The sequence below is a fragment of the Durio zibethinus genome, chromosome 15 (genome assembly GCF_047325235.1).
Source record: "Durio zibethinus cultivar Kanyao isolate XHJ-2024 chromosome 15, ASM4732523v1, whole genome shotgun sequence".
NCBI lineage: Eukaryota > Viridiplantae > Streptophyta > Magnoliopsida > Malvales > Malvaceae > Durio > Durio zibethinus.
The window spans coordinates 2716217-2788305 of record NC_143176.1 but is presented as its reverse complement, the minus strand read 5'-3'; the positions used below and the strand labels follow the sequence as shown (position 1 = coordinate 2788305).

The 72089-nt window shown below is 40.8% G+C and overlaps 1 non-coding gene and 4 pseudogenes across 1 annotated transcript; all 5 read right to left on the bottom strand.

The window, feature by feature from the left end:
• Window positions 1-6790: 6790 nt before the first annotated feature.
• LOC149514520 (5.8S ribosomal RNA) lies at window positions 6791-6946 on the bottom strand (annotated as a pseudogene).
• A 669-nt stretch (window positions 6947-7615) lies between these two features.
• On the bottom strand, window positions 7616-9389 carry LOC149514519 (18S ribosomal RNA; annotated as a pseudogene).
• Window positions 9390-41407: 32018 nt separating this feature from the next.
• Window positions 41408-44580, bottom strand: LOC149514518 (25S ribosomal RNA; annotated as a pseudogene).
• Window positions 44581-44801: 221 nt separating this feature from the next.
• Window positions 44802-44957, bottom strand: LOC149514517 (5.8S ribosomal RNA). The gene has a single exon (XR_016328435.1). It is a non-coding gene; the product is annotated as a 5.8S ribosomal RNA (ribosomal RNA).
• A 273-nt stretch (window positions 44958-45230) lies between these two features.
• LOC149514516 (18S ribosomal RNA) lies at window positions 45231-47032 on the bottom strand (annotated as a pseudogene).
• Between the last annotated feature and the right edge of the window lie 25057 nt (window positions 47033-72089).

Sequence of the window (72089 nt, the reverse complement as noted above, 5' to 3'; positions counted from 1 at the left end):
ATCATTGAATCCAACATGAACTTTTCTCATTGAATCTCAATCCAATTTTCAGCCAGATAAATAAAAAAAAAATAAAAGAAAAAATCAAACGAAAATAAATCAGATAAATAAAAAAAATTAACAGATAAATTAAAATTAAATAACAGATAATTACATAAATATTAACAGGAAAAAAAAAGAAGAAAAAAAATAATAAAGATATATACATATTAATAAATACATAAATCTAAGATAAAAATAATAATAATAATAAAAGAAAAGAAAAAAAATATATACATATATAAAATAATAATAAAAATAAAAATAAAATAAAAATGTAAAATACGAAAATAAAAATAAAAATAAATTAAAAAAATAAAAATAAAATGAAGAGAAAAAAAATACAGACTTACCCATTTGGATTAGGCCCAATTGATCCGGGCCTGGACCAAATTGGGTGTCTACAATTATTTTAATAATCTTAACTATTTGATTTGGTTTAACAACCAGGTTTATTTTTAAATCTCTTACTTATTAATTTTTGGAGTATTATTAAATTAGTATTATTTTAATTTGAATAAACTTGTATGAAAAAAAATTGTTTTATGATAAAAAAGATCATAACTATTTGAGATAGATAATTATTTAAATAGTCATAACTATTTGAATTGGTTTGGTAAACAAATTTAATTTTTAAACCTCTTATTAATTTTCAAAATTTTAATAAATTAATATTATTTTATTCTGAATAGTTTTGTATGAACAAAAAAATTGATTTCCGACAAAACAAAGGTCATAATAATTTGAAATAAATAATTGTTCAAATAGTCATGCTCGATAAATAGATTTATTTTTTTTTAATTTTTTACTTATTAATTTTTAAAATATTATTAAATTAGTATTATTTTATTTAAAATAAGTTTGTATGAACAAAAGCAATTGATTTATCACAAAACTAAAGGTCATAGTTATTTGAAATAATCAATTGTTCAAATAGTCATGACTATTTGAATGTGTTCAAAAAATAAATTTATTTCTTAATTTTTACTTAAGAATTTTTGGACTATTAATAAATTTATATTAGTTTATTCAGAATAAGCTTGTATGAACATAAATAATTATTTTATGATAAAACAAAAGGTTATAATAATTTAAATAGATAATTATTTAGATAATCATAATTATGTGAACTTATTAAGTAAACAGGTTCATTTTTTAAATATTTTACTCATTAATTTTTGAAATATTAATAAATTAGGTTTATTTTATTTCAAATAAGCCTATATGAACCGATACAATTGTTTTATGAAGAAACAAAAGGTATTAACGATTTGAAATTGATAATTAGTCAAATAGTTAAGACTATTTGTACTTATTTGGTAAACATATTTATTTTTTAAAATCTTTTACTTATGAATTATCGAAATATTAATAAATTAATATTTTTTAATCTAACAAAGTTTGTATGAACAAATACAGCTATTTTATGATAAAACAAAAAGTCATAACGATTTGAAATAAATAATTGTTCAAATAATTATAACTATTTGAATTTATTTCGTACACAAATTTATTTTTTAAAATTTTTTTACTTATTAATTATCTAAATATCAATTAATTTTTTTTATTTGGAATAAGCTTGTATGAATTGAAAAAATTATTTTACGACAAACAAAAGATTATAGCTATTTGAAATAAATAATAATTCAAAAAGTAAAAACTATTTGAACTTGTTCGGTAAACAGATTCTTTTTTTAAATCTCTTACTTACTAATTTTTGGAATATTAATAAATTAGAATTATGTTATTTCAAATAAGCTTGTATAAATAGAAATAGTTATTTTGTGACAAAACAAATGTGTCATAATGATTTGAAATAGATAATTATTTAAACAGTCATAACTATTTGCACTGATCAAGTTAATCAATTCATTTTTTTAAATCTGTTACTTATTAATTTTCAGTAATTTTCATAATATTAATAAATTAACATTACTTTTTTTAAATTAGACTGTATGAATAGAAACAATTATTTTATGACAAAACAAATGGTCATAATGATTTAAAATAAATACTTGTTTAAATAGTTATGACTTATTAAATTGGTTTGGTAAACAAATTTATTTTTTAAATATCTTAATTATTAATTTTTTAAATATTAATAAATTAAAATTATTTTATTTCAAACAAAATTATATAAACAAAAACATTTATTTTATGACAAAACAAAATGTCATAACGATTTGAAATAAATAATTGTTCAAATAGTCATAATTATTTGAACTGATTAGTAAATAGAATTATTTTTTTAAAAATCTTTTACTTATTAATTTTTTGACATATTAATAAATTTGTTTTATTTTATTTTGAATAAGTTAGTAAGAATTGGAAAATTTGTTTTAAGACAAAACAAACGGTTATAACGATTTAAAATAGATAATTGTTTATATAGCCTTAACTATTTGAACTAGTTTGACAAACAAATTTATTTTTTAAATATTAATTATTAATTTTTTAAATATTATTAGATTAGTATTATTTTATTCGAAATAAGCTTGTATGAATAGAAATAATTATTTTATGACAAAGGAAAAGTTGTAACAATTTGAAATATATAATTATTCAAATAGTCATAACTATTTGAACTGGTTCACTAAATAGATTTATTTTTTAAATCTCTTACTCATTAATATTTGAAATATTAATAAATTAGTATTATTGTATTCTGAATAAGCTTGTTCTATCATAAAACAAAATATAATAATGGTTTGAAATAGATAATTGTTTGAATGGCCATAATTGTTTGAACTAATTAGGTAAACAGATTCAAATTTCAAATCTCTTACTTATCAATTTTTGAAATACTAATAAATTAGTATTATTGTATTTTGGATAAGCTTGTATAAATTGAAACAATTATTTTATGACAAAATAAAATGTCATAACAATTTTATGTGGACAATTATTCAAATAGCTGTAATTATTTGAATTTGTTCAGTAAACAGATTTTTTTAATCATTTTCTTATTAATTTTTTGAATGTTAATAAATTAGTATTATTATATTTCGACTAAGTATGTATGAATTAAAACAATTGTTTTACAGCTAAATAAAAGGTCAGAATAATTTGAAATAGATAATTATTCTAATAATCTTAAATATTTGAACTAGTTTGGTAAACAAATTTATATTTTAAATCTCTTATTATTTTTGAAATATTATTAAATTAGTATTATTTTAATCCAAATAAGCTTGTATGAATAGAAATAATTGTTTTATGACAAAATAAAAGGTCATAACAATTTTAAATGGATAATCATTCATAAAGTCTTAACTATTTAAACTAGTTTAGCAAATAAAATTATTTTTTAATTCTCTTAGTTATTAAGTTTTGAAATATTATTAAATTAATATTATTTTATTACGAATAAGTTTGTATGAATAGGAATAATTATTTTATGACAAAACAAAATGTTATACTGATTTGAAATAAATAATTATTCAAATAGTTAAAACTATTTGATTTGGTTTAGTAAACAACTTTACTTGATAAATCTCTTATTTATTAATTTTTAACATATAATAATTTACTATTATTTTATTTCAAAAAACTTATATGAACAAAAATAATTGTTTTATAACAAAACAAAAAGTAAGAACAATTTGAAATAAATAATTTTTCAAATAGTTATAATTATTTGAACTAGTTTAGTTAAAAAATTATTTTATAAATATTTTATTTATAATTTTTGAAATATTAGTAAGGTAGTTTTATTTTATTCCGAATAATCTTGTATGAACTAAAACAATTATTTTTTGACAAAGTAAAATGTCATAATGATTTGAAATAGATAATTGTTTATATAGTCTTAACTATTTAAATTACTTGGCAAGTAGATTTATCTTTTAAATCTTAGATATTAATTTTCAAAATATTATTAACTTGGTATAATTTTATTCCGAATAAACTTGTATGTGTCATAACGTATAGATCCATGGACATATCACTAGACATGGGTTAAAGAAGTTGCCACTAATATTTTTTGTTTAGGTGTGTTTGATCACCTGACAGAATTTATCTCATTTAAAGAGGAGTTGTAAGATTGATTTAGGTATATTTAAATAGTAGATTGTAGTCTATGAAATTATATTCTAAGTTTGAGAGTACGGTTACACGTGTGAAAGATTACAGCACCCTTACAATGCTCATCCAAAAGATAGTACTAATTTGATTTCAAATTATCAAAGCCATAAAGTCTTTTTGTAAGTTACCAAATAATTTAATTATTGAAAATTAATCTTAAAATTACTCCAATAGTTTGGTAGTAATTTAAGATAATTTTCTCATCTCAGAAGTATTCATAGAGACTAGTGTCCCATTCTGAAAAGGCTCCATCATCGGATTCATTAATGTATTTTTATTTAAGAAAATAATTAGTAAATCTTTCAATAGTTTGGTAAGATTTACTTTGGTGTAGATTTTTTTAAAAAATTGGTGAGATTTTCCTTGTAAATTTATTTTTAAAAAAATGTATTAAATCTTCTAATAGTTTGGTAAGATTTAATTTAAGATACAAATCCTCCAATAGTTTGGTAGCATCAAAAAAATATTTTATTAGTAAATATTTTTGATAAAATTTGATTTATAATATTCTCTAATGGTTTGGTAGAATTCATAAAAAATTAAATTCGAGAAAAATCCTCCAATACTTTAGGAGGATTCATAAAAATTAAATTCATGAAAAATCTTCCAATAGTTTGGTAAGATTCATTAATTTATTTTAAAAACATTTTTTTGTTATTATTTTTTGAAATAAAATGAAATTCATATAGGTATTTTAAGAAAATAAATAAAGTAAAACAATAACAAGAACAACAACAACAATAATAATAATTAAAGAAAAATCTAAAAAATAAAATAAATGAAAATGTAAACAGAAAATAAAAATAAAAAAGAAAAAAAGAAAATCTACGAAATAGGTTAGACCTGGAAGTGGGTCATGCACAAATCCTCATGAGTTGAACACGGGTTAAAACTTTTGAAAATGGCATCATTTGGATGGGTATAAAAGTTCAAGTTCTAAACTTTCATCCAATTTACCTTAGACCCCTTCTCTCTTTAGCTTTTCTTTCTCTCACTTCTTTATAAAAATCCCCAGATTACATTATTGAAAAATGGATTTGATCGTCAATTTTTGGAAAACTTATCAAAACTTGACCGAAAACTACAAATCTTACAAAAACATTCAATAAAAAAATTCCTATGTTCATTAAAAACCCAAAATTTTCTAGATTTTCCTAGAAATTCACCTTTTTTTTTAGATTTTTTTTCAAAAGATTCTAAATAGTTTCACTTCTCATTAAACCTAGAAACTTCTAAAGATGAACTAATCCTACCTAAAAACAAAAAAAAAAAAAAGATTTCGTCCAAATAGCAGGAAAACCAAAATCCCCCCTCTTTGGTTTTTCTATATGATTTAGCATCTAATTTATAGCTTGTTTTAGTGGTGATTTAAGGTTTAAGTAGAATTAATCTAGGCTTGAATCTTGAGATTTTCTCTACTTGATTGTGGTTCATTATTACGTGATTTCAGTCTCCCATTTATACACCAAATCTTTTAGAAAAGTTTTTGCTTGATTCTCGTTGAAAATTTCAAAACAAAATAGTCAATTTACTATATGTTTTCCTTTTTTAGTTTTCTTGTAAAAAACAACACAAAAATTAAAGGTAAAATAAAAATAAAATTAGAGAATAAAATAAAAAATGAATAAACCATAATGATAATAATAAAATAAAAATAAATTAAATTAAATTAAAAAATCATTGGGCCTAAAGCCCTTATTCCATTAACAGTTACTAGGCGAAAAGCCTAAACACGAACATTTCAAGGCTCAACCATCCCGGTGAAATTACTAATTGAGAAATTGATTGTATGCCCTAAACAAAAGCAAGTGTCTACAGTTGCACTTTTTTGCTCATTCCTATGTAATAGGAATGATACAAAGACATAGATAGCCATTATGTCTGGGTTTAAAAAAATGAAGTCAAATTAGATTAGGAAAGTGACTAAATCGAGTCAAAGTCAAAAGTAATTGAAGTATTCTAAAGTGCGACAATGAAGATGATCGAAATCGAGCTACAAGTTAAAAAATTAAAATGATCTGGACCGAGCCAAAATCAAAAATATTTGATCGGGAATGAACCACGAGTCAAAAAAATAAAATATCTAGATCAAACCAAGATAAAAAATGAGTGATCGAGATCAAACTGTGACTTAGAAAAATAACATAATCTAGACCGAGTCGAGATAAAAAATGAGTGATCGAGATCGAATGACAAGTCAAAAAATCAAAATGATCTGGACTGAGCCAAGATAAAAAATTTGTATGTAATAAGTGATACAAATGCATATCCTATCTAAGATGCAAATGCATAAAATTTTGATTATGGTACTAAAGTTGTCAAGATCTTTTTTTTTTTTTTTTGCATTCCAAACTCTGTATACCTTTTCACAAGGAGTCTTCTTATTGATATGCTTAAACTCAGTGGGTGATCCCGTTTGACCTGGGGTCACGATGTGAGCATCGATCAAGCGATGCGGGGGGTCCGATGGGGTTCAGGGGGACAACGAGCGTATGTCACCGGAGACGAGGCATGTCGGGAGCTTTACCATCGATGGTCACGACACTGTTGTTGCCGGAGACTCACTTTTGAGCCAACCGTGATAGATTGAATTATGGGAGGCCATCTTGCCACCCTACCTTTCCCCGAGCTCAATAGGCGAAGGGGTCAAAGGGGGGGCGACGATGTATGACACCTAGGCAAGCATTCCTTCGGCCTAGTGGCTTAAGGCACAACTTGCGTTCAAAGACTCGATGGTTTATAGGATTCTGTAATTCAAACCAAGTATCACATTTTGGTACATTCTTTATCGATGCGAGAGTCGAGATATCTGTTGTCGAGAGTCATTTTTGTTTTTCATGATAAAAGAAGCTGCGGTGCTGCCCGTGCACGCACTGCGAACGGATTGGTGATGGTACTCCATTTTCATTTTCGGTTCCTTGCTGTGATTCGTGCCAGGGGTTCATTATTCGACTGCGGTTGAGACAATGTCGATCATTTTGCCCACTCGGGTAGGGTTGGCATCAAGTCGGGTTCGGGGCGGGTTTTGCTCACCTCGAACCTGACCTGACTTTATGCATTAATAAACCCGAACCCGACCCTACCCAAAATTTTTTTTTAATTTTTTCGGACCCAAACTCGACCCGACCCGAAAATAATAAAATATTATTTTTTTAAATATAAATATTTTAAAATATTATTATATAAATATATATAAATAAAAAATTAAAAAATTAATTAAAAAATAATTTTTTAAATATTATCGGGTCGGGTATGCCTAAAACCTGACCCCGATTGTTTCCTAACCTTACTCGACCCGACCCGACCTGAAACCCAAAATTAAAAAAAAAAACCCGACCTCATAGGGTTGGGTCAGGTTGAATTCCCATCCCTACACCCGGGGGGCTGGACAAAGAAACCATGGTGCCCGTCGGGGGCTAAAAAGGTGGGGGTACCCTTGCCCCCTTGGTGTTTCATTAACGCATTCGAAAGTCATCCATCAAGTGGGTTTCGACAATGATCCTTCTGTAGGTTCACCTATGAAAACCTTTTTATGACTTCTCCTCCTCTAAATGATAAGGTTCAGTGGACTTCTCGTGTTGTCGTGGGTGGTGAACCATCCACGTCACCACAATCCAAACACTTCATCAAACCATTCAATCAGTATGAGTGACGGGCGGTGTGTACAAAGGGTAGGGATGTAGTCAACGTGAGCTAATGACTCGTGCTTACTAGGAATTCCTTGTTGGAGATCAACAATTGCAATGATCTATCCCCATCATAATAAAATTTCAAAGATTACCCGAGCCTATCGGCCAAGGCTATAGACTCGTTGAATACATTAGTGTAGCGTGCGTGTGGCCTAGAACATCTAAGGGCATCACTAACTTTTTATTACCTCAAACTACCTTTGCCTAAGTGCCACAGTCCCTCTAAGAAGCTAGCCATGAAGGATCACCTCTGCGTAGCTAGTTAGCAGGCTAAGGTCTCATTTGTTAATGGAATCAACCAAATAAATCGTTCCACCAACTAAGAATGGCCATGCACCACTACCTATAGAATAAAAAAAGAGCTTTCAATCTGTCAATCTTTACTATATCTTGACTTGGTAAGTTTCCTCGTGTTGAGTCAAATTAAGCCATAGGCTCTACTCCTGGTGGTGCCCTTCTGTCAATTCTTTTAAGTTTCAGCCTTGTGACCATACTCCTTATAGAACCCAAAGACTTTGATTTCTCATTAGATGCTCATCATCATTTATGGTTGAGACTAGAACGGTATCTGATCATCTTCGAGCCTTCAATTTTCATTATTGATTAGCGAAAACATCCTTGACAAATGCTTTTACAGTTGTTCATCTTTCATAAATCCAAGAATTTCACCTCTGACTATGAAATATGAATGCCTTCGACTATCCTTGTTAATCATTACTTCGATCTTGAAGGCCAACACAATAGTATTGAAATCTTATGATGTTATCTCATACTAATGTATACAAGTGTAAGCCTATTTTGAGCATTCTAATTTTTTCAAAGTAACATTATCAGAGGAATGACCCTACTAATTAAGGCCTGTAGTCATCGTCGATAGTAAGGATGAGTAGATTAGTGCTCATTGTGAGACGAACCAGACAACTTAACCCTAGTTCCAACTATGAGCTTTTTAACTGTAACAACTTAAATATACGTTATTGGAGCTAGAATTATCATGGTTGCTGGCACTAGACTTGCCCTCCAATGGATCATTGTTAAGCGATTTAGATTGTACTTATTCTAATTACTAGCCTTATAGAGCTCAATATTGTTATTTATTGTCACTACCTTTCTTGTCAAGATTGGGTAATTTATGTACCTGCTACCTTCTTTGGATATGGTAGCCATTTCTCAAGCTTTTTCTCTGGAATCGAACCCTAATTCTTCATCACTTATCACCCGTCACCACCATAGTAGGCCCTTATCCTACCATCAAAAATTGATAGGGCAAAAATTTGAATGATGCATCGCTGTGACAAAGGTCGTGCGATCCGTCGAGTTATCATAAATCATCAGAGCAATTGGCATAGCCCACATTGACCTTTTATCTAATAAATGCATCCCTTCCAGAAGTCAGGATTTGTTGCACGTATTAGCTCTAGAATTACTATGGTTATCTGAGTAGTAGATACCATCAAACAAACTATAACTGATTTAATGAGCCATTCACAGTTTGATAGTCTGAATTAGTTCATACTTATACATCTATGGCTTAATCTTTGAAACAAGTATATGACTACTATTAGGATCAACCGGGTAGCATTCTTTTGAGACGTTAGCACCGTATGGGCCTTGACGTGCTGACTGAGCGATAAAGAGAGCCAATATGAAGCACAAGCATCGTACGTGTTGAGCATGTAAAATACATAGCATGAATGAACGAGGGCCAATAGCCCCTACCTGCAGAACATTCTGCATCCGAGACACGATTGAACATCGATGCAACAATACGGCCATGAAGGTTTGGGTGGTATGCTTGGGACATGAGGCATGATTGAGGTTCGACTCGTAGCCCTTGAGGACACGAGATGGATGAGAGATGGCACGACATCTAATTTCCATCAATTTAGGTATATAGCACAGGATCCCGATTACGCTTTTAGGGTACAATGGTGCATAAGGGGAGGTTAAAAAGAATGACGGATTGATAGTTTAATGCATCGAGCACGAAGCCTATCGACATGCACAACTATAGCACCACTTATATGCCCATTGCATACAAGTGGCAGTGTCCACACGTGCCGATCCATAACCCACCCGATCAACTACTCGACGAACAAGCGACAAAAATGAGGTATGCAGCTACGCCATATCCAGTTGGCATGGGAAAAATACAAGCAAGGGCCACGAGACTGCCCCTACCATCTGACAGGTAACAATGGTACGACACCACCAATGCTTGGTCTGGTCGAGACTGCACATGCAAGCTTTGCTATCACCACCCTAGGGGGACGTTGCCCGATTCAGGGACTTGTTCTTGGGGTCTTGGGCAATATCAGCTGTGTGCACGATCAAGTTGAGGCCAAGGCATTTTTATGGTTGATGAGAAGGGACCGCGAGATCGTTAAATACCGAGAGACTTGGATGAGCCAAGCTCGTAACTACAGCTTCTGCTTGCACCACCCTAAAGAGCAATTGTTCGATTCAGGGACTTGGTCTGAGGTCTAGGGTAGCATTAGTTACAGGCATGGGCTCGAGCCCGACTTCTCTTTTTTATATGCACACCAATCGATTGAGGCCATGGACTTTTACGGGTCACTAGAGTGACCAATCATCGAACAAAATGGTTAGTAGGCATGCACGACTTATATTTTACTCTGGGGACATTGTCAGGGATGTACGTAATGATAGGCCCATCATGCACATCTACTCCTCCCATAGGAAGGGAGAGAGGGTGCCGAACTACCACCCCTAAAGAACATTAAAGATTTTACAGATATACTACCAGTAGATGTTAAAGTGTCTGAAATGGTAACACCTTTTTTAAACAAGCATATCCCACACTAAGACCCCGCATGTGTGTCAATGGTGTTCGAGGTAATTGCTCACCCTAAGGGCCATCTTCTACCAATGCTGATCGAGGCATGGCGCATGTTGATGGTAGTCAAGGCAAGTGCCCATGCTAAGGGTCAGTTTATACCGATGGTGGTTGAGGCATGTGCCCTTACCAATGGCCATCATGTACAGATGGTTTTTGAGGCATGTGCTCGTTCTAAGGGCCAGTAGATGCCAATAACAGTCAAGGCATGTGCCTGTACCAAAGGCCAGCATGTGTTGATGGTGCTCGAGCCAAATGCTCGTGCCAAGGGCCAGCTTGTGTCGATGGTGGTTGAGGCATGTGCCTGCACCAAGGGCCAGCACGTGCCGATGGTGGGTGCCTGCACCAAGGGCCTATATGTGCCGATGGTGGTCAAGGCAAGTGCCCTTGCCAAGGGTCGACTCATGCCGATGGTGATCGAGGCATGTGCCCGCACCAAGGTTTAGCATGAATCGATGGTGGTTGAGGCCAGTGCCAACACCAAGGGCCCGTATGTGTCAATAGTGGTCGAGACATGTGCCTATGTCACAGGTTCCGACCTTAGACTCAGAATTGTGTGGCCTTAGGCTTAGAATCACCTCTTTGTAGCCTAAGTCAGCCTAAAACACCAACGTGCGGGCATTAGAACAATGGGAAGGGCTGAATGTGCAAGTTTGAGAGAAATAGGAAAACAAGATAGGTTGCTGAAATATGCTTTGTATTCACTAAAACAAAAGTGTATGATGGTGTACAAATAAAGGTGGAGCAGCCCTCTATTTATAGTTGAGGCTTTCAATTACACTTATGGCTAAATCCCTAGAATCAGGGCTAAAATCAAAGAATTACAAAGATTACAATCAATCAAGATTCTATCTCCTGATTCTAAGGGTCAACCAGATATGCCAAAAAGCTTCTGCTGATCCTGTGATCTTTCAGAAGATCCCTTTACGTATCTCTCATCTTGCACCCTACTGGATGTGGTACGAGCATCATGTAGGCCAGATCTTAGCCTTACGGGTTGGCCTGTAGGCTGTGCGGGTGATCTAGCCTTTCCTCAAAGGCCTTGCATGCTAACTCCCGCCAGTGTGCCTAGTGTACCCACCTAGGGTGTGACATTCTCCCCCACCTGATTACACAATGTCCTCGTTGCATCTTTTGCATGGTACTACCTGATCTGGTCCCCAAACTGCCATAAGTCTTCTACTAGTTCCTAGTTCACCTCACTGTCTGAAAGTTCCTTCCAGTGCACTAAGTACTATTATCTTGGTTGGTAGTTTTTCTATCTCATCTCCCAATCAGCTATGATGCTGTGGACCTCATTTTCATATGAGGCCCTTGCTCTTATTGGCACACGCTTTGACTCTACCTATCCTGGATCTCCCTCATCCTCATGAAATGGCTTGAGCATGCTTACATGGAACACCAGGTGTACCCACAGCTTAGGTGGCATATCCAGCTTGTAGGCAACCTTGCCTACCCTCTTGACTACTCGAAAAGGTCCTTCATACCTCTGGAGTAGGCTTTTGTGCAGCCCTCTATGGTGCACAATGGGATGCAGCTTCACCAACACCAAGTCTCCAACCTAGAACTACACGTCCTGCCTATTTTGGTCTACCCACTTCTTTGACCTTTTTGTCGCCTTATGTAAACAGACTCTGGCCAAGTCAGTTTGCTCCTGTCAAGCCTTGGCAAACTTGTATGTTGTTGGATTCAACCCTGTATAACCTACAACAATTAAACTGGGTGTTAGTGGTTGTTGACCTGTCATAACCTCGAATGGGCTCTGGTTCGTTGCCTCACTCCTTTGCAAGTTGTAGAAAAATTGCACAATATCTAGTAGCTTTGGCCAATCCTTTTATGTGGCACTCATATAGGTAAACCTCCAATAGTCCATTCACATGCTCAGTCTGCCTATCGGTCTACGGATGCATGTCGATGGAAAAGTTCAAGTCTAACCCCAATAGCTTGAACAATTTAGTCTAGAACCTGCCCATGAAACGTTTGTCCCAATCATTAACAATGGTTCTCGATACTCTTCAATACTTAACCATGTTCTTTAGGAACAATTGAGCTGCCTCATCGGCTGGGCACTCCTTAGTTGCTGGAATGAAGACTTTATACTTGGAAAACCTATCCACCACACCATGATGCTTCCAAACCCCTCTACCTTGGGTAAACTGACTATAAAGTCCAAAAAAAACATTCTTACATGGTCGCTCTGGCACTAGCAATGGCTCCAAGAGACCACCTGGTTTTTTGAGCTCCACCTTGTCCTATTGGTACATAAGACAAGTCTTTACATAGGCCTCCATATCATCCCTCATGTGCGGCTAGTAGTACCAATCCTCTAGCAACACCAAGATGCAACTCACTCATGGGTGTCTAGCCCACCTTAAATCATGGCACTCTTACAAAACTTCCTTGTGGAGCTTTCCATGCTATGATACAAATAGTCTACTACCCCTTGTGTACAATAAACCATCCTGCACCCAAAATCGCCTAGTCTTACCTTGCTGGGCGTACTTCGTAAAAGCCTTGGTTGTAGGATCATGCGTAAGTCCTTCATTGATGCACGACACCAGTGACCCCTTTGGTTGGCTAATGGTAGCAAGGTTAGCCTTCCTGTTTAGGGCATCTGCCACTAGGTTCGTCTATCCTGGCTTGTACTCCTTCTATAAATCAAATTTCATAAAAAAATCTTACCATCTCACCTACTTAGGGGATAGCTTTTTCTGTATCTAAAAGTAGCTGGTTACCACATTGTCTATCCTAACCACAAACCTCGACCCCAACTAGTAATGGCGTCAAGTGTGCAAGCAGTGCACCACTACAATCATCTCCTTCTCTTGGACCGTGTACTTACGTTTAGTCTCGTTCAGCTTTTTACTTTTAAACGTGACTGAATGTCTTTCCTGCATCAACACACCCCTTATGGTAAAGTCTGATGCATCTGTATGCACCTCATACGGCTTGGCATGGTCTGGTAAGGCCAAGACTGGCTCTTCGATCATAGCTTGCTTCAACCGATCAAAGCTTCTTGGCACCATGTGTTTCATTCTTATGCTCTCCCTTTCTTAAGCAAGTCAGTCAATGGCATGGCTATTGCTGAGTGACCTTTGATGAAGTGCCTGTAGTAGTTGACCAGCCTAAGGAAAGACCTTAACTCAGTGACCTTGGCTGGTGGTTCCCACTTCAGGATGGCATGCACCTTGCCTTTATCCATGCATATCCTACCACCTCCTATTATATGGCCTAGGAATGGGATCTCTTACTGGGCAAACAAACACTTCTCCTTCTTGACAAATGGCTTATGCACCTACAACACCTCAAACACCTATCTTAAGTAGTCTACATACTCTCTCAAAGTCTGGCTGTAGATCACAATGTTGTCCAAATAAACTACAACAAGCCGATCAAGGAATGACTAAAGTACTTTGTTCATAAGGGTGCAGAATGTTGCTAGGGCATTCGTGAGTCTTAATGGCATAACCAGGAACTCATACGAACCATACCGAGTGACATATGCTGTCTTGGGCTCATCTTTCTCTGTAATCTTGACTTGTAGTAGCTCAGCTTAGTGAACCACCTTGCGCTCCCAAGTTGGTCAAACAAGTCTACATTGAGTGGGATAGGGTACTTGTTCTTGATGGTCAGCTTGTTCAAAGCCTGGTAGGCTATGCACAATTGCAACAACCCATCATGCTTACATTGGAATAGAACCGGTGCACCATATGGTGCTTTCGATGGCCTAATGAAGCTAGCATCAACTAACTCTTTGAGTTGCTTCCTCAACTCTTCCAACTTTAGTGGGGACATTCTATAATGGGCTCTAACTAGTGGCTTGGCCTCAGACACTAGCTCGATCTTATGGTCCACCTCCCTCTTAGGTGGTAATTGGCTAGGCAACTTTGTAGGCATCACATCACTAAAGGTCTCTAGCACCTTTAGCACTTCCAAGGGTGACTCGGTCTCCTTCTCCCCTGGCTTATCAAACTTTAAGGTTGCTAAGAAGGTGTCTTCTTCTTTGCTTACCACTTTGGCAAATTGGATGGCTGACACCACTCGCGACCCAACTCTGAACCCTCTCTTCAATGGTACTAAGGATTGGCACAGTGCATCTGAGATGCAAATGTAATTGGTAAAAGGCACAAGGAGGGCGTTAATTTGAACAAAGAAATCCAACCTAATCACAAACTCATAGTCATAAAAAGGTATTACCTCTATGGTCTCTTTCCCTTTCCAGTCTCCAAATTGTAACTCCACTCCTCGTGTTATTCTAATGGCTAGAACTTCTTTGAAGTTCACCGTTTAAATGGTACCAGTCCCTTTCTACACCTTTAGTCTGAGCTTTTGGGCTTCATCACCTGAAATAAAAAGATGTAGGGCACTTGTGTCCACCAGTACGCTCACCTTCTGACCCGCAGCCATTAGATCCATAAACATCAAGCCCTTTGACTTATAGCTCCCCTTATTTTGGATAGCATTGAGCACCAACGATCCAAGCTTTGCTGTCGTTATTTTTGGCCCCTTGTCAGACTTTTTATCTATAGGAACCAACTTGCCCTTCTGTGGGTAATTGTGCGTTATGTGGCTCCCTCTACATAGGTAGCATGCTAGTGGCTCTCAGTCCCCCTTTGCTTTCCATTTCCCTATCGGTGGCTTTCTCTCGCCATCCTTGGTTGAATGGTCTCGATCCTTTTTCTTGGACTCCTAGTCATGGTCTTTCCCTTTAGACTGCTTCTTTCAGTCCCTCTCATCCTTGCTCTTACCTTTGGGCTTGAAAGACTCAAACTTGTTCAGAGGCTTAAACTCTATCAAGGACTCAACAGTAGTCATGGCTTTAGCCAAGTCATGAACTCCCCTTCATTGTAGCTCATGCTTCACCCATGGTTTCAGCCCATCCATGAAAGCAAATAAGGCATCCTTCTTGCCTAGATCTAATATTTGTAGCATCAATTCAGAGAATCTCTGGACATACTCCCTTATGTCCTCTTGCTAGCTTAGCCTATACAACTTTACCTGTGCCTCATCATCGACATACTTTGGGTAAAATTATAAACTGAACACTTTTTAGAACTCTGCCCAGGTTCCAATCTTGGCGTTCCTATGCCTAACATCATCACACCTGCACCTCCACCATAATAAGGCTACATTAGTGAGATATATAGCAATGATGCTTATCTTTATTACCTCATCTTGCATGCCCATAGCCTGGAAATACTACTCCATACCCCATAGGTAGTTATCTACTTCTTTGGCGCCCTAGTCCCTTTGAACTCTTTAGGCTTGAGGACATCCATCCTAGACTTAGACACTCTAACAAACATGCCATTCCCAATGGCAGTCTTGCAAGCAATAAGCTCACTAGTGAGCTCTTTTATCCTCTTGCTTATGGCCTCTATGCCATCACGCATGGTCTCCACCACAGCCTCGAAGGTCTCATTCTTTTGGGTGATCACGTCCATGCCTTTATTGAGAGCAGCTTACAACTTGCTATTGAGCTCCTCTTTTATGGAGTCTAGCGCTTCAATGTGAGTCTCCACATCCTCAATCTTCTCTTGCATGTCGCCTATGCTCACCTCCACCTTGGTCAGCCTATCATCCATGGTAGACTAGATGTCTCTCGAGTTAGCCTTCTTACTTTTTCCATGCCCCTACTCTTGGGCCTCTGGTTGTTGGCTAGCAACATCATACTGGGATGCCATCTCCTCGATTATAATCTAACCTGAACAACATAAACACATAGAACTGAACTTGCTTTGATACCTACTATCATGGGCTCTGACCTTAGACTTAAAATCCATGCTGCCTTAGGCTTGGAATCACCTCATTGTAGCCTAAGTCAACCTAAAACACCAATGTGTGGGCACTGGAACAATGGGAAAGGCTAAATGTGCAAGTTTGAGAGAAACAAGAAAACAAGATACCTTGCTAGAATATGTTTTGTATTCACTGAAACAAAAGTGTATGATGGTGTAAAAATGAGGGTGGAGCAACCCTTTATTTATAGTTGAGGCTCCCAGCTACACTTATGGCTAAATCCCTAGAATCAAGGCTAAAACCAAGGAATTACAAAGATTACAATCAATCAAGATTCTATCTTTTGATTCTAAGGGTCAACCAGATCTGTCAGAAGGCTCTTACTAATCCTGTGATCTTCCAGAAGATCTCTTTGCGTATCTTCCATCTTGGGCCCTGTTGGATAGGTGTAGGCATCATATAGGCCAGACCTTGGCCTTACAGGCTAGCTTGTAGGCTGTGCGGGTGATCTGGCCTTGCCTCCAAGGCCTTGCCTGCTAACTCCAGGGTGTGACACCTACACCAAGGGCTAGCATGTGTTGATGGTGGTCAAGATATGTGCCCGCACTAGGGGCCGGCATGTGCCAATGTGCCGATGGTGTTTGAGGTAAGTGCCCATACCAGGGGCCAGCATGTGCCAATGGTGGTCGAGGCATGTGTTGCACCAAGGGCCAGCAAGTGCAGATGGTGTTTGAGGCAAGTGCTCTTGCCACAGGCCGACTTGTGTTTATGGTGGTTGAGGCATGTGCCCATATATATCGATGGTGGTCGAGGCTTGTCCCCGTACCAAGGGCTAGCATGTGTCGATGGTGGTCAAGGCAAGTCCTTGTGTCACACCCTAGGCGAGCGCTCCAGGCACATCAGGTGCACCAACACGTGAGCCTGAGGTTGAGGCTCTCACACCATGTGCGCTGGCGGGTATTTATGCATAAAGCCTAGGAGACAAGGCCAAAATGCCTGCACAGCTTATAGGCCAGCCCGTGAGGCCAAGGTCTGGCTTACAGGATGCCCACACCACATCCAGAGAAGCCCAAGATGAGAGATACGCAAGATCTTCTAGAAGCCTATAAGATCAGTAGAAGCCTCATGGTAGATTTGGTTGACCCTAGAATTCAGGAGTTAGAATCCTGATTGATTGTAATCTTTATAATACCTTGATTTTAGCCTTGATTCAAGGGATATTTCCATTAAGTGTAGCTGGAGCCTCAACTATAAATAGAGGGCTGCTCCACCCTCATTTGTACACCATCATACACTTTTGTTTTACTAAATACAAAACATATTCTAGCAAGCTATCTTGTTTTCCTGTTTCTCTCAAACTTGCACATTCAACCCTTCATATTATCCTAGTGCCCGTACCTAGTGTTTTAGGCTGACTTAGCTATAAAGAGGTGATTCCAAGCCTAAGGTTGTATGGATTTTGAGTCTAAGGTCAGAGCCTGTGATAGTAGGTATCAGAGCAAGTTCGGTTCTACGTGTTTATGTTGTTTAGATTCGATCACAGTTGAGGAGATGGCATCCCAGTGTGACGTTGCTAGCCAACAACCAGTGGCCCAATAGCAGAAGCATGGAAGAGGCAAGAAGGCTCACTCGAGAGACATCTGGTTTACCATAGATAATAGGCTGGCTAAGGTGGAGGGGAGCATGGGTGACATGCAAGAAAAACTTGAGGATGTGGAGACTCACATTGAAGCACTAGACTCCATGAAGGAGGAACTTAGTGGCGAATTGCAAGCTGCTCTCAATAAAGGCATGGACGTGATCACCCAAAAGATTGAGACCTTGAAGGTTGTGGTGGAGACCATGTGCGATGGCATGGAGACATGTGTCTGCACCAAGGGCTAGCATGTACCGATTGTGTTCGAGGCAAATGCCTGCACCAGGGGCCAACATGTGCCAATGGTGGTCACGGTATGTACCTGTACCAAGGGCTAGCATGTGTCGATGGTGTTCGAGGTAAGTGCTCACACCAAAGGCCAGTAGGTGTTGATGGTGGTCGAGGCATGTGCCCGTACTAGGGGCTTGCATGTGTCGATGGTGGTCGAGGCCTATGCCCACACCAAGGGCCAACACGTGCCGATGGTGGTCAAGACAAGTGCCCGTAACAAGGGCCAGCACATTCTGATGATGGTCTAGGGAAGTCCCCATGCCAAGGGCCAGCACATGCCAATGGTAGTCGAGGTATGTGCCCACTCCAAGGGTCAGCTCGTGTTGATGGTGTTCGAGGCAAGTACCCGCACAAGGGGCCAGCATGTGTCGATGGTGGTCAAGGCAAGTGTCTATGCCAAGGGCCAGTTTGTGCTGATGGTGGTCGAGGTATGTGCCCACACCAAGGGCCAACATGTGCCGATGGTGTTCGAGGCAAGTGCCCGTGTCACGGGCTCTAATCTTAGACTCAGAATTCATGCAGCCATAGGCTTGGAATCACCTCATTGTAGCCTAAGTCAGCCTAAAACACCAGCATGCGGGCACTAAAATAATGGTAAGGGCTGAATGCACAAGTTTGAGAGAAAACAGGAAAACAAGATAGCTTGTTAGAATATGCTTTATATTCACTGAAACAGAAGTGTATAATGGTGTACAAATGAGGGTGGAGTAGCCCTATATTTATAGTTGAGGCTTCAGCTACTGGCAATATCTCTAGAATCAAGGCTAAAATCAAGGAATTAGAAAGATTATAATCAATCAGAATTCTAACTCCTAAATTCTAGGGTCAACCAAATCTACCAAGAGGCTCTTGTTGATCTGCAGGCTTCTAGAAGATCTTATGTATCTCCCACCTTGGGCCCCTCTGGATATGGTACGGGCATTCTGTAGGCTAGGACTTGGCCTCACGAGCTGGCCTACAAGCTGTACGGGCATTTTGGCCTTGTTTCATAGGCCTTGCATGCAAATACCTACCAACGCGCTTGGTGTGTGGGCCTTAACCTTTGGCTCAAGTGCTGGTGCACCTGATGCACCTGGCGTGCCCACCTAGGACATGACATTTTCCCTCACTTAATTGTGTAATGTCCTCATTGCATCTTTTGCATGGTACTACCTGATCTGGTCCCTAAATTGTCATAAGTCCTCTGTTGGTTCCCAGTTCACCTCATTATCTGGAAGCCACTTCCAGCATACCAAGTACTCTTATCTTGGTTGGTAGTTTTTTTGTCTCACCTCTCGATCAGCTATGATGCTGTGGACTTCTTTCTCATATGAGGCCCTTGCTCCTAATGGTGCATATTTTGACTCTGCCTGTCCTGGATCTCTCTTGTCCTCATGGAATGGCTTGAGCATGCTTAGATGGAACCTTAGGTGTACCTTTGACTTGGGTGGCATATCCAGCTTGTAGGCAACCTTGCCTACCCTTTTGACTACTTGAAAAGGTCCCTCATACCTCTGGACTAGGCCTTTGTGCAACCCTCTATGGCGCACAATGAGATGCAACTTCACCAACACCAAGTCTCCAACCTAGAACTGCACGTCCCACCTATTCTGGTCTGCCCACTTTTTTGACCTCTTTGTCGCCTTATGTAGACAGACTCTGGCTAAGTCAGTTTGCTCTTACCAAGCCTTGGCAAACTTGTATGTTACTGGATTTGACCCTGTATAACTTGCAGCAATCGAACCGGGTGTTAGTGGTTGTTGACCTATCACAACCTTAAATGGGCTCTAGTTCTTTACCTCACTTTTTTGCAAGTTGTAGGAAAACTGTGCAACATCTAGCAGCTTTGGCCAGTCCCTTTGTGTGGCATTCACATAGGTAGACCTCCAATAGTCCATTCACATGCTCAGTCTGCCCATTGGTCTACAGATGCATGCTGGTGGAAAAGTTCAAGTCTGACCCCAATAGCTTGAACAACTCAGTCCAGAACCTGCCTGTGAAACATTTGTCCCAATCACTAACAATTATCTTCGGTACTCCCCAGTACTTAACCATGTTCTTCAAGAACAATCGAGCTACCTCCTCGGCTAGGCACTCCTTGGTTGCTGGAATGAAGATTCCATACTTGGAAAACCTGTCCACCACCACCATGATGCTTCCAAACCCCTCTGCCTTAGGTAGACCGACTATAAAGTCCAGATAAACACTCTCCCATGGTCACTTTGGCACTGCCAATGGGTCCAAAAGACCGCCTGGTTTCTTAAGCTCCACCTTATCCTATTGGCACACAAGACAAGTCTTCACATAGGCTTTCACATCATCCCTTATTTGTGGCCAGTAGTATCGGTCCTCTAGCAACGTCAAGGTGCAGTTCACTCCTGGGTGTCTAGCCTACCTTGAATCATAGCACTCTTGCAAAATTTCCTTACAGAGATTCCCATGTTGCAATACAAATAGCCTACTGCCATTGGTGTACAACAAACCATCTTGTACCAAAAACTGCCTAATCTTACCTTGTTGGGCATACTCCATAAGAGCCTTGGTTGTAGGATCATGCATAAGTCCTTTCTTGATGTGCGGCATTAGTGACCCCTTTGGTTGGCTAATGGTAGCAAGGTTAGCTTTCTTGCTCAGGGTGTCTGCCACCAAGTTTGCCCGCCCTAGCTTGTACTCCATCTAAAAATCAAGTTTCGTAAGAAAATCTTGCCATCTTGCCTGCTTAAGGGATAGTTTTTTTTACATCTGGAAGTAGCTGGTTACTATATTGTCTGTCTTAACCACGAACCTCGACCTCAATAGGTAATGGTGCCAAGTGCACAAGTAGTTAACCACTATTGTCATCTCTTTTTCTTAGACTGTGTACTTACGCTTAGTCTCGTTCAGTTTCCTATTCTTGAACGTGACTTGATGTCTTTCCTGCATCAACATGCCACCTATGGCAAAGTTTGATGCATCCGTATGCACCTCATACAGCTTGGCATGGTTTGGCAAGGCTAAGACTGGCTCTTCGGTCACAGCCTACTTCAACCTGTCAAAGGCTTCCTAGCACCATACGTTTCACTCCCATGCTCTCCTTTTCTTGAGCAAGTCAGTCAATGGCATGGCTATTGTTGAGTGACCTTTGATGGAGCACTTGTAGTAGTTAACTACCCCAAAGAATGACCTCAACTCAGTGACCTTGGTTGGTGGTTCCCACTCTAAGATGGCATGCACCTTACCTTCATTCATGCATATCCCGCCACCTCCCACTATGTGGCCTAGGAATGGGATCTCCTTCTAGGCAAATGAGCACTTCTCTCTCTTAAAAAATAGCTTGTGTGCCTGTAACACCTCAAACACCTGTCTCAAGTGGTCTACATGCTCTCCCAAAGTCTGGTTGTAGATCACAATGTCATCCAAATAAACCACAATAAACCGATCAAGGAACGACAGAAGTACCTTATTCATAAGGGTGCAGAATGTTGCTGGGGCATTCGTGAGTCCGACTGGCATAAACAAGAACTCATACAAACCATACTGAGTGACACATGCTATCTTTGGCTCATCTTCTTTCGTGATCCTGACTTGGTAGTAGCCTGACCTCAAATCTAGCTTAGTGAACCACCTTGCACTCCCAAGTTGGTCAAACAAGTCTGCAATGAGTGGGATAGGATACTTGTTCTTGACGATCAGCTTGTTCAAAGCTCGATCGTCTATGCACAGCCATAACGACCCATCATGCTTGCACTGGAATAGAACTGGTGCACTATATAGTGCCTTTGATGGCCTGATAAAGCCAGCATCAACTAACTCTTTAAGTTGCTTCCTTAACTTTTCAAACTCTGGTGAAGACATTCGATAAGGGGCTCTAGCTGGTGGCTTGGCCTCAGACACCAGCTCAATCTTATGGTCCACCTACCTCTTAGGTGGTAGCTGGTTAGGCAGCTTTGCGGGCATCACATCGCTAAAGGTCTTCAGCACCTTTAGCGCCTCTAAGGGTGATTTGGTCTCTTTCTCCCTTAGCTCCTCATACTTCAGGGCTGCAAGAAGGTGTCTTATTCTCTGCTTATCGCCTTGGAAAATTGGATGGTTGACACCACCCGTAACCCAACTTTGGACCCTCTTCTCAATGGCACTAGGCATTGGCATCATACATCCAGGATGTAAATATAATTGGCAAAAGGCATAAGGAGGGTGTTAATTCGAACAAGGAAATCCAACCCAATCACAAACTCATAGTCGTCAAGAGGTATTACCTCTATGGTCTCCTTGCCTTTCCGGTCTCCAAGTTGTAACTCGACTCCCTGCGCTACTCCAATGGTTGGAACCTCCTTGGAGTACATCGTTTTAATGGTACCAATCCCTTTCTACACCTTTAGTCTGAGCTTCTAGGCTCCATCACCTGAAATAAAAAAGTGTGAGGCACCTATGTCCACTAGTGCGCTCACCTTCTGACCCGTAACCATCAGATCAACAAACATCAAGCCCTTTAGCTTGTGGCTCCCTTTACTTTAGACAGCATTGAGCCCCAATGACCCAAGCTTTACTGCCCCTATCATTGGCTCTTCATCAGACTACTTGTCTATAGTAGCCAACTTGCCCTTCTGTGGTAATTACGCGCTATATGGCTCCTTTCACATAGGTAGCATGCTAGTGGCTCTCGGTCCCCATTTGCTTTCCACTTGCCTACTGGTGGTTTCCTCTCGCCATCATTGGTTGAATGATCTTGGTCCCCATTCTTGGACTCCTGGTCATGGTCATTTCCCTTAGATTGTTTCTTTCAATCCCTCTCGTCCTTGCCTTTACCATTGGGCTTGGAAGACTCGAACTTATTCAGAGGCTTAAACTCTATCAAGGACTCAGCAGTAGTCATGGCTTTAGCCAAGTCATGAACTCCCCTTCATTGCAGCTCATGCTTCACCCACGACTTCAGCCCATCCATGAAAGCAAATAAGGCATCCTTCTCACCTAGATCCGAGATCTGTAGTATCAGTTCAAAAAATTTTTGGACATATTCCCTTATGTCCCCTTGCTGGCTTAACCTACACAACTTTGCCCGTACCTTATCGTTGGCATACTTCGGGTAAAATTGCTCCCTGAACTCTTTTTAGAACTCTGCCTAGGTTCTAATCTTAGTGCTCCCATGCCTAATATCATCACACTTGTGCCTCCACCATAATAAGGCTACATCAGTAAGATACATAGCAGCAGTGCTTACCTTTATCACCTTATCCTGTATACCCATGGCCCGAAAGTACTACTTCATACCCCATAAGTAGTTGTCTACTTCTTTGGCTGCCCTAGTTCCCTTGAACTCTTTAGGCTTAGGGACATCCATCATGGACTTAGACACTCTAGCAAACATGCCATTCCCAATGGTAGTCTTACAAGTAATGAGCTCATTGGTGAGCTCCTCTATCCTCTTGCTTAAGGCCTCCACCATAACCTCCAGGGTCTCATTCTTTTGGGTGATCATGTCCATGCCTTTTTTGAGAGCAGCTTGCAACTCTTCACTGAGCTTCTCCTTCATGGAGTCTAGCGCTTCAACGTGAGTCTCCACATCCTCGAGCTTCTCTAGCATGTCGCCCATGCTTACCTCTACCTTGGCCAGCCTACCGTCCATGGTAGACTAGATGTCTTTCAATTTGGCCTTCTGGCCTCTTCCACGCCCCTGCTCCTGGGCCTCTGGTTGTTGGCTAGCAATGTCACTCTGTGATGCCATCTCCTTGATTGTGATCTAGCCTGAACAACAAAAACACGCAAAACTGAACTTGCTCTGATACCAACTGTCATGAGCTCTGACCTTAAACTTAGAATCCGTGTGGCCTTAGGCTTGGAATCACCTCTTTGTAGCCTAAGTCAGCCTAAAACACCAGTGTGTGGGCACTAAAACAATGGGAAGGGCTGAATGCATAAGTTTGAGAGAAATAGGAAAATAAGATAGCTTGCTAGAATATGCTTTGTATTCACTGAAACAGAAGTTTATGATGGTGTACAAATGAGGATGGAGTAGCCATCTATTTATAGTTGAGGCTCTAGCTACACTTAATGGCAATATCCTTAGAATCAAGGCTAAAATCAAGGAATTACAAAGATTACAATCAATCAGGATTCTAACTCCAGAATTCTAAGGTTAACCAAATCTGCCAGAGGCTCCTATTGATCCTATAAGCTTCTAAAAGATCTTACGTATCTCCCACCTTGGGCCCTTTTGGATGTGGTGCAAGCATCCTGCAAGCCAAGCCTTGGCCTCACGGGCTGGCTTGTAAGCTGTGAGGGTGTTCTGCCTTGTCTCCTAGGCTTTGCTCATAAACACCCGTCAGCATGCCTAGTGTGCGAGCCTATCCTCTGGCTCACATGTTGGTGCACTTGATGTGCCTGAGGCACCCGTCCAGGGCGTGACACTTGCACCAAGGGCCAGTACATGCCGATGGTGGTCGAGGCAAGTGCCTATGCTAGGGGCTACCTTGTGTCGATGGTGGTCAATGCATGTGCCCGCATGAAAGCCCAGCATGTGCCGATGGTGGTCGAGGCATGTGCCTGTGTCACACCCTAGGCGGTCACACTAGGCACATCTAGTTCACCAACACACGCACCTGAGGTTGAGGCTTGGGCACCAGGTACACTGGCGAGAGTTAGCGCATAAGGATAAGGCAAGTTCAAAACACCCGAATAGCCTGCACGCTAGCCCACAAGGCCAAGGTTTGGCCTGCATGATGCCCGCACCATGTCTAGTAGGGCCCAAGATGAGAGATAAACAAGGGGATCTTCTGAAAGATCTCAAGATCAGTAGAAACCTTCCAACAGATCTGGTTGACCCTTAGAATCAGGAGATAGAATCTTAATTGATTGTAATCTTTATAATTATTTGATTTTAGCCTTGATCCTAGAGATTTAGCCATAAGTGTAGCTGGGAGCCTCAGCTATAAATAGAGGGCTACTCTACCCTTATTTGTACACCATCATACATTTTTGTTTCAGTGAATACAAAGCATATTCCAACAAGCTATCTTGTTTTCCTGTTTCCCTCAAACTTGCACATTTTGCCCTTCCCATTGTTCTAGTGCCTGCAAGCTGGTATTTTAGGCTGGCTTAGGCTACAAGAAGGTGATTCTAAGCCTAAGGTCCCACGGATTCTGAGTCTAAGGTCAGAGCCCATGACAGTTGGTATCAGAGTAAGTTTGATTTTACGTGTTTGTGTTGTTCAAGTTAGATCACAGTTGAAGAGATGGCATCCTAGAGTGACATTGCTAGCTAACAACCAGAGGACCATGAGTAGAGGCATGAAAGAGGCAAAAAGGCCAACACAATAGACATCTGGTCTACCATGGACGGTAGGCTGGCTAGAGTGGAAGTGAGCATAGGCGACATGTAAGAGAAGCTTGAGGATATAGAGACTAACATTGAAGCACTAGACACCATGAAGGAGGAGCTTAGTGGTGAGTTGCAAGCTGCTTTCAATAAAGGCATAGACATAATCACCTAAAAGAATGAGACCTTAGAGGCTGTGGTGGAGGCCTTAAGTAAGAGGATAGAGGAGCTCACCAGCTAGCTCATTGCTTACAAGGTTACCATTGGGAATTGCATGTTTGCTAAAGTGTCTAAGTCTAGGATGGATGTCCCCAAGCCTAAAGAGTTCAAGGGAACTAGGGTGGCCAAAGAAGTAGACAACTACTTATAGGGTATGGAGTAGTACTTTTGAGCCATCAACATGTAAGACGAGGTAATAAAGGTAAGCACCACTGCTATGTATCTCACTGATGTAGCCTTATTATGGTGGAGGCGCAGGTGTGATGATGTTAGGTGTGGGAATGCCAAGATTGGAACCTGGGCAAAGTTCCAAAAAGAGTTCAAGGAGTAATTTTACCTAGAGTATGTCGATGATAGGGCGTAGACAAAGTTACGCAAGGGGAAATAATGGAGTATGTCCAAAAATTCTATGAACTGATGCTACAGATCTTGGATCTAGGTGAGAAGGATGCCTTATTTGCTTTCATGGATAGGCTGAAGTCATGGGTGAAGCATGATCTACAATAGAAGGGAGTTCCTGACTTGGCTAAGGGCATTACTACTACTAAGTCCTTGATAGAGTTTAAGCCTCTAAACAAGTTCGAGTCTTCCAAGCCCAATAGTAAGGGCAAAGACGAGAGGGATTGAAAGAAACAGTCCAAAGGGAAAGATCGTGACTAGGAGTCCAAGGATGGGGACTAAGACCATTCAACCAAAGATGGTGAGAGGAAGCCATCAGTAGGCAAGTGGAAAGCAAAACGAGACCAAGAGCCACTAGCATGCTACCTATGTGGAGGAAGCCACATAGCGTGTAATTACCCACAGAAGGGCAAGCTGACTACTGTAGATAAGAAGTTTAACGAGGAACCAGAGATAGAGGCAGCAAAGCTTGGGTCATTTGTGCTCAATGCTTTTTAGAGTAAGGGGAACCGTAAGCCAAATGGCTTGATGTTTATGGATCTGATGGTTACGAGTCAAAAGGTGAGCGCACTGGTGGACATAGGTGCCTTACATCTTTTTATTTTAGGTGATAGAGCCTAGAAACTTGGACTAAAGGTGCAGAAAGAAACTGGTACCATTAAAATGGTGAACTCCAAGGAGGTTCCAGCTATTGGAGTAGTGCAGAGAGTGAAGTTGTAGCTTGGAGACTGGAAAGGCAAGGAGACCATAGAGGTAATACCCCTTGACGACTATGAGTTTATGATTGGGTTGGATTTCCTTGTTCAGATTAATGCCCTTCTTGTGCCTTTTGCCAATTGCATTTGCATCTTAGATGCACGATGCCAATGCCTAGTACCATTGAAGAGAGGGTCTGAAGTTGGGACGCAGGTGGTGTCAGCCATCCAATTTGTCAAGACGGTAAGCAAAAAAGAAGACACTTTCTTGGCAGCCCCGAAGTGTGAGGAGCCAAGGGAAAAGGAGACCAAGTCACCTTTGGAGGTGCTAAAGGTGCTAGACCTTTAGTGATGTGATGCCCGCAAAGCTGCCTAACCAGTTACCACCTAAAAGGGAGGTGGACCACAAGACCTGTAAGGCCAAGGTCTAGCTGCATAATGCCCACACCACATCCAGTAGGGCCCAAGATGATAGATATACAAGGGGATCTTCTGGAAGATCCCAGAATTAGTAGGAGCCTTCTGGCAGATCTAGTTGACCCTTAGAATTAGGAGATAGAATCCTGATTTATTATAATTTTTGTAATTCCTTGATATTAGCCTTGATCATAGGGATTTAGCCATAAGTGTAGCTGGGAGCCTCAACTATAAATAGAGGACTGCTCCACCGTCATTTGTACACCATTATACACTTTTATTTCGATGAATACAAAGCATATTCCAGCAAGATATCTTGTTTTCCTGTTTCTCTCAAACTTGAGCATTCAGTTCTTCCTATTGTTCTAGTGCCCGTACGCTGGTGTTTTAGGCTAACTTAGGCTACAAGGAGATGATTCCAAGCTTAAGGTCACACGGATTCTGAGTCTAAGGTTGAAGCCTGTGACACCCGTACCAATGTTCATCTTTTACTATTGATGATCGAGGCATGGCATGTGCTGATGGTGGTCAAGGCAAGCATCCATACCAAAGGCTGACTCGTGCCGATGGTGGTTGAGGCATGTGCCCGTGTCATGCCCTGGGCGAGTACACCAGGCACATCAGGCGCACCAGCACATGCACTTGAGGTTGAGGCCTGCGCATCAGGTGCACTGGCGGGAGTTAGTGTGCAAGGCCATGGAGGCAAGGCTAGATCCCCTGCACAGCCTGCAGGCTAACCCACAAGGCCAAGGTCTAGCCTGCATGATGCCCGCACCACATCCAGTAGGGCCCAAGATGGGAGATACTCAAGGGGATCTTTAAGAAGATCACAAGATCAGTAGGAGCCTTTTGGCAGATCTGGTTGACCTTTAGAATCAGAAGATAGAATCTTGATTGATTGTAATCTTTGTAATTCCTGGATTTTAGCCATGATCCTAGGGATTTAGCCATAACTGTAGTTGAGAGCCTTAACTATAAATAGAGGGTTGCTCAACCCTCATTTGTACACCATCATATACTTTTATTTCAGTGAATATAAAGCATATTCTAGTGATCTATCTTATTTTCCTGTTTCTGTCAAACTTATGCATTCGACCTTTTCCATTGTTCTAGTACCGTACGCTAGTGTTTTAGGCTGATTTAGGCTACAAGGAGGTGATTCCAAGCCTAAGGCCACATGGATTCTGAATCTAAGGTCGAAGCCCGTGACAGTTGGTATTAGAGCAAGTTTAATTCTACGTGTTTGTGTTGTTCAGGTTAGATCACAGTCAAGGAGATGGCATCCTAGAGTGGCGTTGCTAGCCAACAACTAGAAGCTCAGGAGCAAGGGTATGGAAGATGCAAGAAGGCCAACTTAAGAGACATTTGGTCTATCATAGATGGTAGGTTGGCCAAGGTAAAGGTGAGCATGGACGATATGCAAGAAAAGCTTGAAGATGTGGAGACTCACATTGAAGCGTTAGACTCCATGAAGGAGGAGCTCAGTGGTGAGTTGTGAGTTGCAAGTTGCTCTCAATAAAGGCATAAACGTGATCACCTAAAAGAATGAGACCTTGGAGGCTATGGTAGAGGCCTTAAGCAAGAGGATAGAGGAGCTCACCAGCGAGCTTATTACTTGCAAGATTGCCATTGGGAATGGCATGTTTGCTAAAGTGTCTAAGTCCAGGATGGATGTCCCCAGGCCTAAAGAGTTCAAGGGAACTATGGTGACCAAAGAAGTAGACAACTACCTATGGGGTATGAAACAATATTTCCAGGTCATGGGCATGCAGGATGAGGTAATAAAGGTAAGCACCGCTGCTATGTATCTAATTGATGTAGTCTTATTATGGTGGAGGTGCAGGTGTGATGATGTTAGGCATAGAAGCGCCAAGATTGGAACCTGAGTAGAGTTCTAAAAAGAGTTCAGGAAGTAATTTTACCTAGAGTATGCCAATGATGAGGCACAGGTAAAGTTACGCAGGCTAAGCCAGCAAGGGGACATAAATGAGTATGTCTAGAGATTCTCTGAACTAATGCTATAGATCTCGGATCTAGGTGAGAAGGATGCCTTATTTGCTTTCATGGATGGGCTGAAGCCATGGGTGAAGCATGAACTATAATGGAGGGGAGTTCATGACTTGGCTAAAGCCATAACTACTGTTAAGTCCTTGATAGAGTTTAAGCCTCTGAACAAGTTTGAGTCTTCCAAGCCTAAGGGTAAGGGCAAAGATGAGAGGGATTGAAAGAAATAGTCCAAAGGGAAAGACCGTGACAGGGAGTCAAAGGATGGAGACCAAGACCGTTCAACCAAGGATGGTGAGACGAAGCCACCAGCAGGCAAGTGGAAAGCAAAGGGGGACTGAGAGCCACTAGCATGCTACCTATGTGGTGGGAGCCATATAGCGTGCAATTGCCCACAAAAGGGTAGTTGGCTATAGTTGGCATCAAAGCTTGGGTCATTGGTGCTCAATGTTGTCCAGTGTAAGGGGAGCCATAAGCCAAAGGGTTTAATATTTGTGGATCTAATGGTTGCGGGTTAGAAGGTGAGCGCACTGGTGGACACAAGTGCCTCACATCTTTTTATTTCAGGTGATGGAGCCCAAAAGCTCAGACTAAAGGTGCAAAAAAAGACTGGTACCATTAAAACAGTGAACTCCAAGGAGGTTCCAGCCATTAGAGTAGCACGGAGAGTGGAGTTATAGCTTGGAGACTGTAAAGGTAAGAAAACTATAAAGGTAATACCCCTTGATGACTATAAGTTTGTGATTGGGTTGGATTTCCTTGTTCGGATTAACGCCCTCTTTGTGCCTTTTGCCAATTGCATTTACATCTTAGATGCACAGTGCCAATGCCTAGTACCATTGAGGAGAGGGTCTAGGGTTAGGTCGTGGGTGGTGTCAGCCATCCAATTTGCCAAGACAGTAAGCAGAGAAGAAGATACTTTCTTGGCAGCCTTGAAGTATGAGGAACCAAAGGAGAAGGAGGTCGAGTCACCTTTGGAGATGCTAAAGGTGCTAAAGACCTTTAATGATGTGATACCCGTAAAGCTATCTAGCCAGCTACCACCTAAGAAAGAGGTGGACCATAAGATCGAGTTGGTGTCTGAGGCCAAGCCACCAGTTAGAGCCCTCTATTGAATGTCCTCACCAGAGTTGGAAGAGTTGAGGAATCAGCTTAAAGAGTTAGTTGATGCTGGCCTCATTAGGCCATCGAAGGCACCATATGGTGCATCAATTTTATTTCAGAACAAGCATGATGGGTTGTTACAGTTGTCCATAGACTACCAGGCTTTGAACAAGCTGATCGTTAAGAACAAGTACCCTATCCCACTCATTGCGGACTTGTTAGCACAAGGTGGTTCACTAAGCTAGATTTGAGGTTAGGCTACTACCAAGTTAGGATCACAAAGGAAAATGAGCCCAAGATAGCATATGTCACTCGGTATGGTTCGTGTGAGTTTTTGGTTATGCTATTCGGACTTACGAATACCCTAACAACATTCTGCACCCTTATGAACAAGGTACTTCAATCATTCCTTGATCGATTTGTTATGATTTATTTGGACGATATTGTGATCTATAGCCAGACTTTGGGAGAGCATGTAGACCACTTGAGACAAGTGTTCAAGGTGTTACAGGTGCACAAGCTGTTTGTCAAGAAGGAGAAGTGCTCATTTACCAAGTAGGAGATCCCATTCCTAGGCCATATAATGGGAGGTGGCAAGATACGCATGGATGAAGGCAAGGTGCATGCCATCCTAGAGTGGGAACCGCCAGTCAAGGTCAATGAGTTGAGGTCATTCCTTGGGCTAATCAACTACTATAGGTGCTTCATCAAAGGTCACTCAGCAATAGCCATGCCATTGACTAACTTGCTCAAGAAAAGGAGAGCATAGGAGTGGAGTGCAGGGTGCCAGGAAGCTTTTGACAGGTTAAAATAGGCTATGACTGAGGAGCTAGTCTTGGCCTTGCCAGACCATGCCAAGCCGTATGAGGTGCATACAGATGAATTAGACTTTGCCATAGGGGGTGTGTCAATGCAAGAGAGACATCTAGTTGCGTTTGAGAGCAAGAAGCTGAATGAGACTGAGTGCAAGTACACGATCCATGAGAAAGAGATGACTACAGTGGTGCACTGCTTGAGCACTTAGTGCCATTACCTGTTAGGGTCGAGGTTTGTGGTTAGGATAGACAATGTGGTGACCAGCTACTTCCAGATGCAGAAGAAGCTATCCCCAAAGCAGGTGAGATGGTAAGATTTTCTTGTGAAATTTGATTTCCAGATGGTGTACAAGCTAAGGTGAGCGAACCTGGTGGCAGACACCCTGAGTAGGAAGGCTAACCTTACTACCATTAGCCAACTAGAGGGGTCACTAGTGTCACACATCAAGGAGGGACTTATGCATGATCCTACAGCTAAAGCTTTTATGGAGTACACCCAGCAAGGTAAGACTAAGCGATTTTGGGTGCAAGATGGTTGGTTGTACACTAGGGGTAGTAGACTATTTATACCGTAGCATGGGAAGCTTTGCAAGGAAGTTTTACAAGAGTGCCATAATTCAAGATGGGTTAGACACCCAAGAGTGAGCCGTACCTTAGCATTACTAGAGGTGAAACTACTAGCTGCACATGAGGGATGATGTAGAGGCCTATGTGAAGACTTGTCTTGTGTGCCAACAGGACAAGGTGGAGCTCAAGAAATCAAGAGTCTCTTAGAGCCATTACCAGTGCCAGAACGACCATAGGAGAGTGTTTATCTGGACTTTATAGTCAGTCTACCCAAGGCAAAGGGGTTTGAAAGCATCATGATAGTGGTGGACAGGTTTTTCAAGTATGGAATCTTTATTCCAACAACTAAGGAGTGCCCAACCGTGAAGGCCACTCGATTGTTCCTGAAGAACATGCTTAAGTACTGGGCAGTGTCGAAGACCATTATTAGTGATCGGGACAGACGTTTCATGGGCATGTTCTGGACTGAGTTGTTCAAGCTGTTGGGATTAGACTTAAACTTTTTCACCAATAGGCATCTGTAGACCGATGGACAGACTGAGCATGGGAATGGAGTATTGAAGGTCTACCTCAAACACTATATGAGTGCCATACAAAAGGACTAGCCAAAGCTGCTAGATGTTGCGCAGTTTTGCTACAACTTGTAAATGAGCAAGGCAACGAACCAGAGCCCATTTGAGGTTGTGACAAGTCAACAACCTTTAACACCCGATTATACAAGGTTGAATCCAACAGCATACAAGTTTGCCAAGGCTTAGTAGGAGTAAACTGACTTGGCCAGAGTCTGTCTACACAAGGCGGCAAAGAGGTTGAAGAAGTGGGTAGACCAGAATAAGCAGGACGTATAATTCTAGGTTGGAGACTTGGTGTTGGTGAAGCTATATCGCATTGTGCATCATAAAGAGGCTACATAAAGGCCTAGTCTGAAGGTATGAGGGACCCTTTTCGAGTAGTCAAGAGGGTAGGCAAGGTTGCCTACAAGCTAAATATGCCACCCAAGCTAAAGGTACACCCGATGTTCTATGTAAGCATGCTTAAGACATTCCATAAGGATGAGAGAGATCCTGGACGGGCAGAGTCAAAGCATGTGCCATTGAGTGCAAGGGCCTTATATGATAAAGAGGTCCACAGCGTTATAGCTGACCGAAAGGTAAGATGAAAAAACTACCAACCAAGACAAGAATACTTGGTTCGTTGGAAGAGATTTCTAGACAGTGAGGTGAGCTGGGAACCAGTAAAGGACTTATAGAAGTTTGGGGACCAGATCAGGTAGTACCATACAGAGGACATAATAAGGACGTTGCACAATCAGGTGAAAGAGAATGTCACACCTTGGGCAGGCACACCAGGCACATTAGGTGCACCAGCATCGCACTTGAGGTTGAGGCCCGTGCACCAGCGCACTGGCAGGAGTTAGCGTACAAGGCCATGGAGGCAAGGCCCGATCGTTCGTACAGCCTGCAGGCAAGCCCGCAAGGCCAAGGTCTAGCCTGCATGATGCCCGTACCACATCCAGCAGGGCCCAAGATGAGAGATACACAAAGAGATCTTCTAGAAGATCACAAGATCAGTATGAGCCTTCTGGCAGATTTGGTTGACCCCTTAGAATCAGGAGATAGAATCTTGATTGATTGTAATCTTTGTAATTCCTTGATTTTAGCCTTGATCCTAGGGATTTAGTCATAAGTGTAGCTGGGAGCCTCAACTATAAATAAAGGGCTGCTCCACCTTCATTTATATACCATCATACACTTTTGTTTTAGTGAATACAAAGCATATTCCAGCAATTTATCTTATTTTCCTGTTTCTTTCAAACTTGCACATTCAGCCCTTCCTATTATTCTAGTACCCGCATGCTGGTGTTTTAGGCTGACTTAGGCTATAAAGAGATGATTCCAAGCCTAAGGCCACACGGATTTTGAGTCTAAGGTCAGAGCCTGTGACACCTACACTAAGGGTCGGCCATGCCAATAGTGGTTGAGGTAAGTACCTGTACCAAGCACTAGCTTGTGCTGATGGAAGTCGAGGCATGTGTCTGCACTAAAGGTTGGCTTGTGCCAATGATGGTTGAGGCAAGTGCCCACACCAAGGGTTAGCTTATGCCAATGGTGGTCACGACCTTGGTCGATGTTCAATTTTGTGCCATGGTGCACATGCTGGGCTTGATCATATGCTGGTGTTGCATTTTTTTACCCATGGCACCATCATCGAACATCTCCAAAGAACTTGACCAATGGCGTGGGGGTTCCTGGAATCGAAGGTAGGGGATATGCACACATGATGTGCGATGGGTGCTGGTGCTTGGTCCTTGTATTGGCCCCTTATCTTGCATGCAACCTTATGGGCTTATACCCTTTTAAAGAGCATTTGAGCTTTTACATGTTTGCTACCAGTTGCTGTTCAAGTGTTTGAAATGGGGATACTTTTTTCAAACAATTACAAAATCTTCTACACTTTGATTTTTTAGCTGAAATTTTTTATGCATGCCAAAAAAAAAATAATACAAGTATCAGGTTTACCAAATTTGGGGCCATTCTAAAAAAATTTTAAAAAAATCTTAAACCATAAAAAATTTTAAAAATTGTGAAAAATAGAAAACGGTTTACCTTGCCATGAAACTTCACGTGAAGGCTTATGGGACCATTGTATGAATTTACAAGCCATAAAATGGCATTAGCTTGGTAAAAATATGAAGATGCGTCTAAACCCACCCACCACCTGATCGTAGCGATGTGGCTCGGGCTTAGGACACTCGCGCATGGTGCACGCATATTGGAGAGTGCTCATATGAATTCACAGGTCATAAAAAATGGCTTTGTCATGGCAAAAATATGAGGATGTGTCCAAACCCACTAACTGCCCAGTCATGATGCGCATAGTATGTGGCTCGAGCCTAAGTACGGGTGCTTGGTCATGACCCAGCATGTGCTAATGGTGTTTGAGGGAACTGCCTACACGAAAGGCTGGTATGTGTCGAGACCAAGAGCCAACATGTGCCGATGGTGATCGAGGTAAGTGTATGTGTCATCGTCAACAAGCAAGCTAGGACTGGCCTTAGGGTTTTTACGAGATAGGGTTTAACAGCCTAAGAGACCAGGCCTTGAGGCCTACTCGAGGGAACTAGACCAGGACAATGGTGAAGGCATGGATTAGGACTCCAGGGGCTCAGGCACAGTGTTCAGGTTCAATAGAATTAAGCCAAGCCCAGGTGCAGGTGCTGGTGAATGATGCATGGGTACATGATCAGACCCAAGTGCAGGCACTGATGATCGAGGTATGGGTATAGGTTAGACCCAGGGGTGTTGAAGGTAACAACTCGTACCAAGTGCTAGTGTCACGCCTTAAGCACACACACCAGCAGTAGAGGCCCGAGCACTAGACATTGAAGTGGGGGTTCCAGTAGCAGTCATGGTAGAAGCATCCAAACCACCCACCCCTAAGTTAGGCTTATCGTTGCATCGAGACCAGGCCCACAACATGCCTGCATTGTACCCAGGTGTTTCCAAAAAGTGGGGCCAAACAAGAACCATATAGAAAGCCTCAAGGATCTGTAGCACACAAAGGGGGGCCTGGTCAAATCATTACTTGCATGTTTTGCCTTTCTGGTTGGTTTAGTGCCTACACACTTGTTTTATAGGCTGACTTAGGCATACGGAGTTCATTCCCAGTCTAAGGCCACATGATGCTTGGTTTAAATGTGGAGCTCGTGACACCAACATCTACCAAAAAGGTGTTTGAGGCATCCCGTGACTACAGGAACCTACTAAGGAGGTGTTTGAGGCAACATCCAGGGGCAACGATGGGCCAGCCTTAGCCAAGGGTGATGGTGTTGGATGCAATTGCCTGTGTCAGCCAAGGGTTAGATGCTATCGACAGCGTTTGAGGTAACAATGCATAAATTTTGAGTCTAATGTCATAAACCTAAAGAGGAGTTCTAAATCTCACATCGAATATAAAAAGAAAGGTCACTGGGGTATATAAGGGTTTACACCACCTTCCCCTTATGAGGCACTTTTTATAGGACAAAATCGTGAGGCCAGGAGGGGCTAAAGTGGACAATACCTCACAAAAGTGTGAATTGTGACAGGTAGGCTGATCTAAGACATCGAATGAGTGGATGCCCAGGTCTGAGAGCCACACAGGTAGAAGCTTACCTATGACTAGTGGTATCAGAGTCAGCCCTAAACCGTTCGATCCATGCCAAGTGCCTTGAGGGAGGTAGGCAGGGTGGCTAGCCTCTGTGACAAGGGCGTCACGAGGTTGGGTGGAGAAGAATGTCATAAACCTAAGTAGGAGTCCTAAATCTTACATTGAATATAAAAGAAAGGTTATTGGGGTATACAAAGGTTCACACCATTTTTTCCTTGTGAGGTGCCTTTTATAGGATAAAATCGTGAATCCAAGGGGGCTAGAACGGACAATACCTCACAAGGGTGTGAACCATGATAGGAAGGTTGATCTGGGATGCCGATTGAGTGCATGCTTGGGTCTTGGAGCCACACAAGTCAGAGCTTAAGTCTCGATCCATGACAGTTGGTATCAGAGCAGTTTGGTTCTATATGTTACGTGTTTGTGTTGTGTAAGTTAGATCACAGTCGAGGAGATGGCATCCTAGAGTGACGTTGCTAGCCAACAACTAGAGGCCTAGGAGTAAGGGCGTGAAAGAGACAAGAAGGCTAGTTTGAGGGATATTTGGTCTACCATGGATGGCAGGCTAGCCAAGGTAGAGGTGATCATGGGTGACATAAAGGAGAAGCTTGATGAGGTAGAGACTGGTGTTGAAGTGCTAGACTCTATGAGGGAAGAGCTCAAGGGTGAGTTACAAGCTGCTCTCACCCAAGGCATGGACGTGATCACCTAAAGGAATAAGTCCTTAGAGGCTATGGTGGCGACCATACGTGATGGCATAGAGGCCATACACAAAAAGATAGAGGAGCTCACTAGCGAGCTTGTTGCATGCAAGACTGCCATTAGGAATGGCATGTTTACTGGAGTGTCTAAGCCCAAGATGGATGTCCCTAAGCCCAAAGAGTTCAAGGGGACTAGGGTGACCAAGGAAGTAGACAACTACCTATGGGATATGGAGCAGTATTTCCATGCCATAGGCATGTAAGATGAGGCAATCAAGGTAAGCATCACTATTGTGTATCTTATTGATATGGCCTTATTGTGGTAGAGGCACATGTGATAATGTCAAGTGTGGAAGTTCCAAGATTAGAACCTAGGTAGAGTTTCAAAAGAAGTTCAGGGAGAAGTTTTACCTGGAGTATACCGATGATGAGGCAAAGGCACAGTTGTGCAGGCTGAGCTAGCAAAAGGACATAAGAGAGTATATCTAAAAATTCTCTGAATTGATGCTATAGATCTCAGATCTGGGTGAGAAGGATGCCCTATTTCCTTTCATGGATGGGCTGAAGCCATGGGTGAAGCATAAGCTATAACAGAGGGGAGTTCATGACTTGGCTAAAGTCATGACTACTGCTGAGTCCTTGATAGAGTTTAAGCCTCTGAACAAGTTTGAGTCTTCCAAGCCCAAGGGTAAGAGCAAGGATGAGAGAGACAAAAAAAATAGTCCCAAGGGAAGGATCGTGATCGAAAGTCCAAGGAAGGAGATTGAGACTATTCAAACAATGATGGCGAGAGGAAGCCACCAGCAAGCAAGTGGAAGCAAAAGGGGAGCAAGAGCTGCTCACATGCTACCTATGTGGAGAGAACCATATAGCACGCAACTGCCCACAGAAAGACAAGCTAGCTCTGGTAGACAAGGAGTCTGATGAGGAGCCAGAGGTAGTGGCAGCAAAGCTTAGGTCATTAGTGCTCAATGCTGTCCAAAGTAAAGGGAGCTGCAAGTCAAAGGGCTTGATATTTACGGATCTGATGGTTGTGAGTCAGAAGGTCAGTGTACTGGTGGACATAGGTGCCTCACATCTTTTTGTTTTAGGTGATGGATCCTAGAAGCTCAGACTAAAGGTGCAGAAAGAGACTAGTACCATTAAAATGGTGAACTCCAAAGAGGTTCTGCCATTGAAGTAGCGCAGGGAGTGGAGTTACGCTTGGAGACTGGAAAGGTAAGGAGACAATAGAGGTAATACCCCTTGATGACTATGAGCTTGTGATTGGGTTGGATTTCTTTGTTTAGATTAATGCCCTTCTTATGCCTTTCGCCAATTGTATTTACATATTAGATGCACAGTGCCAATGCCTAGTACCATTGAGACGAGGGTTCGAAGTTGGGTCGAGGGTGGTGTCAGCCATCTAATTTGCCAAGGAAGTGAGCAGAAAGGAAGACACCTTCTTGGTAACCCTAAAGTATGAGGAGCCAAGAGAGAAGGAGACTGAGTCACCCTTGAAGGTGTTAGAGGTGCTGAAGTCTTTTAGCAATGTGATGCTTGCAAAGCTACCTAGCCAGCTACCACCTAAGAGAGAGGTGGACCACAAGATCGAGCTAGTGCCTGAGGCCAAGCCACCAGCTAGAGCCCCTTACTGTATGTCCCCACCAAAGTTGAAGGGACATCCAATTGCATTCAAGAGTAGAAAGCTAAACAAGACTGAATGTAAGTACATGGTCTAGGAGAAAGAGATAACTACAATGGTGTACTGCTTGTGCACTTAGCGCCATTACTTGTTGGGGTCAAGGTTCATGGTTAGGACGGATAATGTGATGACCAACTACTTCAAGAAGTAGAAGAAGTTATCCCCCAAGTAGGCGAGATGGTAAGATTTTCTTGTAGAATTTGATTTCTAGATGAAGTACAAGCCAGGGTGGGTAAACCTGGTGGTAGACACACTTAGAAAAAAGGTTAACCTTGCTGTCATTAGTTAACCAGAAGGGTCACTAGTGTTGCGCATCAAAGAGGGACTTGGGCATGATCCTACAGCCAAAGCTTATATGGAGTACGCCCAGTAAGGTAAGACTAGGCAATTTTGGGTGCAAGATGGTTTATTGTACACCAGGGGTAGTAGACTGTTTGTATCGTAGCATGGAAAGCTCCATAGGGAAGTTTTACAAGAGTGCCATAATTTAAGGTGGGCTAGACACCCAGGAGTAAGTCGCACTTTGGCATTGATCGAGGATTGATACTACTAACCGCACATGAGAGATGATGTAGAGGCCTATGTGAAGACTTATCTTATGTGCCAACAGGACAAGGTAAAGCTCAAGAAACTAGACAGTCTCTTAGAGCCATTGCCAGTGCCAGAGCGACTATGGGAGAATGTTTCTCTAGACTTTATAGTCAGTCTACCTAAGACAGAGGGGTTTAGAAGCATCATGGTAGTGGTGGATAGGTTTTCCTAGTACGAAATATTCATTCCAGCAACTAAGGAGTGCCCAGCCAAAGAGGTAGCTCGATTGTTCCTGAAAACATGGTTAAGTACTGGGGAGTGTCGAGGACCATCGTTAGTGATCGAGACGGGCATTTTACAAGTAGGTTTTGGACTGAGTTATTTAAGTTGTTGGGGTCAAACTTAAACTTTTCCACCAGCATGTATCCCAGACCAATAGGTAGATTGAGCGTGTGAATGGACTATTGGAGGTCTATCTTAGGCACTATGTGAGTGCCACACAAAGGGACTGGCCAAAGTTGCTAGATGTTGAGCAATTTTCTTACAACTTGCAAATGAGCAAGGCAACGAACCAGAGCCTATTTGAGGTTGTGACATGTCAACAACCATTAACACTCGTTCAATTGCTGTAGGTTATATAGGGTCGAATCTAACAGCATACAAGTTTACCAAGGCTTGGCAGGAGAAGCTGACTTAGCCAAAGTTTGTCTACATAAGGTGACAAAAAGGTCAAAGAAGTGGGCAGACCAGAATAGGTAGGACATGCAGTTCTAGCTTGAAAACTAGGTGTTGGTGAAGCTGCATCCCATTGTGTGCCACAGGAGGTTGCACAAAGGCCTAGTTTGGAAGTATGATGGACCTTTCCAAGTAGTTAAGAAGGTAGGCAAGGTTGCCTACAAGCTGGATATGCCACCCAAGCCGAAGGTACACCCAGTGTTCCATGTAAGCATGCTCAAACTGTTTCATAAGGATGAGGGAGATCCAAGACGGGCAGAGTCAAAGTATGCACCATTAGGAGCAAGGGCCTCATATGAGAAGGAGGTCCACAATATGATAGCTGATCGAGAGGTGAGACGGAAGAATTATCAACCAAGACAAGAGTACTTGGTGCATTAGAAGGGAATTTAAGACAATGAGGTGAACTGGGAACCAGCAGAGGACTTATAATAGTTTAGGGACCAGATCAGGCAATACATACAGAGGATGCAATAAAGGCATTGTGCAATCAGGTGAGGGAGAATGTCACGCCCTGGCTGGGTGCACCAGGCACATCAGGCCCACCAGCACGTGCACCTGAGGTTTAAGCCTGCGCACCAGGAGCATTGGCAGAAGTTTACATGCAAGGCCTTGAAGAAAAGGCCAGAACACCTCATAGCCTGCAAGCTAGCCCACAAGGCCAAGGCCTAGCCTTCATGATGCTCGCACCATATCCAGAAGAGCCCAAGGTAGGAGATATGCAAGGAGATCTTCTAGAACATCACAGGATCAATAATAACCTTCTGATAGATCTAGTTGACCCTATAATTCAGGAGACAGAATCTTGATTGATTGTAATCTTTGTAATTCTTTGATTTTAGCCTTGATTTTAGGGATTTAGCCATAAGTGTAGCTAAGAGTCTTAACTATAAATAGAAGGCTACTCCACCCTTATTTGGACATTATCATACACACTTCTATTTTAGTAATACAGAGCATATTTCCAACAACACTTTTGTTTCCCTGCTTCTCTCCAACTTGTGTATTCTGTCTTTCCCATTATTTTAGTGCCCATACACTTATGTTTTAGGCTGACTTAGGCTACAAAGAGGTGATTCCAAGCCTAAGGCTGCATGAATTTTGAGTCTAAAGTCAAGGCCCGTGATAGTATTAAGCTCTAACCCACGTGGCTTTGAGACCCAGGCATCAACTCATTTAGTGTCTCAGATTAGCCTACCTGCCACGGTTCACACTCTTATAAGGTATTGTCCGTTCTGGCCCTCTTGGCCTTACGATTTTATCCTATAAAAGGTGCCTCACAAGGAAGAGATAGTGTTAACCCTTTTATACCCCAGTGACCTTCATTTTATGTTCGATGTGGGATTTAGAACTCTTTTTTAGGTTCATGACATTCTTTCCCACCCAACCTCATGATACTCTTGTCACGGAGGCTGGCCACCCTGTTTACCTCCCTCGAGGCATTTGGCATGGATCGAATGGCTTAAGGTTGACTTTGATATCACTTGTTATGGGTTGAGACTTAAGCTGCGAATTTGCATGGCTTCGAGACTCGGGCATCCACTCATCTGACATCCCAGATTAGCCTAATCGCCACGGTTCACACCCTTGTAAGGTATTATCTACTTTGGCCTCTATTGGCCTCACGATTTTATCCTACAAAAGGTGTCTCATAAGGGGCCAATGTAGGGCAATGGAGTTCAATGCGAGTGCCCGTACGGGGGCACCATTCATCCTGAACCCTAAAGGGGCGTGACATGAAAAAAATGAAACGAGAGGACTTGAGAGGGGCGAAAAGGGGAGGGACGAATAGAAGTGACAAAGGACTAAATCTCAGTGGATCGTGGTAGCAAGGCCACTCTACCACTTACAATACCTCATCGTATATGGTAGCTTCACACACGGTAGCTTCATGCCACTGGCTTTTCAACCAAACGTGATGACCAATTGTGCGAATCAAAAATTCTTCTCATACTAGGTTGAATTACTATCGTGATGCTGCCATTAGTAGGGTAAAACTAAGCTATCTCATGATGGTCTAAACCTAGCTCACGTTTCTTTTTAGTGGGTGAACAATCCAACACTTGGTGAATTTTGCTTTACAATGATAGGAAGAGTCGACATCGAAAAATCAAAAAGCAACGTCGCTATGAATGCTTAGCTGCCACAAGCCAGTTATCCCTGTGGTAACTTTTCTTACACTTCTAACTTCAAATTTTGAAGGTTTAAAGGATCGATAGGCCACGTTTTCATGGTTCATATTTGTACCAAAAATTAAAATCAAATGAGCTTTTACCCTTTTATTCCATACGAGATTTCTTTTCTCGTTAAGCTCATTTTAGGACACCTTTGTTATCTTTTAACAAATGTACCACCCTAGCCAAACTTTCCACCTGATAATGTCTTTCCCCTAAATCGATTGATAGAGGCCAGCCTTGGGTCCAAACCTTCAATTCACGGAATAAGTAAAATAATGTTAAAAGTAGTGGTATTTCAATTTTGCCCAAGGGTCCCACTTATCCTACACCTTTCAAGTCATTTCACAAAGTTAGACTAGAGTCAAGCTTAATAGGGTCTTTTTTTCCTGCTGATTTTGCCAAGCCCGTTCTTTTGGATGTGGTTTTGTTGGATAGTAGACAAGGACAATGGGAATCTCATTAATCCATTCATGATCATCACTAATTAGATGACGAGGCATTTGGCTACCTTAAGAAAATCATATTTACTCTCACTATTTACCTACGCTTGGTTAAATTTCTTCACTTTGACATTCAGAGCACTGGGCAAAAATCACATTGTGTGAGCATCCGTAAGGACCATCACAATGCTTTATTTTAATTAAATAGTTAGATTCCCTTTGTTCGTGCCAATTTTGAGTCGACTATTCATCATCCTGAAAAGGCCCTTGAGGGAGCTGTTCCTAGTCCATCCCTCAGTTGGCATGCAATGACTCTATCCGCTACAGGAGTAGCTTGAGCAGTGCACCAGTAGCCGATAGGTTTAGGACTGGGACCCCCATGCCCAGCCCTCAAAGCCAATCTTTTTCTTAAGTTTACAGATCCATTTTGTCGACTTCTCTTGCCTACATTGTTCCATCGATCAGAGGCTGTTTACCTTGAAGACTTGACATGGTTATAAGTATGATCAGGCACCGACAGCACTCAGTCTTTCAGATTTTCAAAGGTTGTTAGGGGTGCACCAGACACCACACCACATGTAGTGCTCTTTTGGTCTCTAGACCCTATTTTCGGTTAAGCCATTTTCAAGGTGGGCTGGTTGTTAAACAGAAATGATAACTCTTCTTAAGGCCCTCGTCGACATCTCTGGACTCCCTCATGTTGTCGTCAGCCATCGCATCCTAGTTCAAGAATTTTAACCCGATTCTCTTTTGAAGCTTATGCTAGACGCGCTGTCGGATGGGCTTCCCTCATCTCTTTGGATCGATTAACCCATGGGTAAGTGCCGTTCAAATGGAACTTTTCCCCTCTTCGACCTTCAAAGTTCTCATTTGAATATTTGCTACTACCACCAAGATTTGTATCGATGGCTACTTCACCCAGATTGGTGCCCTAGGTTTTACGAGGACCGTCATGCCCTCCTACTCATCAGGGTTTGGCCCTTACCCTGACGGTCGGGTATAGGTCGAATGCTTAAGTGCCATCCATTTTCAAGGCTAGTTGATTTGGTAGGTGAGTTGTTACACACTTCTTAAAAGATTTCAACTTTCATGACCACCGTCTTGCTGTCTTAATCAACCAACACCCTTTGTGGGTTCTAGGTTAGTATGTAGTTGGGCACCATAACCCAACTTTCAGTTCATCATGCATCACCAATTTTGCTTACCAAAAATGGCCCACTTAGAACTCTTGATTCTATGGCGTGGCTTAACGAAGCAGCCGTGCTGTCCTACCTATTTAAATTTTGAGAATAGGTTAAAGGCATTGCACCTCTGATGCCTCTAATCATTGGCTTTACCCGATAGAACTCGCTAAGGGCTCTAGCTATCTTGAGGGAAACTTTAGAGGGAACCAGCTACTAGACGGTTCGATTAGTCTTTCACTCTTATACCCAAGTCAGATGAATGATTTGCACGTCAGTATCGTTACGAGCTTCCACCAGAGTTTCCTTTAGCTTTGCCCCACTCAGGCATTGTTCACCATCTTTCAGGTCTCGATAAACATGCTCGCACTTAAACCCTTCTCAAAAAATCAAGGTTGATCGGTGGTGCATTTATATGGGATTCTGCCAATAAGCTTTCTTACACTTTACAGGTTTTCTAGCCCGTTGACTCATACACATGTCCGACTTCTTAGTTCATTTTTTAAGATAGGTTGGATGAAGAGCCCGTAGGCTGATGTTGGGAGCACGTCGATGCTAGGGCACACTGAGATGATGTGTGCTGCATTCCATGATCATAGTGACGATGTCTCTACAGGTATATCAAAAGCTTAGGCTTGGGCTATCGTCGTGACCCACGTCGATCCATGTGCCAAGTTGATCGGTGGACTGGCTCTCGTTGTTTCACATCTGACAGGGGTGCATCATCGACCCCCATCCGCTACCCTTTCGACAATTTCAAGCACTCTTTGACTTTTTTTTAAAGTCCTTTTCATCTTTCCCTTGTAGTATTTGTTTGCTATTGGTTTGTCACCCATATTCAACCTTGGATGAAATTTACTGCCCGATTAGGGCTGTATTCCCAAACAACCTGACTCACGGATAGCGTATTATGGTGTGATAGGGTCCAAGCATAATGGGGCTCTCACCTTTTTCAACGTCCCTTTCCAGGGGACTTAGGCCTAGTTCGTCACTGAGGACGCTTCTCCAGACTATAATTCGGATATCGAGGGCACTTGATTCTCAAGCTGGGCTCTTATCGATTTGTTCGTTGTTACTAAGAGAACCTTAGTAAGTTTTTTTTTTCTCTATTTATTGATATGTTTAAACGTAGTGGGTGATCCCACCTGACCTAGGGTCACGACATGAGCATCGATCGAGCAATGCAGGGGGTCCGATGGGGTCAGGGGGACAATGAGCTCACGTCACCAGAGACGAGGCACATAAAAAGCTTTAGCACTGACGATCATCATGCTGTTGTTGCTAGAGACTTGTTTTTGATCCAACTATGATCAATTAGATCTTGGGAAGCCATCTTCTATCGCCTCCCTGACCCCGAGCTGGAAGAGGGGTGACGATGCAGGATACCCAGGTAGGCATGCCCTCGACCTAGTGGCTTGGGACGTAACTTGCATTCAAAGACTCAATAGTTCACGAGATTCTATAATTCACACCAAGTATCATATTTTGCTATATTCTTCATCGATGTGAGAGTCGAGATATCCATTGTTAAGAGTCAATTTTATTTTTCATGATGAAAGGAATCGCGAATGGGATGGCGACAGCACGTGCACTCCATTTTCATTTTTGATTTCTTAGCATAATTCACGTTGGGGGTTCATTATTCAGTCACGAGTGAGACGACGTCGATCGTTTCACCCACTTGAGGGGCTGGACGAAGCGACTGTGGCACCCGTTGAAGGTTAGAAGGGGCTTGAGGCACGGGGGCACCCTCGCCCCCTCAGTGTTTCGTTAATGCATTTTGCAGGTCATTCGTCGAGTGGGTTTTGACAATGATCCTTCTATAGGTTCACTAAAGAAACCTTGTTACGACTTCTCCTTCCTTTAAATTATAAGGTTCAGTGGACTTTTCGTAATGTCGCAGGAAGTGAACTGTCCACATCATCACAATCTGAACACTTTACTGGACCATTCAATAGGTAGGAGCAATGGGCGGTGTGTACAAAGGGTAGGGACATAGTCAATGCGAGTTGATGACTCACGCTTAATAGGAATTCCTTATTGAAGATCAACAATTACAATGATCTATCCCCATCATGATGAAATTTCAAAGACTACCCGAGCTTGTTAGACAAGACTATAGACTCATTGAATACATCACTGTAGCACGCGTGCAGCTTAGAACATCTAAGGGCATCACGGACCTATTATTGCCTCAAACTTCCTTAGCCTAAGCGCATAGCCCCTCTAGAAAGCTAGCCATAAAGGATCACCTCCACGTAGCTAGTTAGCAGGTTGAGGTCTCGTTCATTAATGGAATTAACTAGATAAATTGCTCCACTAACTAAGAACGACCACACACTACCACCCATAGAATCAAGAAAGAACTTTCAGTCTATCAATCCTTATCATGTTTAGACCTAGTAAGTTTTCCCATATTGAGTCAAATTAAGCTACAGGCTCCACTCTTGGTGGTGCCCTTTCATCAATTCCTTTAAGTTTTAGCCTTGCAACCATACTCCTAATGGAACCCAAAGACTTTGATTTCTCATAAGGTGCCGGTAAAGTCCTAAAAGTAACATTCGTCAATCCTTGGTCGACATCATTTATGGTTGAGACTAAGACGATATCTGATCATCTTCTAGCCCCTAACTTTCATTCTTGATTAATGAAAACATCATTGGCAAATGCTTTCGCAGTTGTTCATCTTTCATAAATCTAAAATTTTACCTCTAACTATGAAATACGAATGTCCCCAATTGTCCTTATTAATCATTACTCCAGTCCTGAAGGCTAACACAATAGGATCGAAATCTTATAATGTTATCCCATACTAATGTATACAAGCATAGGCCTACTTTGAGCACTCTAATTTCTTCAAAGTAATAGTGCTAAAGGAATGACCTGACCAATTAAGGCTAAGAATGCATCATCCACAGTAGGGATGAGTAAATCGATGCTCACCGTGAGACAGACTGGACGACCCAACCCTAGTTCCAACTATGAGCTTTTTAACTGCAACAAATTAAATATATGCTATTGGAGCTAGAATTACCGTACCTGCTGGCACCGAACTTGCATTCCAATAGATCCTCATTAAGGGACTTAGATTGTATTCATTCCAATTACCAGACTCATAGGGCTCGATATTGTTATTTATTGTCACTACCTCCCCGTGTCAGGATTAGGTAATTTACGCACCTGCTGCCTTCCTTGAATGTGGTAGCCGTTTCTCATGCTTCATTTTTGAAATCAAAACTAGTTTTTCGTCACCCATCACCACCATAGTAGGCCATTATCCTACCATCGAAAGTAGATAGGATAAAAATTTGAATGATGCATGCTAACATAAAGGCCGTGCAATTTGTTGAGTTATCATGAATCATTAGAGCAACGGGCATAGCCTACATTGGCCTTTTATCTAATAAATGCATCCCTTTCAAAAGTCAGGGTTTGTTGCACGTATTAGCTCTAGAATTACTACAGTTATCCTAGTAGTAGATACCATCAAATAAACTATAACTAATTTAATGAGCCATTCGTAGCTTCACAGTCTGAATTAGTTCATACTTACACATGCATGGTTTAATATTTTAAACAAGTATATGACTACTGGCAGGATCAACCAGGTAGCATTCCTTCGGGACATTGGCATCGGATAGGCCTTGACACATTGAATGAGTAGATGAGAAAGCCAACACGGAGTGTAAGCATTGTATGTGCTGAGCATATGAAATGCATAGCATTAAATGAATGGAGGTTGAGAGCCCGCACCTATAGAATGTTTCACATCTAAGAGCATGATTGAACATTGGTGCACCAATATAACCATGAAGGTTTCGATGGTGTAGACACCCAATTTGGTCCAGGCCTGGATCAATTGGGCCTGATCCAAATGGGTAAGTCTGTATTTTTTTTTCTTTTTCTCTTCATTTTATTTTTATTTTTTTATTTTTATTTTTATTATTTTATACATGTATATATATATATTTCTTTTCTTTTATTATTATTATTTTTTTATCTTAGATTTATGTATTTATTAATATGTATATATATTTATTTTTTCTTTCTTTTTCTTTTTTTTTCCTGTTAATATTTATGTAATTATCTGTTATTTAATTTTAATTTATCTGTTAATTTTTTTGATTTATCTGATTTATTTTCGTTTGATTTTTTCTTTTATTTTTTTTATTTATTTGGCTGAAAATTGGATTGGGATTCAATCAGAAGAGTCCATGTTGGATTCAATGATTGAATCCCGATCCAAAGAGAAATTGAGATTGATAAAAAACTCATGATCAATCCCTATAAAAGGGACCCTCTGGAACAGAACAAAGGGCACCGAAAACCAATGAGCAAAAAGCTATTGATTTGAGAGAAAAGAGGAGTATAGAAGAGTATAGAAGGCTAAGAAAAGGTTTAGAAGTGTTCTGGGAGTTAGTAGAAATTTTTTGAAGATTTTTGATGATTTTTTTCTAAGAATTTCTGGAAAATTCCATATTTCGGTTGAATTTTGTAACGAAAGTTGCATTTTTCGATGAAAATTCTAGCCAACTTTGAAGTTTTCGACGAGCTACCCAGTTTTCGGTGAAGGATCCCAGAAATTGACCAACTTTTCGATGAACTTTCGACGAAAAACCCAGATTTCGATGAATTTTTCCAGAATCCGGTGAACATTCAACCGAAGTTCTTCGGCCGTTTAAAGAGAAATGAGAGGAAAAAGGAAGAAGAGAGAGATAGGGGAGGAGCTTTCTGTTAAAAAATAGAGGGAAGAGCCTTATATACCCTCCCAAAATGACGTCGTTTTTACCTTAAGTGACCCAGAAGATCCGTGCATTTTGCCGAGATCCGACTCGACCCGAACGTCGACCCGCTTCTTGACTCGCGCGTGTCTCCCCCCTCCGAGCCGATAGCCGAGCCGAGCCAAGGTCTTAAGCCACTTCTTCAAGTCGTTTTCTCTTCCTTGAGCCAAGCTTAGCCGAGCCGTACTACGAGCCGCTTCACGTTTTTTTTTTTTGAATTTTTTTATTTTATTTCTTATTTATTATTTTATTTATTTATTATTTATTAGATTAGGTTTATTTAGTATTCTTTTTACCTTTATTTTATATTTTTTATTTTCACTTTTATTTTATTTTATTATTTTATTTTCTTTAAATAAAAATAAAAAAAATATTTTTGGGGAAAAGTTGAAAGTATCAATTTTCCTTGAAAATCAAAGTTTCAAAAAATATTTTTGGGAAAAAGTTGAAAGTATCAATTTTCTTTGAAAATCAAAGTTTCCAAAAATATTTTTAGGGAAAAATTGAAAGTATCAATTTTCCCTAAAAATAAAATTTCAAAAAAAGGTTTTTGAGGAAAAGTTGAAAGTATCAATTTTCCTTGAAAATCAAAGTTTCCAAAAATATTTTTGAAGAAAAGTTGAAAGTATGAATTTTCCTTGAAAATCAAAATTTCCAAAAGATATATTTTTGGGGAAAAGTTGAAAGTTTCCTTAAAAATAAAATTTCAAAAAAAGGTTTTTTTGAGGAAAAGTTGAAAGTATCAATTTTCCTTGAAAATCAAAATTTCAAAAAAAAAAAATTTTTGGGGAAAAGTTGAAAGTATCAATTTTCCTCTAAATTAAAGTTTCAAAAGAATATTTTTAGGGAAAAGTTGAAACTATCAACTTTCTCTGCACAAGAACAATCATTCTTTTCTTCTTTTTGATTTTGATTTTGATTTTAATTTTTCTTTAAATAATCTGACGATGGAGCCTCTGCAAGTGAAACAGCAGTTTTCTTGCATACTCTTGAGGTGAGAGAATTTTTTCAATTTTTTGCTAAAAGTATTAGAGTTAATTGAGAATAATTTTTAATAATTAATTACTTGGTAAAATTTTAAGGCTCATTGGATAACACAAATTTAAGCTGGTACCATCTTTTGATGGATGTTGTGAGGGTGTTATAACCTTTCTCACACATAACCGAACTCTCGAACCCTGTTCTGGTTAGTAGACCTAAACCTATTCTTTTAGGGACCCTTAAACTTAGGTATTCCCTAAAAGGACAGATTTTTTAGGTGGCCAATCGCACCTAGATAAAAAAGATTAGTGGCGACTCCCTAAAAGTCAATGTCTAGCGATAGATCCTCGGATCTAGACGTTATGACAGCTTGGCGACTCCGCTGGGGACTTTGAGAGTCAGGCCAGCAAATAATTTGTGTTATCCAAAAGCCTAATAAAATTGAACCTGTTTGTATATATGTGTTATTCATGTTTATCTACCTTGTTAATTATGTCATTCATATGCATGTGCATAACATGAGCTCTACACCCGAGCTTCGTCCCTCTAGGAGGGAGTAAAGTACCTATTGCTTTCGTGAGGTCTAATACCTCCGCAGTGGCTAGCAAAATACTCCCGCTCAAATTGAACCTTTTTCGCTTGTAGCCTATAATGGGTGAGGATTAGGGTGCCTTACTAGTCTGTGATGAACAAGGATGTAAAGAACAATTTGAAGACCTTTAGACTTTGACCCTAAAACCGCATATAGTGAACCTTAAGAGCGCCTAACCTATAGATAGAGCCATCACTCTTCCCTTTTAGAATTGACCAAAAGTATAGGATTTATCCCTTTTACTTTGTGTGATGTTTAAATTTACTTAGTTATTTGTACTTTTTCTGGGTATACTAACCTTTTTCTTATTCTTTTGGTTCATACGCATATCATAAAGTTGCATAAAGAACATTTGATTGAAAAATGGTTTTCAACAATTTTTTTTCATGGACACCAATAAACGCTTAGTTTGTTCTTCATCAGTATTATCACCCTGTGGGACACCCAATGAAGTAAGGGCCCAGTCAGAAAATACTCAACTGAAGATGGGAGATTGCTTGCCAATTGGGTATGATTCTACTCTGTCTCAAGAAACATCTATCCTTTTCAAGAAGAACAATTTAGAGGATCTGGTTGATATTTAGAAGAAGATGAGTTCGTCAAGACGAGCAGTTTTGTCAGAAACATGGGCATATAGCACACCTTTTAGCAGTGGTTGTCGATGATCAACTAATCAGAGCTGCAGCACAATTCTAGGATCCTACATACAAGTGTTTCATCTTTAATGAAGCTGATATGACTCTCACCATCAAAGAATACTTGATTTTGTTGGGTCTACACCTCAAGACTCCAGACAAGATATATGTAAAAAAACATAAGTTAGGATTTCGTAAAAGTCTAGCTCAACTCATGGGGATAGGTAAGAAAGTTGTGGATTCTCATACAAAGAAGAAACAAGAACAGGTCTGCCTACCTTGAAAGTTCTTTCATGAGTTTCTGATACAGCATGCTAATGAAGAACGGGGGTTAGACATATTTGCCTAGGCTATATACGGACTAGTGATCTTTCCAAAGGTTTTGGGGTATATTAAAATAGCGGTGGTTGATTTCTTCGAGAGTGTGATCAATGGTTGTAATTCTTCAACGGTAATATTAGCAGAGACTGTCAGATCTTTGAGTTATTGTCGTCAGAATGGAAGGCGCTTCATAGGATGCATACAGTTGTTGTACTTGTGGATGAAAAGCCATTTTGAACAAGAAAATGGTGTTTTCTCGAAGCTTTATATCTATAATCATTTTTTGATCAAAGAATTCTATGAAAGTGGGTGGTCAAAATGAAAGTCTAAACAAGAATGGATAACTTTCTTACAAAAGTTGGAAAGTGCCAGGGTGAGATGGTTGGCCCCATGGATGAATCGTGAGCCTATGTTGTATCAATGTAGGGATAGTACAGTGGTTCCACTTCTGGGTTTATGGGGAGTGACAAATTATGCACTACTTTTAGTGAGAAGGCAATTTGGGGGAGAACAGTTTATTCCTATGACTTATGGGCTTCATCAGTTAGATTTCTCTTACAGTGAGCCTAAAGCATTTCAAAAGATGAATGAGATGATTAAAGCATGAAAAAATCCCCAAAGAGTGAGTCCTGGACCGTTCACTGAAAAAGTCACCCCAGGGTACTTGGTTTGGAGAACAAAGAGAAGACAAGAAATGGTATTCACTTATAAAATCTCTCAACCACCAACAAAAGAAAAATTTGAAGAGACACCATCAGAGTTAGATTTGGCAACAAAAGAAATTGAATCTGAAATGAGCAAGTTAAAGCAAGAGATTCAGAAGCTTCAAGAAGAAAATGCCCAGTGGAAAGGTAAAGCTGAAAGTTATGAAGTTAAAGTTCACAAGATTGCTAGAGAACGAGATACAGCTACTGAAGATCTAGCAAGGTTACACTAGGAGCATAAGAGGCTATGTGTGAGAGAAAGAGCCAAAGAGATAACCATTATCGAGCTGACTGAGGAAAATACAAGATTAAAACAAGAATATACCGAATTGGAAGAAGAAAGTACCAAAGCACAGGCAAAAATTAACATGCTAAACAGTTATTTGAGCAGGCTAAGTCAAAAATTGGATGAACAAGGATACCACATCGCTGTAGTGGTTAGAGAACATAGAGAATTATCATACCAAGTCTAGTGTGGTAAAGAGAGAATTTAGGAAGGCAGAAATACATTGAGCACTTAACAACCCAAATCCATAAAGAGGTATGCAAGGTAAGAGAAATGGTGGAAGAGGCAGAGGCATTAAGACAAGTGGTGGCCCCAGTAGGAGAATATGGACAGCGTCTCTTGAACTTCATAGAATAAGCCAAGGCCCAATATGAACAGATCAAAAAATTTTATGGCTATAATTCTAGGATGATAAATTCAATGTAGATCAAAGTTTTTTTGGAATAAATGAAATTTTTTAGTTGAATACCATTTCTAAGGTAAATGTTCTTTGCATATATGCATTTTTCATTCATTGCATTTTCATTCATTACACTTAACAAAGTAACCATATGATAATTATGCAAATTTACTAATTCTAAGATATGGTACTCAAGGTTCCAAGATAGCTCCATCTAGCGAGAACCCTACCCATCGATACAACACAAGATGCAGAGCAAGACAAATGGAGCAGAAAAATTCCCATAGATTTGAAAAGATAGAAAAAGCATAGGAGAAGATTGAAAGTGAGCTAAGCAAAATTCTAGAGGCTCTTAATAACATGAATAAAGGAAAAGGAGTTGAAGAAAATACAAGCCAGCAAGTTCCCCCATTACAAGAAGTGGCTGACCCTTTATATCCTTCAGGCTTTGGCCCACCTCAAGCCCAATCTGCTCAAGAGGTCCCGCTACAACACTTTGCATATCCAACATATCCTAGAATGCCATCAGCTTCTAACCCAAGACAGTATAATAGTTATGTAAATCCTGTCTTCACTGAAAAGGCAGCAGAACCAATTCCTAATCTAGATGATTTAAAAGAGAAAGAGAAAAAAAAGATAAGAGTGGAAGTTCAGGAAAGCTCCAAGATCAATATGTTAGAGCAAAGACTATGAGCTGTGGAAGGATTTAGCTTTTATGGGTCAGTTGATGCTACTGGGCTCTGTCTAGTCCCTGATGTGGTTATTCCTTATAAGTTCAAAGTACCAAAACTTAAAAAATATAACGGTACAAAGTGCCTCAAAACCCATATTACTATGTATTGCAGGAAGATGGCAGCTCATGCTCATGATGAAAAACTCTTGATGCATGTTTTTCAGGATAATCTTACTGGTTCTGCGACCAAATAGTATGTTCAGCTGGACAGAACTCGCATTCGCTCTTGGAGCGATATGGCACATGACTTCATCGGTCAATATCGACATATCATCGATTTAGCCCCTGATCGTTTGTCTTTACAGAATCTGGAGAAAAAGGCAAATGAGTCTTTTAAAGAGTATGTCCAGAGGTGGAGGGATGTTGCTTCTCAGGTACAACCTTCTCTGACCGAGAAAAAAACTACAGTGCTGTTTGTTAGCACTTTAAAACCTCCTTATTATGAAAAGATGATAAAAAATGTAACGAAAAATTTTACTGATATAGTAATCTCGAGAGAAATCATTGAGAGTGCCATCAAGAATGGCAAGCTAAAAGGAAATAAAGCATCTAGCAAAAGAGTCCCAAAGAAAAAAAAACTGATGCTCAAGCTGTGAGCTTTGATAGACAAGAACTTAGAGGTTATTCATCCTACCTACCACCAGAATATCTGTCATATCATCCCGTTGTAAATAACACTTCCTTTCACCCATACCAACGACCCCTAAACATATCAAACCCCTCATAGACCCCAAAATACCATGTACAGTTCTAACATTCAACCTACCCCAAGACCCCAAAATCACTCAACTAACCCCATTGGTGGCTTGCGGGAGCAACAAACCACTTGTGAGAAACCTGTTTTTCACCCAATTCCAATGACTTATACGAAATTATATAAGGAGCTCTACAACAGTCATTTGATTGCTCCAAGTAAATTGGACCTCAAGCCACCTTACCCTAAGTGGTATGATCCTACCGCCTACTGTGACTACCATTATGGGATTGTTGGTCACTCTACCGAAAATTGCATTACCCTAAAGCACAAAGTGCAACAGTTGATCAAGGATGGGATGATTTGCTTTGATACTGGAGGGATGACTGTGCCGAATGTTAGTGGCAATCCTTTACCGAATCATAATGTGAATGCTATAGGTGAAGAACATGAGCGCCATGAGAAGAAAAAAGTGGCAGATATTAAGATACCTCTCAACCAACTATTCGATGTTTTAAGAAAAATAGACATGATACAACTGGTAAGTCCACACAGCTATTATGGAGTATATATAGTTGGTACTAGTTGTAAGTATCATAATGGGGCAATGGGCCATTCCATTGAGACTTGTGAGCAGTTTCACCAGGAGGTACAAAAACTCTTGGATTTATATAAGATGAAGGTCTATGAAGAAAAAGAAGACTTGAAGAATGTTGAGGTGCACATGACTGATAGGCCTGTAAAGCTGTTTCCAAAACTAGTGACAATTTAGTGTGGGAACAAACCAAAGTCAATCATAGACAAACTCCTCCCCTGGCTGATAACTTTTAAAGTCCCGACTCTTTTTTTATACAAAGATGATAAAGTTGTACCCTGGAGATATGGCTGTGACACTGTAGTTCAGGGATAGAAAGAAGAGGTCTCCAAAGCCGATGCTTCCAATATTACTGGTATAAGAGGCATTACTCGAAGTGGAAGATGTTACACTCCAAAAATGCTAGAGAAAGTTAGAAGAGAGAAGGCTAAAGAAAGAGAGAGATGAAATAATCCTAAAACAGAACCTGAAAAAGATCAATCGAAGCCAGAATCAGAAAGAGAGGTTTGTGAATTCCTGAAGCTGGCAAAACATAGTGAGTATTCAGTTATGGAACAGTTGAATAAAATGCCAGCTCAAATCTCATTATTATCACTGTTTCTGAACTTAGAGCCACACCGAAATGCCTTGTTGAAAGTGTTGAATCAGGCATACGTGGCATATAACATATCTGTTGAATATGTGAACCATCTGGCTAGAAATCTAGTCATGCCAAATCATATTTCATTCAGTGATGATGAGATTCCTTTGGAAGGAAAAGGAAATGCCAAGGCTCTGTATATCACAGTCAAGTGCAAGAGCCATATTATAGCTAAGGTCTTTATCGATAATGGTTCTGCTATCAATGTCATGCCTATGTCAACTTTGGCAAGGCTACCCATTGATTACTCTCACACGAAAGATAGTCAGATGATTGTGAGAGCCTTTAATGGGATCAAAAGAGAAGTCCTGAGGGATATTGAGATGCCCTTACAAATTGGGCCATACACCTTTAATGTAAAATTTCAAGTGATGGATATTTCTCCATCTTACAGCTGTCTGTTAGGAAGGCCATGGATTCACATGACAGGAGCTGTGCCCTCTACTTTGCATCAGAAGATCAAGTTCAATGTGAAAGGTTAATTAGTAGTGATAGTTGGGGAAAAAGATATGCTAGTAACCCAACCATTGAACACTCCATATGTAGAGGCTATCGAATAAGCATTGGAATGCTCCTATCAATCTTTTGAATTGGTCAATTCTGTAGGAGAAGGATTTCAAAATCAACTTTTTTTAAAGATAGTGGTAAGCCAAGTCATCAATAAGGGCTGGTATCCAGGACTTGGGCTAGGCAAAAATTTATAGAGAATTAAAGAACCTCCGACAATAATAGACAATAGTGATAGGGTAGGCCTAGACTATGAGATGGCAGAGTGGGAAGTCAAAAGAAGGCCATCAAGAAAGACAGCAAGACTGATGTTTATCCCACACATGTATGAAACCTTCAGGCTTGGAGGATTCATGTACCCAGATACAAGAAAAAGTGTGGAAAATGATTTTGCCCAGTTAACCATTAATGTTGTTGAATATGAAGTGGGGATTAATCAAGAGGAGTGGGTTCGCCTTTGTCCACCAGATTTTGAGCTCAATAATTGGAGTGCCATCGAGATGCTTTTGACTTTTGATTTTGATGAATGTAATTGTAACATCTCAATAGCTATTGCCCAAGGCATTGGGGTGATCTTTTTATTTGGGCCATTCATCATTTATTATTTTTAATAAAAATTAGGAAGGATGTATTTTCATTCATTTCTTCTTGTGTCTTCATTATTTCCATCTTTCCAAGCACATTTTGCCAACATATCCCATTTCATTCAATTACAGGTCTTTAAATGAACATGAAGACAATCATGATAACAATCAAGAGGTTAGCTTTGAGAATTCAATTAACATTGATGAACTTGACAATGAAGAAAATTCTAAAGAATACGTTATGCCTCCGGACCTAATGAGGATGATTGAACAAGAAAATAAACTGATTGAACAAGAAAATAAGCCAATTGAGCCTCATCAAGAGGTAGTGGACTTAGTGAATCTGAGAGATGAAGAGAATAAGAAAGAGGTCAGAATGGGCACTTCACTTTCATTAGGAGATGGCAACGATTGGCAGACCTTCTTCGAGAATTTGTAGATATATTTGCTTGGTCTTACTAGGATATGCCAGGGTTAAGCACAGAGATAGTGGAGCATAGATTGCCCCTAAAGCCAGACTGTAAGCTAGTTCAAGCAACAAAAAATGATAAAAGGGTCATCCGAAGGTTGGCTATAAACTTTTTCCTGGATGGGGATGTCTCGTACAAAAAAAGTAGGGATTAAGTATTATTGAGATGCGTAAATAAGACTGAAGCGAAAAAAATCATTGAAGAGGTGCATGATGGAATATGTGAGGCATATACTAATGGACATATGATGGCAAGACAGATCATGAGAGCAGGATATTACTAGTTGATGATGAAGAATGATTGCATTGATTATGCTCGTAAATGTCATAAATGCCAGATATATGCTGATAAGATCCATGCTTCGTCATCTGCTTTACATGTTATGGCACCACTATGGCCATTCTCAATGTGAGGCATGGATGTCATTGGTCCAATCACCCCGAAAGCTTCTAACGGGCACAGATTCATTTTTGTAATGATAGATTACTTCATAAAATGAGTAGAGGCAGCATCATATGCAAGTGTGACACGCTCTGTGGTTTGTAAGTTCATAAAAAAAGAGATCATCTGTAGATATGGACTTTCGAAGAAAATTATTTCAGATAATACCAAGAATCTAAATAGTAAGATGATGCAAGAAGTATGTACTCAATATAAGATCAAGCATCATAACTCGACACCATACCGTCCGAAGATGAATGGGGCAGTTGAGGCAGCCAATAAGAACATAAAGAGGATTTTGGAGAAAATGACTGAGACTTACAAAAATTGGTATGAGAAGTTGCCATTTGCATTACATGCATATCGAACGTCAGTTCACACCTTTACTGGGGCAACCCCATTTTCTTTGGTTTATGGATGGAAGCTGTACTACCAGTGAAAGTAGAGATCTCCTTTTTGAGAGTTTTAAAAGAAGTTAAGTTAGAAGAAGTCGAATGGATTCGAGAACGTTATGAGCAATTAAATTTCATAGAAGAAAAGAGATTGACTGCACTGTGCCATGGTCAGTTGTATCAAAGAAGAATGATGAGGGCTTATGATAAGAAAATTCAGCCTTGTTACTTTCGAGAAGGAGAGTTGGTCTTGAAAAGAATTCTCTCAATCCAACACGATAGTAAAAGAAAATGGACTCCGAATTAGGAAGGACCATATGTGGTGAGACGGGCTTTTTCGGGTAGAGCACTGATACTGATTGAGATGGATGGAAATGATTTATCCCATCCTATAAATTCTGATGCTGTGAAGAAATACTATGCTTAAAAAAATAAAAAAATAAAAAATATAAAAAATAAAAAAAATGATGAAAGAAATGAAAAAATGAAAAAATGAAAAAATGAAAAAATGAAAAAATGAAAAAATGAAAAAATGAAAAAATGAAAAAATGAAAAAAGAAAAAGTGAAAAAGGAAGACTCAAAGCGAAAACCCTAAAAGGGCGGTTTGAGTCATAGGGGGTTTGTCTAAGTTAAAAACCTGAAAAGGCAGCTTAGACGAGGAGAATACAGCATTGAATTTAAAAGTCCGCTGATATGGAGGCTAGCAAATTTGAAAGAGTTTCAAGTTGTTAAATACATCAGAGGGTTGAGTTTTCAAAAAAAACTTTGAGATGTGTTACCATGATTATCTGATTGTTCATTTTGGGCTTTGTCCCCACACCTATCCTTGTAATTCTTTCTTGGCCAAAGTTTGCCAATATTTTGCTAATAAGAGACATTCTATTTCATTCTTTGTGTCTTTTTCTTATGACTGTTTCTCAACATTCAGATTCTTTTCTTCTTAATACCCCACCATTGAAGAAATGTGCAAATGCATTCTTACTTTTTGAGTTTGAAATAATGATAGATGAATGAATAACAACATGAAAGATTTTTACATTACATTGAATAAGTCAAAAGTAAAAAAGGTAGAATCAAGATGTTCAGCTCCTGATTAGGACATTGAATCTGGGAAGAGATTTTTTACATAAAGAATGTGAGTGGAAGAGACAATTAAGAGCTACATTGCTTCGATCTTAGAAGAGTAGTGTAATTAGATCTCTGAAGAATCAAAAGGCTTGATGCCCAAAAAAAAGCTTGAGAAACTTGAGTACCATACATTGAATAGGAATTAATTGGCCAACATTTGCATAGCATGCATTGAAATTCATATGCATTGCATAGCATACATTACTTTCAGGAAAGTATAGTGTATAAATTCAAGAAGTAGGTTGTTTTAACATCCCACATAGAGAAGACATATATGAAGATATTTTACAAATTTGAGAAGAAACTTGTCAGGTAAGTTCCTAATCCTTGAAATAGGATGTTCTTTTAGTATCAGGGTTGATTTATAAGACCTTTGGGCATAATCCCCTGAAATTCTTTCAAACACAACTTTCAACTCCTTTGGACATGATTGTCAAAGAGCAATTTACTTTTTCAAAGTCGTGGTGCCTCTGTTTAGAGGAGCAATTTACTTTTCAAAGTCGTGGTGCCTCTGTTTAGAAGAGAAATTTAATTTTCAAAGTCGTGGTGCCTCTGTTTAGAAGAGAAATTTAATTTTCAAAGTCGTGGTGCCTCTGTTTAGAGGAGCAATTTACTTTTCAAAGTCGTGGTGCCTCTGTTTAGAGGAGCAATTTGTGCCTCTGTTTAAAGGAGCAATTTATTTTTCCAAAGTCATTGAGCCTCTGTTTAGAGGAGCAATTTATTTTTCCAAAGTCGTTGAGCCTCTGATTAGAGGAGCCATTTTTGTTTCTCAAAGTTGTTGAGCCTCTGTTTAGAGGAGCTTTGATCAAAAACAAAAAAAGAACAAAAAAAAAAAGTAAGAAGGTCGAGTTGAGATTTGATTGGGTGTTTATGTCTTTGCGTAATTTTTGTTTTATAGAAAATATGCAAAGAGAGGCAGCTGTAGACACCCAATTTGGTCCAGGCCCAGATCAATTGGGCCTGATCCAAATGGGTAAGTCTGTATTTTTTTTTCTCTTCATTTTATTTTTATTTTTTTAATTTTTTTTTTTTTGTATTTTACATTTTTATTTTATTTTTATTTTTATTATTATTTTATATATGTATATATATATATTTCTTTTCTTTTATTATTATTATTTTTTATCTTAGATTTATGTATTTATTAATATGTATATATCTTTATTGTTATTTTTTTTTCTTCTTCTTTTTTTTTCCTGTTAATATTTATGTAATTATCTGTTATTTAATTTTAATTTATCTGTTAATTTTTTTGATTTATCTGATTTATTTTCGTTTGATTTTTTCTTTTATTTTTTTTTATTTATCTGGCTGGAAATTGGATTGAGATTCAATCAGAAGAGTCCATGTTGGATTCAATGATTGAATCCCAATCCAAAGAGAAATTGGGATTGATAAAAAACTCCTGATCAATCCCTATAAAAGGGACCCTCTGGAACAGAACAATGGGCACAGAAAACCAGTGAGCAAAAAGCTACTGATTTGAGAGAAAAGAGGCGTATAGAAGAGTATAGAAGGCTAAGAAAAGGTTTAGAAGTGTTTTGGGAGTTAGCAGAAATTTTTTGAAGATTTTTGGTGATTTTTTTCTAGGAATTTCTAGAAAATTCCAGATTTCGGTTGAATTTTCCAACAAAAGTTGCATTTTTCGATGAAAATTCCAACCAACTTTGAAGTTTTTGGTGAGCTACCCAGTTTTTGGTGAAGGATCCCAGAAACCGACCAACTTTTCGGTGAACTTACGACGAAAAACCCAGATTTCGGTGAATTTTTCTAGAATCTGGTGAACATTCAATTGGAGTTTTTTGGTCGTCTAGAGAGAAGCGAGAGGAAAAAAGAAGAAGAGAGAGAGAGAGGGGAAGAGCTTTCTGCTGAAAAACAGAGGGAAGAGCCTTATATACCCTCCCAAAACGACGTCATTTTTGCCTTAAGTGACCCAGAGGATCTGCGCGTTTTGCCAAGATCCGACCCGACCCGAGCGTCGACCTGCTTCCTAACCCGCGCGTGTCTCCCCCTTCCAAGCCGATAGCCGAGCCAAGCCAAGGTCCTAAGCCGCTTCTCCAAGCCGTTTTCTCTTCCTTGAGTCGAGCCGTACTCCGAGCCGCTCCAGATTTTTTTTTTTGAATTTTTTTTATTTTTTTTATTATTTGTTTTTTATTTTTTTATTTATTAGATTAGGTTTATTTAGTATTCTTTTTACCTTTATTTTATTTTTTTATTTTTGTTTTACTTTTCTTTATTTTATTTTTTTATTTTCACTTTTATTTTGTTTTATTATTTTATTTTCTTTAAATAAAAATAAAAAAAATATTTTTGGGGAAAAGTTGAAAGTATCAATTTTTCTTAAAAATAAAATTTCAAAAAAAAAGGTTTTTGAGGAAAAGTTGAAAGTATCAATTTTCATTGAAAATCAAAGTCCAAAAAATATTTTTGGGGAAAAGTTGAAAGTATCATTTTTCCTTAAAAATAAAATTTAAAAAAAAAAGGGTTTTTGAGGAAAAGTTGAAAGGATCAATTTTCCTTGAAAATCAAAGTTTCCAAAAATATTTTTGAAGAAAAGTTGAAGTATCAATTTTCCTTGAAAATCAAAATTTCCAAAAAAAATATTTTTGGGGAAAAGTTGAAAGTATCAATTTTCCTTAAAAATAAAATTTCAAAAAAAGGTTTTTTTGAGGAAAAGTTGAAAGTATCAATTTTCCTCTAAATTAAAGTTTCAAAAGAATATTTTTAGGGAAAAGTTAAAAGTATCAATTTTCCCTGCACAAGAACAATCATTCTTTTCTTCCTTTTTATTTTGATTTTGATTTTGATTTTTCTTTAAATAATTCGACAATGGAGCCTCTGCAAGTGAAACAGTGGTTTTCTTGCATACTCTTGAGGTGAGGGAATTTTCTCAATTTTTTGTTAAAAGTATTAGAGTTAATTGAGAATCATTTTCAATAATTAATTACTTGGTAAAATTTTAAGGCTCATTGGATAACACAAATTTAAGCTGATACAATCTTTTGATGGACGTTATGAGGGTGCTATGACCTTTTTCACACGTAACCGAACTCCCGAACCCTGTTCTGGTTAGTAGACCTGAACCTATTCTTTTAGGGACCCTTAAACTTAGGTATTCCCTAAAAGGATAGATTCTTTAGGTGGCCAATCACACCTAGATAAAAAAGATTGGTGGCGACTCCCTAAAAGTCAATGTCTAGTGATAGATCCCCGGATCTAGACGTTATGACAAATGGCACACTTGGGACACGAGGCACGATTAAGGTTCGACCCATAGCCTCTAAAGACACGAGATGGACGAGGGATGGCACGACATCCAGTTTCCATCGATTTATGTATGTAGCACAGGATCCCGATTACGACCCTAGGGTACGACGATCGCATGAAAGAAGATTGAAGAAGATGATGGGTCAATAGTTCAACGCATCGAGCATAGAGCTTGTCAACATGCATAAACATAGCATGTCGACATGTATAACCATAGCACCATTCATATGTCTATTGCGTTCAAGTGGCGGCATCCACGTACATCGATCTATAACCCACCCGATTGATTACTTTATGAGTGAGTAGAGGAAATGATGTACAAGGCTACGTGACATCCACTTGGCATAAGAAAAACACAAGGGCCATGAGACTGCCTTGCCATCCGATAGGCAACAATGGCATGACACCACCAATGCTTGGTCTAGCTGGGACTGCACATGCAAGCACCGTTGTCACCACCCCAGCGGGATGTTGCCTAATTTAGGGACTTGTTCTTGGGGTCTTGGGCAGCATCGACTGCATGCTCAGCCTCATTAAGGCCAAGGCATTTTTAGGGTCAATGAGAAAAGAGCATGAGATCGTCAAATATCGAGGGACTTGGCTAGGCCAAGCCCGTAATCGTAGCTTCTGCTTACACCACCCTAAGGAGCTGTTGCCTGATTTAGGGACTTAGTCTAGGGTCTAGGGTAGCATCAGTCATGGGCATGGGCTTAAAATTGACTTCCCTTTTCTGTATACATGCCAACCGATCAAGGCCAAGGGTGCCTGTAGGTTACCAGAATGACCAATCACTAGACAAAATGGCTGGAAGGCATGCACGGCCTGTATTTTACTCTGGGGATGTTACCAGGGATGTACGCAATGATAAGCCCATCATGCACACCTACTCTTTCGGTGGGAGAAAGAATGGGTGTCAGACTATCACCCTTTAAAAAGTATTAGAGATTTTACATATATGCTACCAGTAGACGTTAAAGTGTTTGAAATATCGATACTTTTTTCTATCAAGCATATCCAACATTGAGGCCCTGTATGTGTGCCAATGGTGTTCAAGGTAATTGTTCGCACCAAGGGCCATCTTCTATCGATGTTGATCGAGGCATGGTGCATGCTGATGGCAGTCAAGGCAAGTGCATGTGCCAAGGACTAGTTTATACCGATGGTGAGATGTGTGCCTACACCAAGGGCCAAGATGTGCAAATGGTGGTTGAGGCAAGTGCCTTCACCAAAGGCCGATGGTGGTCGAGGAATATGAATGCATCAAAGGCCAACATGTGTCGATGGTGGTTGAGGCAAGTGCCCATGCCAAGAGTCAGCTTATGCCGATGGTGGTCGAGGCATGTGCCCGCACCAAGGGCTAGCATGTGCCGAGGGTGGTCGAGGCAAGTGCTCGAGCCAAGGGTGGTCGAGACATGTGCTCTCACCAAAGGCCAGCATGAGCCGATGGTAATCGAGGCAAGTGCTTATGTCATGGGCTCTAACCTTAGACTCAAAATCCGTGCGACCTTAGGCTTAGAATCACCTCGTTATAGCCTAAGTCAGCATAAAACACTAGCATACGGGCACTAGAACAATGGGAAGGGCTGAATGCACAAGTTTGAGAGAAATAAAAAAATAAGATAGCTTGTTGGAATATACTTTGTATTCATTTAAATAGAAGTGTATGATGGTGTACAAATGAGGGTGGAGTAGCCCTCTATATATAGTTGAGGCTCCCAGCTACACTTATGGCTAAATCCCTAGAATCAAGGTTAAAATCAAGGAATTACAAAGATTACAATCAATCAGAATTCTATCTCCTGATTCTAAGGGTCAACCAGATCTGCCAGAAGCTCTTGTTGATCATGTGATCTTTCAAAAGATACCCTTACGTATCACCCATCTTAGGCCATGCTAGATGTGGTGCGGGCATCATGCAGGCCAGACCTTAGCCTTGCAGGGTGGCCTGTAGGTTGTGCGGCCGTTTTGGCCTTGCCTCTAAGGCCTTACGCGCTAACTCCCGCCAGTGCACCTGGTGCTCGAGCCTCAACCTTAGGTGCACGTGTTGGTGCACCTGATGTGCATGGTGCACCCACCCAGGGTGTGACATTCTCCACCACCTAATTGCCCAATGCCCTCATTGTGTCCTCTACATAGTACTACTTGATATGGTCCCTAATTTGCCATAAGTCTTTTGCTAGTTCCCAGCTCACCTCACGTCTGAAAGTCCCTTTCAGTGCACCAAGTACTCTTGTCTTGCTTGGTAGTTTTTTCATCTCACCTCTTAATCAGCTATGATGCTGTGGACCTCCTTCTGATATAAGGCCCTTGCTCCCAATGGCACACGCTTTGACTTTGCCCATCTTGGATCTTTCTCATCCTCATGGAACAGCTTGAGCATGCTTACATAGAATACTGGGTGTACTCTCAGCTTGGGTGGCATATCCAGCTTGTAGGCAACCTTGCCTACCATTTTGACTACTCAGAAAGGTCCCTCATACCTCTAGACTAGGCCTTTGTGCAGCCTTTTATGGTGCACAATCACCAACACCAAGTCTTCAATGTGAAACTGTACGTCCTGCCTATTCTGGTCTACCCACTTCTTTGACCTCTTTGCTGCCTTGTGTAGACAGACTCTGGCCAAGTCAGTTTACCCCTACCAAGCCTTGGCAAACTTGTATGCTGCTAGATTCAGCCCTGTATAACCTGTAGCAATCGAACTAGGTGTTAGTGGTTGTTGACCTGTCATAACCTGAAATGGGCTCTAGTTTGTGGTCTCGCTCTTTTGCAAGTTGTAGGAAAAGTATGCAATATCTAGCAGCTTTGGCCAATCCTTTTGTGTGGCACTCACATAGTGCTTGAGGTAGACCTTCAATAATCCATTCACACGTTCAATCTGCCCATCGGTCTATGGATGCATACTGGTGGAAAAGTTCAAGTTTGACCCTAACAGCTTGAACAACTTAGTCCAGAACCTACCTATGAAATGCTCGTCCAGATCACTAACAATGGTTCTCGACACTCCTCAATACTTAACCATGTTTTTTAGGAAAAATCAAGCTACCTCTTCGATTGGGCACTCTTTGGTTGCTGGAATGAAGATTCCATACTTGGAAAACCTATCCACCACTACCATGATACTTCCAAACCCATTTGCCTTAGGTAGATCGACTATAAAGTCCAGAAAAACACTTTCCCATGGTCGTTCTGGCACTGGCAATGGCTCTAAGATACCGCCTAGTTTCTTAAGCTCCATCTTGTCCTGTTGGCATGCAAGACAAGCCTTCACATAGGCTTTTACATTGTCCTTCATGTGTGGCCAGAAATATCGATCCTCTAATAGTGCCAAGGTGTGGCTCACTCCTAGGTGTCCAGCCCACCTTAAATCATGCACTATTACAAAACTTCCTTATGGAGCTTTCCATTGTGCAGCACAAATAGTTTACTACCCCTGGTGTACAACAAACCATCCTACACCCAAAACCACCTAGTCTTACCTTACTGGGAATACTCCGTAAGAGCCTTGGTTGTAAGATCATACGTAAGTCCCTCATTGATGTGTGGCATTAGTGACCCCTCTGGTTGGTTAATGGCAGCAAGGGTAGCCTTTTTGCTCAGTGTTTCTACCACCAGGTTCATCCGCCATGGCTTGTACTCATCTGGAAATCAAATTTTGTAAGAAAATCTTCCCATCTCACCTACTTCAGGGATAACTTCTTTTGCATCTGAAAGTAGCTGGTCACCACATTGTCCATCTTAACCACGAACCTCGACCCTAATAGGTAATGGTGCCAAGTGCATAAGCAGTGCACCACTGTAGTCATCTCTTTCTCTTGGACTATGTACTTACGCTCAGTCTCATTCAGCTTCCTACTCTTGAATGCGATTAGATGTCCCTCCTACATCAACAGGCCCTCTATGGCAAAGTCTGATGCCTCTGTATTCACCTCATATGGCTTGGCATGGTCTGGTAAGTCCAAGACAAACTCCTCGATCACAGCCTACTTCAACCTATCAAAGGCTTCCTGGTACCCTATGTTCCACTCTCATGCTTTCTTTTTCTTGAGCAAGTCAGTTAATGGCATGGCTATTGCTGAGTGACCTTTGGTGAAGTGTCTGTAGTAGTTGACCAGCCCAAGGAATGACCTCAACTCAGTGACCTTGGCTGGTGGTTCCCATTCCAGGATGGCATGCACCTTGCATTCATCCAAGCGTATCCTGCCACCTCTCACTAAATGGCATAGGAATGGGATCTCTTGTTAGGCAAATGAGCACTTCTCCCTTTTGAAAAATAGCTTGTGCACTACAACACCTCAAACACCTATCTCAAGTGGTTTACATACTCTCCCAAAGTCTGGCTATAGATCACATTGTCATCCAAATAAACCACAACAAATTGATCAAGAAATGATTGAAGTACCTTATTCATAAGGGTGCAGAATATTGTTAGGACATTCATAAGTCCGAATGGCATGACCAAGAACTCCTATGAACCATATCAAGTGACACATGCTATCTTGGGCTCATCTCCCTATGTGATCTTGACTTGGTAGTAGCTCGACCTCAAATCCAGCTTGGTGAACCACCTTGCGCTCCCAAGTTGGTCGAACAAGTCTGTAATGAGTGGGATAGGATACTTGTTCTTGATGGTCAGCTTGTTCAAAGCTCGGTAGTCTATGCACAGCTGCAACAACCCATCATGCTTGCATTAGAATAGATCGATGCACCATATAGTGCATTGGATGGCCTGATGAAGCCAACATCAACTAACTCTTTGAACTACTTCCTTAACTCCTCCAACTCTAATAGAGACATTCGATAAGAGGCTTTAGATGGTGGCTTGGCCTCAAACACCAGCTCGATCTTGTGGTCCACCTCTCTCTTAGGTGGTAGCTGGCTAGTTAGCTTTACAGACATCACATCATTAAAAGTCTTCAGTACGTTTAGCACCTCCAAGGGTGACTCGATCTCCTTCTCCTTTGGCTTATCATACTTTAAGACTACCAAAAAGGTGTCTTCTTCTTTGCTTACTACCTTGGCAAATTGGATGGCTGACACCACCCGCGACCCAACTCTAGACACTCTCCTCAATGGTACTAAGCATTGGCACTGTGCATCTAATATGCAAATGCAATTGGCAAAAGGCATAAGGAGGGCATTAATTCGAACAAGGAAATCTAACCCAATCACAAACTCATAGTCGTCAAAGGGGTATTACCTTTATGGTCTCCTTGCCTTTGTAGTTTCCAAGATGCAACTCCACTCCACGTGCTATTCTAATGGTTGAAACCTCCTTGGAGTTGAACGTTTTAATGGTACTAGTCCTTTTCTGCACCTTTAGTCCAAGCTTCTAGGCTCCATCACCTGAAATAAAAAGATGTGAGGCATCTGTGTCCATTAGTGTGCTCACTTTTTGACCTGTAACCATCAGATTCACAAACATCAAGCCCTTTAGCTTACAGCTCCCTTTACTCTGGGTAGCATTGAGCACCAATGATCCAAGCTTTGCTACCCTTATCTCTTTGTCTACAGCAGCTAGCTTGCACTTATGTGGGCAATTACGTGCTATGTGGCTCCCTTCACATAGGTAGCATACTAGTGGCTCTCGATCCCCCTTTGCTTTCCACTTACCTGTTGGTGCCATCCTCTCGCCATCTTTGGTTGAACGGTCTTAGTCCCTATCCTTGGACTCCCCATCACGGTCTTTCTTCTTGGACTGCTTCTTTCGATCCCTCGCGTTCTTACCCTTACCTTTGGGCTTGGAAGACTCAAACTTGTTTAAAGGCTTGAACTCTATCAAGGACTCAGTAGTTGTCATGGCTTTAACCAAGTCATGAACTCCCTTCTGTTATAGCTCACGCTTCACTCACGGCTTTAGCCCATCCATGAAAGAAAATAAAGCGTCCTTCTTACCTAGATCTGAGATCTATATCATCAGTTCAGAGAATCTCTGGACATATTCCCTTATGCCCCCTTCCTGGCTCAACCTACATAACTTTGCCCGTGCCTCATCATCGGCATACTCTAGGTAAAACTGCTCCTTGAACTCTTTTTAGAACTTTGCCCAGGTTTTAATCTTGGCACTCCCATACCTAACATCATCACACTTGTACCTCCACCATAATAAGGCTACATCAGTGAGATACATAGTAGCGGTGCTTACCTTTATTACCTCGTCTTGCATGCCTATGGCCTGGAAATACTGCTCCATACTCCATAGGTAGTTGTCTACTTCCTTGGCCATTCTAGTTTCCTTAAACTCTTTAGGCTTGGAGACATCCATCCTAGACTTAGACACTCTAGTAAACATGCCATTCCCAATGGTAGTCTTACTAGCAATAAGCTTGCTAGTGAGCCCCTCTATCCTCTTGCTCATGGCCTCCATGCCATCACGAATCGTCTCCACCATAACCTCCAAGGTCTCATTCTTTTGGGTGATCACGTCCATGCCTTTGTTGAGAGTAGCTTGCAACTCGTCATTGAGATCCTATTTCATGGAGTCTAGCACTTCAATGTGAGTCTCGACATCCTCAAGCTTCTCTTTATGTCACCCATCCTCACCTCCACCTTGGCCAACCTACCGTCCATGGTAGACTAGATGTCTCTCGAGTTGGCCTTCTTGCCTCTTTCATGCCCCTGCTCTTAGGCCTTTAGTTGTTGGCTAGCAAGTCACTTTGGGATGCCATCTTCTCGACTATGATCTAACTTGAACAACACAAACACGTAGAATCAAACTTGCTTTGATACCAACTGTCACGGGCTTCGATGTTATACTCAAAATCCGTGCGACCTTAAGCTTTGAATCACCTCCTTATAGCCTAAGTCAGCCTAAAACACCAGCATGCAGGCACTAGAACAATGGGAAGGGCTGAATGCACAAGTTTGAGAGAAAAGGAAAACAAGATAGCTTGCTGGAATATGCTTTGTATTCACTGAAACAGAAGTGTATGATGGTGTACAAATGAGGGTGTACCAACCCTCTATTTATAGTTAAGGCTCTCAGCTACACTTATGGCTAAATCTTTTGAATCAAGGCTAAAATCAAGGAATTACAAAGATTACAATCAATCAAAATTTATCTCTTGATTTTAAGGGTCAATCAGATCTGCCAGAAGCTCCTGTTGATCTTGTGATCTTCTAAAAGATCCCCTTACGTATCTCCCATCTTGGGCCCGACTATATGTAGTGTGGGCATTATGCATGCCAGACCTTGGCCTTACAGGGTGGCCTGTAGGTTGTGCAGGCATTCTGGCATTGCCTTCAAGACCTTACACTCTAACTCCTGCCAGTGCACCTACAGCACGGGCCTCAACTTCAGGTGCACGTGCTGGTGCACCTGATGTGCCTGGTGCACCCGCCTAGGGCGTGACACCTGCACCAAGGGCCCGTATGTGCCAATGGTGGTCGAGGCATGTGCTCGCACCAAAGGCTAGCACTTGCCAATGGTGGTTGAGGCAAGTGCCTGCACTAAGGGTCGGCTTGTGCCGATGGTGGTCGAGTTATGTACCCACACTAGAAGCCAAGATGTGCCAATGGTGTTTAAGGTAAGTGCTCGCACCAGGGGCCAATTTGTGCCGATAATGGTCGAGACATGTGTTTGTGTCATGGGCTTCGACCTTAGACTCAGAATCCATGCGGCCTTAGGCTTGGAATCGCCTCTTTGTAGCCTAAGTCAACCTAAAATACCAGTGTGCAGGCACTAGAACAATATGAAGGGTTGAATGCACAAGTTTGAGAGAAATAAGAAAACAAGATAGATTACTGGAATATGCTTTGTATTCACTGAAACAGAAGTGTATGATGGTGTACAAATGAAGGTGAAACAACCCTCTATTTATAGTTGAGGCTCCTAGTTACACTTATGGCTAAATCCCTAGGATCAAGGCTAAAATCGAGGAATTACAAAGATTAAAATCAATCAAGATTCTATCTCCTGATTCTAAGGGTCAACCAGATCTGCCAGCAGGCTCCTGCTAATCTTGTGATCTTCTAGAAGATCACCTTGCGTATCTCCCATCTTGGGCTCTGCTGGATATGGTGCAGGCATCATGCAGGCCAGACCTTGGCCTTACGGGCTAGCCTACAAGTTGTGCGAGCATTCTAGCCTTGCCTCTAAGGCCTTGGGCGCTAACTCCCACTAGTGCGCTTAGTGCATGGGCCTTAACCTCAGGTGAGCATGGTGGTGTGCCTGATGTACCTAGAGTGCCTGCCCAGGGCATGACATGCTCCCCCACCTGATTGCCCAATGTCTTCATTGCATCCTTTACATGGTACTACCTGATCTGGTCCTCAAACTGCCATAAGTCATCTGCTAGTTTCCAGCTCGCCTCATTGTCTAAAAGTCCCTTCCAACGTACCAAGTACTCTTATCTTGGTTGGTAATTTTTTTGTCTCACTTTTTGGTCAGCTATGATGCTGTGGACCACCTTCTCATATAAGGCCCTTGCTCTCAATGGCGTACGCTTTGACTCTGCCAGTCCTAGATCTCCCTTATCCTTATGGAACAACTTGAGCATACTTACATGGAACACTGGGTGTACCCTCAACTTGGGTGGCAAATAGTTTGTAAGCAACCTTGCCTACCTTCTTGACTACTCAGAAAGGTCTCTCATACCTCTAAACTAGGCCTTTGTGCAACCCCCTGTGGCGTACAATTGGATGCAGCTTCACCAACACCAAGTCTCCAACCTGGAACTACACGTCCCACTTATTCTGGTCTACCCACTTCTTCGACCTCTTTGTCTCCTTATGTAGAAAGACTCTGGCCAAGTTAGTTTGCTCATGCCAAGCCTTGGCAAACTTGTATGCTACTGGATTCAACCTTGTATAACTTGCAGCAATCGAACTGGGTGTTTTGGTTGTTGACTTGTCACATCTTTAAATGGGCTCTGGTTCGTTGCCTCACTCATTTGCAAGTTTAGGAAAATTGCACAACATCTAGTAGCTTTGGCCAGTCCCTTTGTGTGGCACTTACGTAGTGCCTGAGGTAGACCTCTAATAGTCCATTCATACGTTCAGTCTGCCCATCGGTCTGTGGATGCATGCTGGTGGAAAAGTTCAAGTCTAACCACAACAACTTGAACAACTCAGTCCATAACCTATCTGTGAAATGCCTGTCCCAATCATTAACAATGGTTCTCAGCACTTTCAAGTACTTAATCATGTTTTTCAGGAACAATCGAGCTGCCTCCTCGATTGGGCACTCCTTGGTTGCTGGAATGAAGATTTCATACTTGAAAAACCTGTCTACCACTACCATGATGCTTCTAAACCCCTTTGCCTTAGGTAGACTGACTATAAAGTCCAGAGAAACACTTTCCCATGGTCGTTCTGGTACTAGCAATTGCTCCAAAAGACTGCCTAGTTTCTTGACCTCTACCTTGTATTGTTGGCACACAAGATAAGTCTTCACATAGGCCTCTACGTCATTCCTTATGTGCAACCAGTAGTACTAGTCCTCTAGCAATGCTAAGGTACGGCTCACTCCTAAGTGTCCAGCCCACCTTGAATCATGGCGCATTCTTGTAAAACTTCCTTACGGAGCTTCTCGTGCTACGACATAAACAGTCTACTACCTCTAGAGTACAACAAACCATCTTGTAGCTAAAATTGCCTTGTCTTACCTTGCTGGGCAAACTCTATAAGAGCCTTGGCTATAGGATCATGCACATGTCCCTCCTTAATGTATGACACCAGTGACCTCTCTGGTTGGCTAATGGCAGCAAGATTTGCCTTCTTGTTCAGAACGTCTGCCACCAGGTTCACCTGCCCTAACTTGTACTCTATCTGGAAATCAAATTTTGTAATATGTTTGTGTTGGAATAGAATCGATGCACCATATGGTGCCTTCAATGGCTTGATGAAGCCAACATCAACTAACTCTTTTGAGTTGCTTCCTTAACTCCTCCAACTTTGGTGGGGACATTTGGTAAGAGGCTCTAGCTGGTGGCTTGGGCTCGGACACTAACTCGATCTTATGGTCCACCTCTCTCTTAGGTGAGCATCACATCACTAAAGGTCTCTAGCACCTTTAGCACCTTCAAGGGTGACTCGATCTCTTTCTTCCTTGGCTCATCATACTTTAGGGCTACCAAGAAGTTGTCTTTTTCTCTGTTTACCACCTTGGCAAATTGGATGGCTGACACTACCCATGACCCAACTGTGAACCCTATCTTTAATGGCACTAGGCATTGGCACCGTGCATCCAGGATGCAAATACAATTGGCAAAATGCATAAAGAGGGCGTTAATCTGAACAAGGAAATTCAACCTAATCACAAACTCATAGTCGTCAAGAGGTATTACTTCTATGGTCTCCTTTCTTTTCCTATCTCCAAGCTGTAACTCCACTCCCCATACTACTCCAATGGCTAGAACCTCCTTGGAGTTAATCGTTTTAATGGTACCAGTCTTTTTTTGCACCTTTAGTCTGAGCTTCTAGGCTTCATCACCTAAAATAAAAAGATGTGAGGCACCTGTGTCCACCAGTGTGCTCATCTTTTGACCCGTAACTATCAGATCCATAAACATCAAGCCTT